Genomic DNA, 72,089 nt, shown 5'->3' with positions numbered 1-72,089 from the left:
CGCCTTAGAATTGTCTTCGGGCGTTTAGGCATACTGCATGGTAGGTTTTAAGAACGACAGCATACCAGGACGACAAATTATACATAGGCGCGCCGATATGACCATTAAGGCTTTAGAACTGCATTACGACACTTTTTTCTGCATCTAAGATCAAAGTTTAAGACACACTTCCCGAAAAATTAAGGATTCTTAGACATTCCGAATTGCCAACACTAAATCTGTTTTCCCTTTTGTTATTTATTTGCAAAATAAACTCACATGAACATAAATATTGATCTAGTAACTTATTTGGTATAAATATTTATACATAAATACATGATGTATGCATTTATGATACGTAATAATCTGTAACAAGTGGAATACAGAAAACGCAGGGAAAAAATCCAAAGTAAAAATGGCAGAGGGAAAAATACTAACTTGAAACATATACATTGTCTGTGATGTATCCTCGATTAACAAAAAATCACACGTATTTTTATGAATTTTAGCAAAAACATTCCGTACCACGGGATTGGATCAGAAACATAATTATTGTTGTTTTGACCGTAGATTTAATTGCCTCTACACAATGGTGGTATTTGATGCAAGTTTTCCCATTCTAACCGATATCTTGTTTTTATTGTCACTGAAATTTCTGGAAGTTTTCAAGTTTTACGCACATGCTCAGAAAACGTTCAGTGTGACGGTCTTTAAAAAAGTCGAAATAACACGAAGTTAAATATCGGGTAGTTACAGATCTATAACCTTAAGATATGGTTGGTCCTTTCCATGTGTTCTGTTGGCGTTCTGGCAGGGTTGAAGGGTTCCAAAACGACAGCTACCCAGAACGACAATTAAGCTTTAAGTCGTCAATTCTTGTTGGCGCGCGCGCATATTAGCAGAAGGCACCAACACGCCATAATGAAAAGAGGACATCAAGCTTATTTCTCTTATCTGCGCGCTTTTCGTCGTTCTGTTTTGTCGGAGCGATGACATTTTTACACCCATCAGGACAAGAAATCCAAGGTGTAAACTAGCCAAATATTGGGACCGGAAGATTTATGTGATTGTATTTCTGGTGGAACTTGACCATTCCAGACCGGTGAAACCAGAAGTAAATAATTAATCGTGGTTTTATTTTCAACGTGTGTCGTATATATTATTCTGTACTGTGTAGACTTTGCTTAAATGCTTAAAAAAGACCAGCGGAGGCTATACGACTTTCTCTAATGATAATGTCTCTTGAGTTTTATTTCCCCTTTTTTGTTTTGGCGCACCAGTATTAAATAATTTATCATGGATTTATGTTCAATGTATGTCGTATATATTGTCATGTATTGCATATGCTTTGGTTACCTGCTTATAAAATACCAGCGGAGTCTGTACGAATTTCTCCAAGTATAATGTCTCTTTAGTTTTATTTCCCATATATTTGTGTTTATTTAGTCGTTTTGGTTATTTGTTGCGTTTGAATGTGCCTATGTTCCAAATACCTTTACTTATCATATCGGCTCAGATATTTGTATATCCGACGCATCGTCACGTTGTCGCCCCGTAAACGCCGCCATACATTGAGCAAACATTGTTTTTGCATCGGATTGCTCACGTACCGGTAATCTTCTTGCAATAATGTAATCAGTTGTCAATTATTTGCCATGACTACGAACCTTCTTGTCACTTACAGCTATTTGTAACGATTCTTTCTCTTTATCTGAAAAAAAAAGAAATTAAAATTAAAAACTTGGCGACTTACTATAAAATGCCATAAGTCCAACATAATTTTACCCGCTTCATGCGAAAATGGGTCCTATGGAACATGTGCGCAGTATTTCAGGCGCTAAGCTGTCCGCTATAAAGCCACGCAAGGTTACGAGAGAGTAGCTCTTGGCCAGACTTCGCGATTGCGCATGCTGGTCTGAAGTTACGCTTGTAGCATATGGCATTAGAACCATTCTCGCATGACGCGGCCAGTTTTTAATCATGTTTTTATTTTTGTAATATAAGGCTGATAGGCTACATTTAATATGTATTGCTGTTTGCATATTAACCCAGGAAAAGGTCATTTTCTACTATTTTCCTATCCTCAACAAAGTGTCTTAATTTAAACGATAAAGCTTTGGTCGACAGAATAATCTGAAATAGTGCACATCATGGTGAACACGACGACCATGCCTAAACCAATCGAACATAAAATATAGGTGTATGTGTATAGCTATTTGTTTAAAATATATTAAGACATTTATTAAAATGATATTAAAGATGATCAACGGTTTAAATAGTTAGAGTAAAATAAACTTAAAAACAATTACCGGCAGCTTCTTGAGCGTAACAAGCGCTTGATAAATCTGTCAATTCCAGCTAATGGATATTTATTCAGGAAACGACGTATGTTCGTCATGTAATTTTACTGCTGGTTTTATTCTATAACAGAACACTGGAAAAGTTTCCGTTCGCCAAATTATGGAAAGGGCTTAACATTAATACTATTAAAAGTTGCGAAATATAAAGTTATACATTGCCAAAAAAATGTTTACAAATCTTGAAAACAAAACCTCAGAAATTTTTAGAACTCTGTGATAGCAAATGAAACACTATTGATGTTATTACGTTGTAACTACTAAGGATCTATAGTCAACCTCATAAACCTATTTGAAACTACATTATTAATAAAAGTACAAACTACAAAATCCAAATAGAACACATATTGATTGCGAGTATACTCCACGACGGGTAAACGGACTTAGAATCTCGAAAAAAAACTCATTTTCCATAAACGCTCAGGCGGACATTCCCTGCACAGGTGATCACTATCAAATATATATATAACATTTGATAGTGATTTTTTTTCCAGAAAAGTTAATTTTTCGTTATAATATGATTATTTATCATTCAAAATGATGTTTTCACTAATTAATATCATAGCCACACGCTAACCACCTGTGATTCCCTGTGGCTGAATTTTCAAAGGCGGTTGTGGTTTCGGATGCCAGTTTTTGTTTGTCGGCACATTTATAGGACTAGCATAGCAAACATTTTTCAAAAATTGTCATATACTCAAAAAAGAATGTATGCATCATATTAAAAAAGCAGTATTGACTACGATACATTATTAACAAATCTGTTCTTATATGGATACTCATCGATCTAATTCAGCAAAGAAAAGCAGTTGTTGCGCTTTTCATCGAGCACAAACGTATATTACAAATGTTGAGTGTTTACACTACCATCAGTTTTCGGAAACCAGCGTGGTTTAGTATATCGTTATAGCTTTTGCTTAAAGAGTTCGATCACCGGGAGGGTATTTTCTATTTTATCTATTTTACTTGTTGATAAAATTATTTAACGGTTTTTCAAATATTACGTTAATTTATTAACAGATTATGCGAGGACCAGTATATGGGTGGGTGCATTATAAGAGGGCATTTGTACGGTTTGGTATGTGTTTCCCTAACCTGCAAAAATCTCATGGGACTAAGTCCTTTGTGATATATATCTGTGACGAATATGTAAACCTACCGCATTCTTTGCATTGACGTGTTTCGTCACTGCCGTCGTAAAACCCCGTCGAGCCCCAAGGTGAGATTCTACCCGGGTTCATTGCCCACCTAGGCGACCCGGGTTGAAATCGGCATGAGTGCGGAGCGTTTCCAATTAATTTACCTTTATCACAAGACCCACTAAAGAGCCATTTCGGTCGTTTTTGCCATAAATATAATATTGTGTACCCACGCTAGAATTGCGAATGATCACGATAGGGATATTACCCCGGTACTGCTAACAAAGAAATTCATAACAAATATAACATGGCTAGCTCTAATGAATGCAAAGTTAAGTTTGAATTTGCCCGTTACTCTATGTTGCATTTTAATTTCTAAGCAATAAGAGAACCTAAAATCGCACGTGTTCTTCTTCCCCTCAAGACTATTTTTGTAAACAATGCTTCTATATTTATTTTGTGTTTAATTTAGTTCTAGAATATTATTTAAAAATATGTTTACACAATCGATACGCCCCTATAATCATAGAGGCTACACATCACTTATAATTTCTATGCGGTATAGTTGAAGTTGTGACGTAGTTTCCCCAGACTACGCGAGATTGGAGTGTTGTTAAAAAATGGCTTCGAGTTGCTGCGGGGTAAAGAAACAGAAATTGAACAATGCTATGCCCGCAGTTTCATGTAATGGAGGACCAAGTCACATGAATGGATTGAAAAATGGATATACAGTAGCTTCAATTACGATGTGTTTTTATTGTTTCGACGTTCTCCACAGTCATTTACACAACTACGAACCACCAAAACCACCGTCTTTCACTAACGAATATTTGTAAGTGGACTCGCCCGTTTTGTTTACAAACAAAGGATTTATGACCACATTTGGTTCTGTTCAATTGTATTGCGTTCTAAGATGGCATGATATTAATTTTTTTGAAGATCATTTGATGCAGATGTTGCAAACAATGGGAGATAAAGTAAATTTTATTATGACTGTTTTATGTTTTTATTAATATTTGATGTGGATGGGTCCATATTAATAGATAGGTGTGTCATATTGTATTGAACTCAACAAAAGACTGAGTCATATGCTTATGTTAATTTTAATTGCTATTCAAATCTTTTTTATTAAAAATCATTAGATAGTTGCGGTGATATTTTTTCCCGAATTTGTTTGATGTAACACAATTTTAAAACTGCACAAATGTTTCTTGCATGCAAAAAAACAACACAAAAAACTTTTTTGTTACCTCTTTACTTGGATTACAATAAAACCTGTCTACCATAGGCTACATATTAATTATTGTTTAGTGTTATTGTTTTTATTTGCCACAGAAAATTGACACATAACTATATTGATATTTACCAATACCACATTTGGAGTGCTGCTCATACAGCTTTGAGTACTTTTGTTATTATTATTAGGCACTACCAAACCAGTTGTTTTGATAATTTTATTCAAATATTTAGCTGAATATTTTAAATACTAGAGCCTTCCCTAGGATTGTTTTCAGACACCTTGACCCTGAGGGGTGGATCTTGCGATGGTTAACTCCTCCTCACTACATGTACCCTCCACACCCTCCTCCCAAATAAAAAAAGTCTGGTGCTTTTTGGCTCATTAAAAATACCTTTACTGACATATATTTGTCTTATAAATTGACATGTATCAGGGCTTTCTTTTGACCCGAGCTCCCGGGTTTTGATGCTTGAATGTAGGGAGGAATGTAGAATTGCGTCAAAGAGATCAAAAGGTGTTAAGAGTAATCGATAATTGGCTTGGGGCGGAGTATCTTTTGGTAGACGCTAACCGTTATCGCCCGTTTCTAATCTAATCATTGAATCACAAGTCCGCCCAGTAGGCGGAGTTTTGCCCATTGAGAAATCTAGTAATGACCAATTAAAACACTGCTGGTTCGATGACGCGTCTATCAACGTTCCATTATTTATCTGAGCGTTTGTTATCAGCTGTTTGCAGAAACAACATGTTTTTAACCCACTAAAACAGAATGGACCCGCGTCAGTTTTATAATAATATCCAATATAAAATTATAACATCCATATCCACAATATTTTGAGAAAATCGTCGTGTTTGTCGCACGGCTTCGGTAAAGATGGCACATGAAATAATTAAATCCTGATTTGAGCCGTCCAGGGTCGATTTTGAGATAAATGCAAAACCGATTAGTCAGTTTAAGGAGGTATTTTGATGGTACACGGCTGGCACAGACATGAGCAGTAAATGACGAAACATCTTTGCTACTTTCCGAAAACCGTACCATTCTACAAACGTTGCTTATGTCCGCCAACTATAAATTATCTATTAGCAAAGTAAAGCACTGCAATATCATACTTAAAACAATATATCAACCGAATTATATATTAATTGCGTATTTGCTAGGTTACTTATTACTGGCTTTCATTTTCTGCAGACTAACAATACACATATTTTATTTCATTCGCAAACGACGTCTACCTGTTTTCGGACAGTCGTTTTCGGATAAGGTATGGTTCGTCGATTTTAATTTATTCCCAACGGTCTTTATAACATTTTTTATAGAATGACGAATACACATGCGGAGTTACAGATGGTCTGATTGATAAAATTTTGCATTGTACTCACACGAAATTGCACATAGAAAGAAAATAAAGAATAACAATAAGCAAGGGCTCGAGGGGCTCTGCCCTCTATTCCCTTTATCCTACGGTCTCTGAATCTCTGCTTTATTTTCCGTATTTCGAATTTGGGACAATTGACACCCCTGATTTATATTATGTCACTACAAGTGCGAGTGTTTTTTTCGTATTGATTTCACTATGCTCACAATGTTGGTCACAATGTATGTTTGCATTATCTCTTTTATTGACTGGAATATAAGAAATAAATGTTTAGATATTTGTAAATTTGTTGCTTTTTATAAATTATATCTCAGTAATTTGCTTATAGTACAAAAGATCATTGACTCTCCTGCTTTATTATTATGACTCATACAAAATTGATTTTGACTCTTGAAAATTTGGTCCCAAGAGTCATTGACTCTTGAGATTTGAGGTCTAAGGAAAGCCCTGATGTATTTTCCCTTATAATTTCATTTTTTCTATAATTTCAATGGTCATTGTTCTCATTTCATAAATTTATTCTTATGTCATTTTTTTAGGCTAAAATACTGCATGTACTGGGTTACCACGTCTATATTTAGTAACAGCACATTGTCTGTTACAATTTCACGCCCTTATTAAAACACGGGTTTTAATTGGCGAACATGTAAACTAAATAGTGCAGGGTTCTCAATAAGAGCCGGACGACAGCCAAATCGACCGTTTGTAATCAGATTTTGGCAGGTTGAAAATCGCTCATATTCGGAAAATCAGCAATTGACTTATCAAAATTTGCGTGTCGTTTAATTTTGCTTTTTTTTTGCTATTAAACAAAGACATCGCTTGATTATCTCCCTTAACGCGCGTTTTTTTACTTGTTTGAATTTTCGAGACATAATAATGACCTTCGTATCATTAGACACGCGGTTCAGTCTTACATTGCATTCCCAGTAACTAAAATGTCATTAATCTTGTAAGCACTAAGAGTCGATAGCTACATTCGACAGCGTATTAGAATTACAACAACAATGAAAAAGCGCAAATTGGAATTGGTAAAAAAGCAGTCAAATATTTTGATGTTCTTTTCATCACATGGCGAGTTTTTGTTCCTGCTTGCTTGCATTTTTTGTGTAAATGCAAAGTTTTAGTTGTTGTGAAAGTTTGTTTTAACTCAGTTACATTTCAAACTACATGTAGAAGTGTCAAGCAAAATGTGCATGGTAGACAGATGATCAGGCCTTTTCCGCCCATTCCTGTAGGGCCGAATGTCGGCCCCATTCCCAATCCAAGAGCTTTTTTCATTTATCTTTTGTTAGTTAAAAAAGCTTAAATTCATAAAATGCACACAAAATTGATCAATATTAAGTGCCGGGTTGACCATTAAAATAGCCATAAAATGGCCCAAAATGCAGGAAATCAAGTGCTCAATTAAAAAATTTCAGGGGGAGCATGCCTCTGGACCCCCTAGAGGCACAATTTGAGTTTGAAGGTCAAAAATGGCCATAAATGAGCTTGTCTGGGCCAATTATACTATGTCATTCATTGTGACATTTCAAATCATTTGGCACATCTGTTCACCATTATTGGACGGTGTGTTGCGAGAAAGAATTACATCAATATCTCCAAGGTCAAGGTCGCCACAACTAAAAATATATTGATTTTGAAACAACTATGTAACTGTGAACAATCAGTAACAATGCACATTTTGATTTTGAGTTGTCTCTCTTTATCAGACTTTTTATGCTCCCGGTAGGGTGGCATATAGCAGTTGAACTGTCCGTCAGTATGTCATTATGCAAGTATGTCAGTCAGTCTGTCCGTACGAAAAAAACCTTTAACGTTGGCCATAACTTTTGCATTATTGAAGATAGAAACTTGATATTTGGCATGCATGTGTATCTCATGAAGCTGCACATTTTGAGTGGTGGAAGTTCAAGGTCAAGGTCATCCTTCAAGGTCAAAGGTAAAAAAAAAAAAATTTCAAAGCGGGGTTCTCATGAAGCTGCACATTTTGAGTGGTGGAAGTTCAAGGTCAAGGTCATCCTTCAAGTTCAAAGGTCAATTTTTTATATTTTTTTTTAATATTTCAAAGCAGCGCAATAGGGGGCATTGTGTTTCTGACGAACACATCTCTTGTATTTTTTTCTAATTGAAATCAAGGTCAATTTTACACAAGGGGGTTAACAATACACATTTTGAATTGTCTCCCTTTATCAGACTTTCTTCAACTGAAAACCTGGTTTTGTGACAATTTTGTCCCTTGTTGTCATTGTCCAAGCGTACAGACTTCAAAGCAGAAGTGTAGTCATCCGTATGTGAAGGGTGCAACAACTTGGTGTTTTTGCATCATTTTAGTTGAATCCTATTTATTTTTGCTTGATTGCATTGAAAGCCTTATGCTTGTTGAAACGCTATCGAGTCCGTTACCTGGGACTATGAACCAGTACTTGATGTCTTTGTTGGAGACTGAAAGAACGCTCCCACTGTGTGGATCGATCCCATGAAGGTTGCTAGGTGGACACCATAATATTCACTATGCCACAGCGATTTCTTTTCAATTACTTCCCATAAGACAGGGGATATTTGTTGGGTTTGGTGGAATATCGATTTTATTTCACAAGTGATCATATAAAATATTTTTTTATGATCACAAGTGAATTAAAATCGATTTTCCATCGAATCCAACAAATTTTCTTTTTCTTTTATGCTTTTTTAGCTCACCTGAGCAATCAATATGTATATAGTGAAAACATGTGAACACTCTAGAAGTCACATTTTTGGCCCAATTTTCATGAAATTTGGTCAGAACATTTGTTTCCTTGATATGAGAGTTGAGTTTGAAAATGGTTCCGGTCAGTTGAATAACATGGCTCCCAGGGGGGGGGGGGGGCAGTTTTCCTTATTTGGCTATAGAGAAACCTTGTAAACACTCTAGAAGTCACAATTTTTCCCCAATCATCATGAAAGTTGGTCAAAACATTGGTTTTATTGATATCTTGGACGAGTTCGAAAATGGTCCAGGTCGGTGAAAAAACATGGCCGCCAGTGGGCAGGACATTTTTCTCTATATGTTTATAGTGAAAACATGTGAACACTCTAGAAGTCACATTTTTGGCCCAATTTTCATGAAATTTGGTGAGACCATTTGTTTCCTTGATATAAGAGTTGAGTTTGAAAATGGTTCCGGTCAGTTGAAAAACATGGCTGCCGGGGGGGGGGCAGTTTTCCTTATTTGGCTATAGAGAAACCTTGTAAACACTCTAGAAGTCACAATTTTTGCCCAATCATCATGAAAGTTGGTCAAAACATTGGTTTTATTGATATCTCGGACGAGTTCGAAAATGGTCCAGATCGGTGAAAAAACATGGAAATCACATTTTTTGCCCAATCATCATGAAACTTGGTACAAAGATTGGTTTTATATATATATCACATAATTAATGCCATAATAATTGCCCTTAGATTGTCCAAATTTTCATTATATTATACAAAATCCTTGTAAACACTCTAGAGGTCACAATTTTGTTTCAGATTTTATGAATCTTGGTCATAATATTTATTTTTGTAAGCAAAGTTTGATGTTTGGTAAGGGGGGGGTCAACTAAAAATATAGGTCACCAGGTCAATTTTTACAAAAACAAAAACACTCCATATGCCAGAGTTTTGGTTCAATAATGATACAACTTGACCAGGCTGTTTGTCTGGGCAATATCTAGGCCAAGTTTGACGTTTGGTAAAGATTGAATGAACCGACTCCTCTCAGGTGAGCGAACTAGGGCCATCTTGGACCTCTTGTTCACCATTTATTTACATTGTAAAAGAGTTTAATTGGATATTTTCGTGGGATTTATGACGTCATTTCTTCGAAAAAAATGACGTCATTTCACATTAAAACAGTGAAAAATATCGATATTTTTCACTGTTTAAAACATTAACATATCAGTTTTAATTCACTGATATTCCTCTATAAACCATTGGAAAGCATAAAATAAACATACCTATTCATTGGCTGGTAAACAGGTGCTGTCCATTATTACTTTTGCAACTATATTTTATAAATAATCTGCAGCTCAGTTAACCAGATCTTTCCAGTTAACTTTCCAACTCAGAAGCCAAGTGAAATGGCTTTGGCATATAGCATAAAACCAGAACAGCCTGCGAGTAACTCTCAGTCTGTTCAGGTTTTATGCTGTTTGCTGCTGATCAGTATCTTAGAGTTGGAAATTAAGCCTTTAAAACTTGTATCTAGTAAAAAAGGTCTTTAATTAATATAACTTTCTAAGGGATTACAAATTAAATGCGTAAAGATATGTATTCAAGTGGCAGGGCTTTTTTTCTTCTTTGAGAAGCGCCGAATATCGGCCCTTTCCCCTAGACATATTTTGCCCCTCTTACAGAGATTTTCCACAAAACAATGATATCTAAATAAAATAATTTATTATTGTTTTTGGAGACTTTTAATTATCGAAGTTAACCTGATCCAGTGTAGAAAATAGAAATAGTTCATAAATAAATTGTCTGTTGCCTTGAATTTGTTTTAAAACAGTAATTTAAAAATATGTTAAATTGATTATTTAAGACTTTCCTTATTTTTCCCCAAAACCCGGCGTTTTGCGCGATGTTTTTCCCCTAAAAAAAGGCCAGGCCCTTTCCCCAAAATCAGATAAAAAGCCCTGAGTGGTAAAGGGTTTATGTGTTTCAGCCCATTGTTTGTCACATGGAAGCTAGGCAAAGACAAGAAATTGCGGGGATGCATAGGGACATTCTCCGCCACAAGCCTTCACAGCGGCCTCAGGGAATATGCTGTCACCAGGTATGACCGAGCCTGTTATCAAGGTTCCAGCTGTCAATCGCCATTGTCACCAATGGGAAAAGAACCACCAAAATTGTAGCAATGAAAAATGTTCATTAGACAATTTTACAGTGCCTAACGGTAATGTTCACTGAAAATTACAGAGTAGTCTCTATTGTGCATCAGCTTGATTGAAGTTGATTAGCTGGTTTATGAAAAAAGGTTATGTTTTAAGTGACACTTAAAATGTCACAGTTTATCATCTACTATTCTAAACAAATCTGAAGTTCCACCACCCCCTTAAGCACCTAAGCATGCTCAATTACATGTTTCCATTCATATCTCTTTCATGTGAGCTGTTTTATTGCTCACTTGCCAGGCATTTTTCTGGCGTATCTACGGAAACATTTAATGGAACCTTTTCCAAAGCCAAGTATTAAAAAATATCCCCATTTTGAAAAAAAAATCCAATTAGGGAAATTGTTTTTTATGCACCCCTTCGAAGAAGAGGGGGTATATTGTTTTGCACATGTCGGTCCGTATGTACGTCCGTCCGTATGTCCGTCCACCAGATGGTTTTCGGATGATAACTCAAGAAGGCTTAGGCCTAGGATCATGAAACTTCATAGGTAAATTGATCATGACTCTCAGATGACCCCTATTGATTTTGAGGTCACTAGGTCAAAGGTCAAGGTCACGGTGACCCAAAATAGTAAAATGGTTTCTGGATGATAACTCAAGAACACTTAAGCCTAGGATCATGAAACTTCATAGGGACATTGATCATGACTCGCAGATGACCCCTATTGATTTTCAGGTCACTAGGTCAAAGGTCAAGGTCACTGTGACTCAACTTAGAATGATGGTTTCCGTATGATAACTCAAGAACACTTACGCCTAGGATCATGAAACTTCATAGGTGCATTGATCATGACTCGCAGATGACCCCTATTGATTTTCAGGTCACTAGGCCAATGGTCAAGGTCCCAGTGCCAAAAAACGTATTCACACAATGGCTGCCACTACAATTGACAGCACATATGGGGGGCATTCATGTTTTACAAACAGCCCTTGTTTAAGATGTGTCTTATGATTATTATATGTAAATTGTATTTCAATTGCATCTTGTTTTTATAATTTGTTTACCGGTATTATAAAGAATAACCTAATTATTTTTCCCCAAATCAGTGGTCTTTTTAAGCGAAAACAATCCTATCCCAAAAGTACATTTTCCCAAAATAGCCGACCTGAACATAATACCTCATGGTAAGTTTTAGAGATATACAATTGGAGATATACAGCTCAGGGTGCAGTTGACAGATGCTAATCAACTTAAACCTTTGTGAATACTTTATAAGCCACATAAACTGCCCAATTATACTGAAATTTGTTTAGAAAATTTGCCCGATTACATCTCTAAAACTATTTGAGCCGCCTTGTGTAATACATCTGTAAGTCGGCTAAGTCCAAGTGCAAAAATGTCGCCTAAATAAGCTTGTTAGGTCCGTACAGGCTAATCAGGGATGACACTTTCCACTTGTGTAGCATTTTTTAATTACAGGCAGTCTCTTCTTAAGGAAAACCCAGTTTAGGCGGAGAGTGATGTCCCTGATAACAAACATAAAAGGTTTATCTCTGCTGACACTTTATGCACATACCCATTATAACCCATATTGTATTTTCAGTGCGCTGCGTGACAGCCGGTTCAGCCCAATCACGAAGGACGAGTTTCCTCGCCTGCATTGCTCAGTCTCCATTCTCACCCATTTTGAGGAGGCTCACGATTACTTGGACTGGGAGGTAACAATACCTTGACAGGGGCTTATAGATTGTGTTTTTATGCCCCCGGCTCGAATGATTGGGGTATATTGTTTTTGGCCTGTCTGTCTGTCTGTCATTGTATGTGTGTGTCTGTCTGTCCCAAAACTTTAACCTTGCTCATAAAATGACAACTCTTGGGTCTATGTTCTTTAAACTTCACATGTGCATGCATCTCATTGAGATCTACAATTAAACATGGTTTGAGGTCACTAGGTCAAAGGTCAAGGTCACTGTGACCTTAACATTCAAAATATAACCTTGTTTCTAAAATAGCTGCCATGCTGCTTAAAAGCTCAGTAGGGGGCATTGTGTTTCACAAACACAGCTGTTGTTAAAAAAATATTGACACGTTCCTTAAGCAATTTTTAAGTGCGGATAAAAGGCACTTTTCCAAATGGTGAAAAAAATACAAATTTGTTAATGGACGAAAAGTTCCCAAAAGAAACGAAAATTGCATCTATTGCAATCCGAAAGCGCATTATCTGCAACAAATAAAAAGAGCACTGAGATAGAACATTTAAGCACAATTAAGTCATCTTTTACTGTGGTCCCATCTGGGACCTAGGCCATCAACCAACTTCCTCCAGAGGTCTCGATTCTGGGCAAGTCTCTCCAGCTGCCCCTATTTTTTGCCCGTCTACTTCACATTTGCATCCAGGTTGCGGCGCAGGGTGTTTCTAAGCAACTGTCTCTTCCTTTTACCTTGGGGGTTCTGGGTGAGAGATTGCCTTGTTTGAGGGAGGCTTGTAAAGGGTGTGACCTACATGTATCCATTGCTGTTAAGGATGTATTCTTCAACCGGCTGCTGGTTCTTCTGCATACTACTTCATTGGAGATCTTGTATGGCCAGCAAATCTTGAGGATCTTCCTGAGGCAGGTGTTGATGAAGACCTGTATTTCCTTAATGGTGGTGACAGTGGTTCTCCAGGTCTCTGCTCCATAGAGGAGTATTGGCTTCACGATGGTATTGAAGAGCCTTATCTTGTTAGTGATGCCAATCACGCTGGATCCCGAGATGTTTTTCTGCTGATGGAAGGCTGCTCATGGTTTACAGATGCAGGTTCTGAGGTCTGCATCCTTTCCTCCATGATTGACCAGAATCCTGTAGTGATATGTGAAGCTGTCAACCTCCGTCTCAGACTGTGATGGTAGTGTCTTTGGAAGCGTTACTCTTGAACACTTTGCTCTTACCTCTGTTGATTGTGAGGCCCGGTCTAGCTGTGCTGTCTGCTACAAGATTGGTCTTTTCTGCATATGTTGATGGGTATGGGAGATGAAAGCCAGATCGTTGGCAAAGTGGAGGTGGTCCAACTATTCCCATAGTGTCAACTGGATTCGGTTCGGTTTCTCATCTGTTGAGGTTGTCGTGTACGAACAGGAAAGGTGAGAGTAATCATACTTGCCTCACTCTGGTTCTCACCTCGAAGTTGTCGGTGAGCTGTCTGCAGTGAAGGCCTTTTTATGATCGCACTGTCCGCCTGTCCGTCACACTTTGCGTTTAGGTTTTGAAAATGCTCATAATTTCTATGTTGCTTAAGATGTAACATTCATATTTGGTATGTATGTGTATATGGACAAGGCCTTTCCATACGCACACAAATTTTGACCCCCTTGACCTTGAACCTAGGGTCCGCGTTTAGGTTTCGAAAAATGCGTTTAGGTTTCGAAAAATGCTCATAACTTCTATCAAAGCGTTTATCGGGCGCTATGTCATCCTATGGAGACAGCTCTTGTTAATCATTGGAAAAAAGAGACAGTTTGGTGGTAAGTTGTACAAAAAAAATCAGTGAGGGTAAGCTTGCAACATCTACATATCATTAATATAACTCTACGTGTATTGATTTGAAATTGCACACATTTGTTTTTTGGTGATTGTGTGAGGTCACTGATCAAGTTCATATCTCTGATCTGCCATTTAGCAAAATTATTCCCCATTTGGTACTTTCAAATAAATCAAATTTATAAAAGTCCTTCCAATTACCGGTAACAATCTGATGAGAAAATTTCCTAGTATGGATTTTGAATTGTCTTATCAGGGCTCCTAATAGTCCTATATGAACCTCATTCTGAGAAAACTGGGCTGTATGCTGACCACACAGTCTAATCAGGGACAAAACTTTCTGCAGTTAGGGATTTTTTTATTGAACAGGGGTTTTCTTAATGAAAATCAAGTGTAGGTAAAAGTGTTGTCCCTGACGGCATGTGCTAATCTGGGACGACCCTTTACGCACTTGCATTAAGCGCAGTTTTCCCAGGGAGTGGCATATATTGTATATTTGCAGGTGGGCGTGAATGGTGTGCGCATCGAGTTCACCAATGAGAAAGGTCACAAGAAGACAGCTACCTATCTCCCAGAGGTGGCTGTTGAACAGGGTAAGCTAGGGTTAGACATGGAAGTAGTACTGCCTAAACTTATAGTATCAATCACTTGCAAGTGAATTCTTTTCAAACTTTCTCTTCAGTCCCTGATTCTAATCTAAAGGTTACATTAAGACAAGAATGTTTTTATGTTTATGTCTCCTGCATCTATAGATGTTGGAAGGAATAGTTATGTCTGCTTTTCTGTCTGTCCAACCCAAAAGGCATGTTTGGTCGTAAATAAAAAAAGTTACAAAGGTTTGATAATTGCATGGATGATGTCTGTGATCACTATCAAGACAACTTTATCACCTGACCTCATTTTGACATTGACCCTTTTAATGACTTAACCCATTTTGTCTAACATCAATAATGCTTCCTTCAAAGGCTTGATACTTGCATGAATGAAGTCTTTGAATACTGTCACCATAGTAACCAACATCACCTGACCTCATTTTGACCATGACCTACTTTTGGCCTTAGACTATTTCAGAAGGTCCCTGTGATAATTGTATGGATGTTATTTAATGAAGACTGTCAATACCTGATCTCATTTTTACCTTGATTGGGCCAATTTTTGGACTTAACTCATTCAAATAAAAATGGTGAACTTGATCAATATCATTTAATTTAAGACAGGCATTTCAGTTTGTGCAATTATTTTGTTTATTTTATAAACAATTTATTTATGTTCAGTCATTGAAATTGAGATTTAAATCTACAAGCAAGTCAGGCTAGAACTATGGGAATTTGAACAAGCCCGAGTCAGATTTAAGTGGCCCAAACATTTTTGTTAAAAATGCAGATAAACATAACATAAAACATCCAAAGAAGCATTCATTTATTCAATCTTTAGAATACAATACAAATCTCTTATTAATTTCATCCTCATCCAAGTTAGCTTCCTCGTCATCTGAGCCAGCCTCTTTCGGATCCTGAAATAAAAAGAAATTAATTTCACACACGGATTTCAATCAAATCACAATTATAAATATATACATAAAGTTAAGGTAAAAAATTAGCAGAAAGTTATCCCATATATCCATGTGAAAGAGAGAGCAAACCTGAACCACCCGTAAATATATAAGCAATTAAGTGCCAGATTATTGTACAAAAAGCCAGTTGACAAATGCGTCAATCACAGTTACCTCAGATTTGCATTCCTCAACGACGTACTTGAATGACAACTGTTCGGCCATTACTCTCTGTGTCCCGAACGCAACGCAAAACATTTATTTTACATTATAGTAATCCGGAAATCACAAAACCATGCGCTTTATGCGCAGTAATCCAATTATCGGCTGATTGCCCAGCACGTGTGCGCAGTGTGTTAAAACATTTGCGGCTGTTGATTTAAGCGGCTCAAAACTTTGTTTACAAATATTGAAAATGAAAGTGGAACTCGTTTTCTGTTTAATGAATTGTACAAGCACGTCGGGCTTGTAATATTGGATTTCCTACAAGCCCGAAAGAAAAAATACTAGTTTTTTGCTGTCGGACTAGTGTGAATTTCGACGACTGTATGTTGCATAGGGCAATTTTTTTAAATCATTATTATAAATTAGCATAGTCAGCTTTGAGTGATTAAACAAAACATTGAACAAAAATAATAACTATAATTAATCAGAAATGGGATGCATTAAAAATAAGCAAAGACCTGTTAACAAAGTATGTGCGAGTTACATTGTGCACAACTTCATGTGAGCACAACATTCTCATGGTGAGCTTTTGTGATTGGCTTTTGTCCTTGGACTGTTGTGCATTGTCAACATTCACCTTGTGAACACTCTGGAAGCCATATTTATTGCCCAATTTTCATGAAACATTTTGTGTCAGTCATATCTTGCTTGAGGTCAAAATAGGGTCACGTGGGGACAGAAACTACGTTTGCCAAATTAAACACAAATTGTGTGAATATGATAAGTCTATAAGTCACATTTATTGCCCAAACTTAATGAAACTTGCTAAGAACATTGATTCTAATGATGTCTTGGCTGAGTTCAAAAATGAAACTTGAAAGGTTTATGGCTCAGTTAAGTTAAAAAATGGTTAAGGGTCATTGAAAAACATGGCTGGCAGTAGGGATAGGGGCAGCTTTGCATGCTTGACTATGGTGAAACCTTATGAACATTGAATACTCAGAATAGTTAAAATCCTACTCCTAGGTCTGGTGTGAGCACCTTGTTTCTAAATGTTGTGTTGTCATTCAGTGACTAATTAAGAGAAAGCCATAATTAATGAGTAACATTCATAACTCGTTAAGATTGAAGTGCTATATTTTCTCATTTTTCCTTTTAGGTTGGGACCGAATTCAAACCATTGACTCTCTACTCAGGAAAGGTGGCTACAAGGGGCCACTGAACACGGACATTCGCCGCAGTATACGACTTACCCGATACCGTAGCGAAAAAATCACCTGCAGCTATAGCGACTATATAAGCTCTCGCACGAACGGCCATGCATGACAGTAGGCCGGTACAGTCCACCGACAAGACGACTTATCATCCACCATACGTCAGCAAAACTGTAATTGATTGTAAGGTTGAATGGTTTTGCTCGTTCAGTTTACATGTTCCAGAAATCTTTCACTGTTCATTAATGTTTGCTCTTTTTGTATGAATTAAGACTTTTTTTCTTTTTTTATTTGAATGAAAAGGACCCATTATTGATCAACCCATTTAAAGACTTTAGATTAATGGATAAAATTAATACTCAAAAGAAGTTCTTTATAGATTGCTTACAATCTGGCTGCTAAATATGCTATTGTTATTTCAAATTGAGATAATTGAAAAAAAAGAAATTCAATGTGATAAAATCCATGTTACTCTCAACATTAAACCCTTGACCACATAGATACATAGAATAACGCATTTGTAGTCCCTAAGAAAGGTAAATTTAATTTAAGAGCTTTCATACGAGATTCAAGTTTTAGAGGCTTCATTTCCTGCTTTTAGATACTGATAAGCAGCAAACAGCATAAAACCTGAACAAACTGTGAGTTACTCGCAGGCTGTTCTGGTTTTATGCTGTTTGCACATAGCAATTTTCACTTTGCTTCTGAGTAGGAAAGGGTTAAGCACTATAACATTTCTAGGTTGTATTCTTATCTTAGTCTAAACTATCAGGTGATTAATATGAAGCCAGTGTAAAAAATTTTTTTATACTGTTCCTGTATGTACCGTTCTGAACCGTTCTTGTTTTTACAAATGCATGTCTAACTTTTCCACTAAATGAAAATTACCAAATACACTTATACAAATATACTGCTTGGCTAGTTTAAGTGAATTATTGAAGTTGTAAGTGTATTATATTTGTTTGTTTTTTTATTTTTGAAATTGCAGATATTTTATCACTGCTGTTGTTTGTAAAGGCATATTCTTCAATTTTTTAGCAACACCATTTGTCAAAATGAATTTTGTTTGGAAAAAATACCTCTTTGTTACATTTTTGTTGGTTTGAGAAGTCTCTTCTACATGAAAGTCCAAGAGGAAACCAAAATTGTCCCTGGGCAAATATCTTGTATTTTCTGTTACATGTATTTAGAAATTATGTTCATAACACCAAACATGTATAGTATTCAAATACATTTTTTTGTTTTCATAAGAGTTTGTAAAGAAAAATTGCTTACCTATTTCAACTGTGTGTTAAGAATGAATTTTAAATTGTTGTTGTGATAATATTATATTGTGAATGTATTATCACCATATGACTCCATGTGACGTTTGCTTTTTGTATGTAGGTAATTTATAAACTTTATACAAGTAATTATGAAATGGAAGTGACATTTGCCGGTACAGAAAATCAAATACAGGTGTTTTTTAACTGCTTGGTGTCCAAACTTTAGGCTGATAGCTACAAAATCTTGATAAGGTAGTCCTTTTATTTATGTAAAGCGTTGCACCTTTAACAAAATATGGAAATATATGTCAGAACTGAAGGGATGAAATATAACTTAATATCAAATATGAATTTATGGATATTAGCATGTGTGACTGGGAATGTATTAAATTAACTGACTTGAATGAATTTGTCGTTTCATTTAAATAAACATTTTTGTGGAAATGTTTCAATAAACATTTTTGTGGAAATGTTTAAATAAACATTTTTTGTGGAAATGTTAAAAGCTTTTCAAGTTAAAAAACAACACAATTTTGTCAGCTAAAACTACAAAAAACACAAAAGAACTTTAAAAAAAGAAGTGAACTTAAACCATGTAATGATATGCTTTAACCCATTTATGCCTAGTGGACTCTCCCATCCTTCTAAATTGGATCAATTTATTTCCAAAATTAGGGATGCCTTGTATATTTATTTCTATATTTAGAATATTTCTTACAGAAATTCCTTTAAGCAAACAGCGCAGACCCTGATGAGAAAAGCTGCATCATGCAATGTCTCATCTGGGTCTACGCTGTTTGCCAAGGCCTTTTTTCTAGACGCTAGGCATAAATGGGTTAAAATATTATAATGGACAGGCTGCTTCCTTGTCCTTCTTTGTTAACAGATTAACAATTATACTGCAAAAGTAAAATATTAAAACATTTGTAAAGTCTTGGCTATTACAATATTATGTTGCTTTATAGGGTGATTTGTATCATTTATGCTTTCCTTTTTAGTTTTTATTTTATTTGTAATGCTGTGTATTTATATTTTCCTTTGGTATCACTTAACAGTTCCTCAAACTTATATTTTGATAAAATTATATAAAAGTAAATAAAAACTTGTTAAAAATTTATAAAATAAAAGAAAACTTCTTAAATGTATATATATAAAAGTAAATAAAAACTTTTCTAGTTGTAGTTATTTTTTTCAAACTCAGGCAAGATTGCTGGAAAAATAGTGTTTAAAAGTGATTGTGTTAACAAGTGTGAATGTTTTATTTTGTAAAATGTTGTTTTCATTCATTATTGTAATTGCATATTCATTCAAACTGCTGTAAAATGTTGCTTGTGTCATGTATAAATTATCACCCTACATAGGGGGTAATCACGTGAAAAACAGGATAGTGAAGTCCATGCCGAGACATATATTTTCAGCCGTTTTATACCCTTTATTACTTGTATTAATTGTTAAAATGCGGCTCACTTTCCAGCCATATCAGCAAGAAAGTGATTAGTATTTATATAGTAATAAAATTCAATCTATATGTCGACTTGCTGTGAAATTTGTTAGCGGATCACAAAATTACAGCTCGTAAGAAAATTTGCAGCGAGTAATGTCGAGATAAAGAACAAATATAAATTAAAGAACAAATATAAATACAAATTAAACGCTAATCACTTTTTTGCTAATATGGCTGGAAAGTGAGCGGCATTTTAAAAATAAATTATAGAAATAGAGGGTATAAAACGGTGACTAAAATACATGTCTCAGCATGTTTGTCGTCATCTTGTTTGTCATGTGATTTATCCCACTGCTTTAGGACTATCTAGCACCAACTAAGGGCACATGCGTTTATCAAACACAGATTCTTGTTATAAACAATTGATAAGTCCCTTTAAGACAATTTTGTGGCTTCTGGTTTTCACAGTGTTTATTGGTAATAAAAATATGTAAGATTATGAAAATTGATGTAATCTTTACAGTTTTTAATGAATTGTGTGAAATTGTTAGATAAACCTTTGAAGGTCTATTGAGTACATGTAACAGGTCAACTTTGATAATCATTAATTGACTGTACTTTGAATGTTATTTAAACTGGCTAATTATAAATGTGCATTATGCACGCATGCTTTGTTTACTGTAACATGATATAGGTCGGGTGTAGTGTGTGTAGAGCAAGAACAAATTAACTTGACACCATGCAGTTATAGGAAATGAATTATTTGTTTCTGGACATACTGCTATGAATATAAAGTTTAGAAGCTGACACTCATATGTTTATTAACCCTTTGCATGCTGGGAAATTTGTCATCTGCTAAAATGTCGTCTGCTGAATTTATAAAATTAGCATTTTCTTCGATTTATTTCAAAGAATACTTTCAGAATAGCAAACAGTTTGGATCTTGATGAGACGCCACGTTCTGTGGCGTCTCATCTGGATCCAAACTGTTTGCAAAGGCCTTAAAAATTCGGTTCCCGCATTTTAAGGGTTAAGTCTATAACAGGCTACCCTTATTTTTCATCAAGGGCAGATTAAACTCTTTGGAACATTGATATAGCAAATACATCACTTTCACCCTTGTAATAGGCAATCGATTGAAAAAAAACTAGTAGAGTTCACAAGTTTGGTCAGTTTGTTCTAGCTATGTACGTGTACGTACGCTACAAAAATTACCTTATGAATGATTGTTATGTTATTTTGTTGCATCTCTCATGTTTTATCTGTGCTTTGCACGGCCATTTTATCACAGTCTTTTCCCGTCTTGTCAGGGCTGTACGAACAATTTTAGGGAGTTTTTAATTAGTGTAATATTTCTATTTTGTAGTGTGGAATTGTAAATTCCATTGTCATAGTGTGTTACATTAATATGTACCCGACTAAGCAGATATGGTGATTATTTTAAAATACATAATTATTCTTATTTGCTGAATTTACAAGAAGTAGATTGCTTTGATTTTCAGCTTTAAGGAAAAAAGTGTGTGTTTTTTCAGGGTGAAAATAGTTTAAGCGTTTATAAAAGTAACAAGTTAATCTCAAAGATTGTTTTCTCATGTAAATTGCAGTAAACTACAATGCAGAATTAGCACTCTGACCATGGGGCCAAGTCCGGATATCTCATTGTCAGTTCAAAGCTATTTTTCCACTTTCATTAACTTTACTCAAGACTTGATGTTTAGCAGTTTTTTGCTCACCTGAGCACAACGTACTCATGGTGAGCTTTTGTGATCGCCTTTTGTCTGTCGTCCGTTGTCCGTCGTACGTTGTGCAACGTCAACATTTGCCTTGTTCACTCTCTAGAGGCCACATTTATTGTCCAATGGTCATGAAATTTGGTCAGAAGATTGGTTTCAATGATATCTTGGATGAGTTCGAAAATGGTTGCGTTTGCTTGAAAAACATGGCCTTTTTCCTTATACATTTATGGCTATATATGGCTATAGCAAAAATCTTGTTAACACTCTAGAGGCCACATTTATTGTCCGATCCTCATGAATATTTGTCAGAAGATTCATCCTAATGATATCTTGGACGAGTTTGAAAATGATGTCGGTTAGTTGAAAAAGATGGCTGTCAGTTTTCTAGTTTGCTAAATCTTCATGAAATTTGGTCAGAGCATTTGTTTCCTGTGTAGTAAAGTTTGGTTTTATTATGTCAATATAATGTGACATTAACTGTATTATGTAATTTTTCATAACACAGAATTTTCATAGTTAACATTACTGTTTTAGTTATTAACACTTATGATAAGCCTTTCAACTAAGAGATAACTGAAAGAAAGACAACATGTACATGATTTTGCAGTATTTATGCAGTCTTTATCTCCCTTGTTTAATCTGGTTCAGTAATCTATTTTTAGTTCTGCTCTGGAATTTGGGAAGATATTGATCATTGATAAATGCACTGTTCTGAGGGAAAATTGACTACTCTGCCATTGATCTCTTCTGAACTGTATAAAATAAGCTGTTTTGGCTGATTTAAACACCTCTTGATGCTTTCTTGAAAAGTTAACAGCTCTTGAAAAAGGTTGGAATTTTGAAATAATTAAACTCTAAATTATTTTTAACACCAGCATCAAGACATTTTGGCATTAGTTTCTGCATTATTCTTATTATTTAGATTATTTTTATTTGGCATTTTCTAAATTAGAAAGACTCTATTCTATTTCAATAACTTTAGTAAATTTTTCTTATTTTTACATTTGATTCACTGAAGTTTCCTTATCTCCATTAATATTGTTCTTTAGATTAAATTAGACCTATTTTGTAAACTATATTTTTGAAGCACTTTCTAGACTAACAGTAACTTATATCAGTTTTTTTTGACAGATTTTGAACTTCTTTTTACATTCATTAAGGTATTTGCTGTATGTTGTTCATTTTTGTAACGATGCTTAGATTCTTTAGAATTGGCTTGTACCTGTTCTTAATTTTCTGTCATTGTTCTTCATTTTCCGAGTTCTTGGAATAAGAATGAATTTTTTTTGTTAAAGCTGCCTTGGTTTTCACTTATAAATAAATTCTTTGAGTGTATTTAGGTATCCCTGGCTGAACGCCTTTAGTTAATTGAATTACAACCAGTCAGTATAGTCATCCTGACCGGAAATAAGTGTTCGTCAAATAAATATTTGCGCATTACATAAGTGCTCATAAAGTTACATAACTTGTAACCGTCCTGTTCATTTGCGTAAGCGAAGAAGGCCGCACTATCACACCTGCATAGGACAGTTGAGTTAGATAATGGTTTGGATAGGTAAAAAAACATGACCTCCGGGGGGGGGGGGGGGGGGGTCTTTTTCCTTATATTTATATAGTAAAAAAGCTTGTTAACACTCTAGAAGTCACATGGTTTGCTTAATCATCATGAAATTTTGTCAAAAAATTAGTTATGTGGATGTCTCCGACAGGTTTGAAAATGGTCATGATCAATGAAAAAACATGGCCGCCAGGGAGTGGGGGAGTTTTCTTTATATGTATATAGTGACAACATGTGAACGGTCTAGAAGACACATTTTTATCCCAATCTTCATGAAATTTGGACATATCTTGGAAGAGTTAAAAAATGGTTCAGATCTGTTAAAAAAACATGGCTGCCGAGGGGCCATTTGTTGTTCATTCTTCATGATACTTGGTTAGAACATTTGTTCCATTTATATCTTGGGCTGCAAAGAACAGGTCATTTCTTTTTATCTCAGGTGAGCGACTTTGGGCCTTTCAGGCCGTCTTGTTTATTTCAACTTCGCTCACAAAGAAGTTGTATTCAACTAATTTATGACGAACCTAGCATGAATTTATTCCAATATATCTGCTTAAGTAGGGGTAGGGTGTGTAAAATATGTTTGTGTGTGAAATTTAGTATTGTATGTTTGAACAATGTGATGATTAGCACAAAGAGTTCAGAGAATGGGCTTATTATACTCACATCAATTGATGTTAGTGGTTGTTTTTTTGTCACCCTTTACCAATCAGAAACGCACTTTGATGCATTTGAAGTCCTTTAGAAAATCAAATTAAATTAAGTCCTTTCTTAATATAGTTTAGTTTGAAAGGCTTCATTTCCAACCCTAAGATACTGATGAGCAGCAAACAGCAGAAAACCTGAATAGATTGCGAGTTACTCGCAGGCTGTTCTGGTTTTATGCTGTTTGTACATAGCCATTTTCTATTTGCCACTGAGTGGGAAAAGGTTAAGCAATAGTACTCTTTTAAGAAATTGCAGCATAACTTTAATTTGTTGTACCATGTTTAATAACAGGCATTTCAGATGTATAGTTGTATGAAAATGCAATGTGTGGAAATTTTTATGAACTTATATATGAATAATATCAATGTTGTCTGTACTGTATATAAGTGGAATTGAAGATATGCAAGTATTTGAATAAACAATTGCTAGCTTATGGTGAATAGGTAAATGGCTGAAAAATGTAATTATCCGAAACAGTGAAGTTTGGGTTGTCATGTTATTTCATTGCTGATGTACATGTTTACACGTAAACATATGGTCGCCATGGTGTACTGGATATGGTGTTTCCCTTGTGACCAGGAGATCACGTTCCTGTCACGGGTTCAATCCCCACTGTGGGAGCGTTCTTTAAATCTCAGCCAAAGACACCAAGTACTGTTTCTAGGCCCAGGAGCGTTTCAATAAGCCTGAGGCTTTCGATGCAATCAAGCTAAAATAAATAGGTTTAAACTAAACTAAGTAAATATATGCACCATGTATTTTGCATTTTGTGGTATCATAATCTCCTTGAGCTAGTGATTATGGTGGCAGCAGTGGCAGCATTGTGTTGAGCTCAATCCTTTCCACACAAACATTCATTCAGGCTAAATTCCATAATTAACCCATTTATGCCTAATGGACTCTCCCATCCTTCTAAATTGGATCACTTTATTTCCAAAAGTAGGGATGTCTAGTATATTTATTTCTATATTTAGAATATTTCTTACAGGAATTCCTTTAAGCAAACAGCGCAGACCCTGATGAGACTCCGCATCATGCAGCGTCTCATCTGGGTCTACAATGTTTGCCAAGACCTTTTTTCTAGACGCTAGGCATAAATGGGTTAAATGTCAATCAATCTCAAAAAGACAGTGCAGCATTTAAAAAAAATGTTAATATATGAAATACTTGTATTCCAATTTGTATGAATATGTATGTCTTTAATATTATAATGAATTTATTTTCTTGATAATTTTTATGTCAAATTGTATAATATTAAAATAAAGATATGATGAATAACTACTTAAATGTAAACCGGAAATAAGAGATGTTATTTTATCATTTACATTGTTTTAAGAATCTATTAATGTTTTTTTTAAATTCAACATGCATTTAAATTTGCTTCTCTGGAAATAACCATTTCATTTGTATACTTAATCGAATATTCATGTGTATGTTTGCTTTATGTATGACAGGGGACATAATTTTATATTGTAAACATGTTTTAAATATACTATATAATGTATAAATTACGTAAAGCAAAATTTCCCCGTGTTTCTGTTTGACATATGAGCCGGACTCTGAAAAAACGTGACTTAATGCATGTGCTTAACCCTTTGCATGCTGGGAAATTTGTTGTCTGCTAAAATGTCGTCTGCTGAATTTCTAAAATTAGCATTTTCTTCGATTTTTTTTTCAAAGAATACTATCAGAATAGCAAACAGTTTGGATCCAGATGAGATGCCACGTTCTGTGGCGTCTCATCTGGATCCAAACTGTTTGCAAAGGCCTTCAAAATTTGGTTCCCGCACTGAAAGAGTTAAAGTGTGTGTGTGTTTTTTAACCACATTTATATAGCGCCCTTTTCATACAGTATGTGCGTTCAGAGGCGCTTCACATTTTTCCCCTGATCACTGAGTCATAAGTCACGGAAGCCACGGAACATTGGCTTATTTCCCTCATAGGTACCCATTTATATACCTGGATGGAGATGATGTGGGATAAATTTCTTGCTCAGGAAAATTCCAGTGGTTAGGGCGGGATTCGAACAAGAGACCTTTTGATCTCTAAGCCAGCGTCCTACCATTAGACCACTGCTCCCATTAGTGTTTTGTCCCAGAGTAGCATGTGCAGTCCGCATAGGCTAATCAGGGACGACACTTAACGCTGTTATGGAATTTTTTGTTTAAAGGAAGTCCCTTCTAAAATATTCAGTCTAGGCAAAAACTTGTGTCCCTTATAAGCATGTAAGAACTACAAATGATTATCTGGTATGAAATTTTACACACATGCATTAAGCCCTGTTTTCCCAGAGTGGTGCCCATATGTTTCCACCCTGATAGTGTTGCTAATAGTATTAATAGTGTTACAACCATTGCAGGATCTGGTGTGAGAACAGAGCGCTGCACTAGTTTAGGTGACAATGAGATGGATGAAAGAAACTTAAAACATGCAAATTCGTTGAATTGTATCAATTTTCTAAAAAAAACTGCCCATTTCCTGCAGTTTCTCGACCAGTCCCGAAATATTGTCACCTGTTTTACTTCTCAAGTTAAAGTATTAATGCTAAAGTGGAAACTGGGGGTCAAAGGATATGCTTTTTTGTACGGATGCAATATTAAATGTTCCCACAAAATGGCACTGGAGCTAGTAATACACCTGTTTCAAATTGTGTTAATTCTTACTTTCTGTATAACAGTCTTGTTAACACTAACATATACATTTTATTAAAAAATCGAAAAAAAGCGCAACTCAACGAATTCGAACCTTGGTCATATGGGGTGGAATACGAAATAATAATAAAAAAGTTTGTTCACACTCTTGTGGGTACATTTATTGTCCAATCTTCATGAAACTTGATACAACATTTGTCCCAATCCCATTTCCAATAGTTATGCCCTTCGAAGAAGAGGGGGTATATTGTTTTGCTCATGTCGGTTTGTATGTCCATCCACCAGATGGTTTCTGGATGATAACTCAAAAACGCTTATGCCTAGGATCATGAAACTTGATAGGTAGATTGATCATGACTCGCAGATGACCCCTATTGATTTTGAGGTCACTAGGTCAAAGGTCAAGGTCACAGTGACCCGAAATAGTAAAATGGTTTCCGGATGATAACTCAAGAACGCTTATGCCTAGGATCATGAAACTTGATAGGTAGATTGATCATGACTCGCAGATGACCCCTATTGATTTTCAGGTCACTAGGTCAAGGTCATGACCCGAAATAGTAAAATGGTTTCCTGATGATAACTCAAGAACGCTTATGCCTAGGATCATGAAACTTCATAAGTAGATTAATAATGACTGGCAGATGACCCCTATTGATTTTCAGGTCACTAGGTCAAAGGTCACGGTGACCCGAAATAGTAAAATGGTTTCCAGATGATAACTCAAGAAAGCTTATGCCTAGGATCATGAAACTTCATAGGTACATTGATCATGACTCGCAGCTGACCCCTATTGATTTTCAGGTCACTATATTTTCAATTAGAGAAAAGGTTTGGGAATACTCTAGAGGCCACATGGCCTATAGGCCGATTTTTAATTGGATTTAAATATGGTCTTATGATAGGTTACTAGGTCAACAGAATCTTGTGAACACAAAGAGGCCACATTTTGCACACTCTTGAAATTTGAAATCATAATCCTTATAATATTTTGAAATACTCTGTTCATACTCTTTCGCCAACATATATTTACAAATTGTCACTCTTGAAGCCACATATATTACCCAATCGTCAGGACATTAGTTTCAATATTATTACGGCCACGTTTAAGACTGGTATCAAAAAGTCAAATTAAATAAAACAGATTATCAACACACTAGTAACAACATTTTGTTGTCCAATCTTCATGGTGATAAGATTTGTCACAATGATCTCTCGGATTAGTTCGAAACTGGGTCACGTGGTCTCAAACACTAGGTCATTAGGTGAAAGAAAAAAAGGTGGCGGAGACGAGAAGTCAAATTTATTTGCCTTCATGAAACTTGCTCTGTAAATTTGTTCTCACGATTTCTCCGTTGTCTGAGATATGGATCCTGTCCATTAACCCATGTATGCCTAGCGTCTAGAAAAAAGGCTGTGGAAAACAGCGTAGACACAGATAAGACGCCGCATGATTTGGCGTCTCATCAGGGTCTGCGCTGTTTGCTAAAAGGATTTTTCTATAAGAAATATTCTAAATATAGAAATACATATACTAGACATCCCTAATTTTAGAAATAAATTGATCCAATTTAGAAGGATGGGCGAGTCCACTAGGCATAAATGGGTTAAACAACGTGGTCGTCATTAACCATCCCTACGCTGTTTAATTAAAACCGTTGGAACACTATGATTCACATTTTGGACCCACTGATCGTGAAACTTGCTGAAAACATAAACATTTTAATAAATGAGCCGAGCTCAAAAACGTGATTTCTGTGTTAGCAATGTCCGTGATATGTTAAATTGTGAAAATTTGTGAACACCACTAAGTCTTGTTCAGAACAGTTAAGTTTTTAAGAGTTTCACATGAGCGCCTTAGGACGTTTGCTGTGTTGATTGCTGCTTTACTGGACATTTTTATTGATGTGATTTCTTATCTTATTTTGTTTCTTAATATAATAAACAAGCATTGTTCATATAACGTTTTCAACTAAGTTGAAAATCATGTTTGTTAGATTATAGTGTGGCGGACGGGCGATACGGCCCGCCGCGTTCGGCATCGCGTCCGTGGTCCAAGACAACGCACCCCATGGGTCCCGAGCGAGACAGCCCGGCGATCAGGCATCGCCTGCTCGGTAGCCCGACTAGGCCCGCGAAACCTAAGCGAGTCCCGAATACAGCCGCCGTTCACCCGCGCTTCGCGAGAATCAGCCCAGCGTTTACATTACATTATTATATTTACCTTTTCCAAATTGACTGACAATTATGTTTAATTATATTTCATTAGTAAAAGACTATTGTTTTCTCAAGGGATACAATAGTTTTAATATACACGAGTACACGAGTACTTGTAAATTTTAGGTTTCACCATATACCACTGATATTACACAAACATAACATGACAAATATGTGTTTACCCTGTATTTACAATTATACATCGCAATTATAGCCTGGTTAACATACTAGAGAACTCTGAAAATTACACGCGCTGGTATGTGGAAATTTGGGTTTGGCTACTTTATAAATATGAGGTCGATGTACACTGTATATCGGTGGATTACGTGAAATAGAATTATTTGGACTAGGGATGGGCCACACATACAACACATAAGATCTGTTATTTCCTGAATAAACTACACGCATATTTACTGGAGAACCAACTGCAACTTACCAATTTCAAAATCAGTTACGGCAGTCAATTTATTGTGTACCCAATAACCCTTCTGATCTTAATTACAAACATATACGTATTGAGTTTAGTGGGGATTATAAAACTAAGGGAACTATTTCAGTTTATTCATTGTAGTAGTCAAAATGGTTTGGATGCTTCTTTATTTTAAATTAATTAATTCAACGTACTGAAAATAAACGTGCGCAACCTGCAGTCATAATTTGGTAACTTGCATGCGGCTTACTTGCATTCTGCCTACTGCCTGTTGCTAACTGCCGTTGTTTCTGTCGCTTAGTGGCAAAAGCGATTATTACTGGTTTCAGATTATATTACGTTTTCTATAATTTAAAAGTACACATAAAGACAGTGAAATTATGTGGTATTTAATAATGAATCAGGAATAATAAATTAAACATACAAACATTGTATAGTCACCAAGTATGTATCAACAATGATCAAGCATAAACGACATGATAACACACTTTCCTATTGTTCCACAAATTTTGATGACCTTGTTAAAGTTCTACAAGAAGAACGATATGTCCTAATAGACTGGTTTACTTTTAATTGTATGCAAGCTAATCCAGACAAGTTTCAAGCTATAGCTATTGGAAAAAGAACCGCTTCCCAAAACCCCTCGTTCGATATAAGAAACACAAACATTAAATGTGACGATGTAGTCAAACTTCTTGGAGTAAATTTAGACTCAAACCTAAATTTTGATAACCACATATGTAGCATCTGTTGTAAGGCAGCACAACAGCTTAACATTTTGAAAAGAATAGGGAAAAACCTCTGTCGTCTCAGTAGATTGACCATTTTCCATTCATTTATCCTCACTAATTTTAGTTTCTGCCATTTAACTTGGCATTTCTGCTCTAAAAGCAACACAGACAAAATTGAAAAAATACAAGAGAGAGCTCTTCGCTTTGTATACGACAATTACAACAGTTCGAATGATCAATTGCTTACAAAAGCAAACTTGCCTAGTCTATATATTAGAAGAACCAGAGTTATGGCCCTTGAAACATTCAAAATTATAAATAGTATATCTCCACCTGTTCTAAATGACCTAGTTATCAAACGTGAATCTCGTTATCGTTTCACATATACCAATCTTTTTTAGATTCCCCAAGTCAAGACTACTAAGTATGGTATTAACAGTTTCCGGCATGCAGCTCCAGCTCTATGGAATGCCTTACCAGAAAGCTACAGAAAAGCAAGTAACTTTAATCAATTCAAAAGCTTTATGATGCACTTGAATGGCAAAGAATGTAAATGTTCTGCCTATAAAAATACATAGGAACAAATTTATTCTGGAGCTGCATGTCACACTGTGATCAATTGCTTTTCAGTTGCTTTTTCTGTCTTTGCTTTGATTATGTATTATGGCGTATTTATTTTGATTGCCTGTGCTTGCTTCTAGTTTGCTTTTAGTTTGCATCTAGTTGTTTCTTGCCCCTACTTTGTTGCTTGCTTATAGTTTGTTTCATGCTTTTATTCTGTTTTTGTTGTGAGAAAGCTGCTGATCAGTTCATCTCGAATCTGATTCGAGGTGATTTTCGTTTTTAGCACTTGTTTATCTGTCGCACTTTTGTGCTTCTTTTTGAATTCAGTTTCTTATGTGGCCGTCTTATTGCAGTTTTTAGACCTACTTGCAGGTCAAGATCAGCAGCTTCCTACACAGTTTTTAATTGCCTCCTATTTAATTTTTTTTTATTTATGCTTTGGTATGATTTTTGAAAAATTATTTTGTATTCTATTGAAATTATATTATGTCATACACTGACTCTGCTGCTGGTCCAGCTTTTTGTGCATTATTGTTTTGATAACACAGTAAGCCTCTATATGCATGCCACAGTCTTTCTCCGCCCCCACATGTGCAATACCAGCACCCCTAAACATTTGACACGACAACAATCGTATTGGAATTGTCCTGAAGCAATTTAGAATAATCATCAGTCATAATGGAAATATTCACAAAGAATGATTGATTTTTTTCTAAATGTCATTCCATGTATGGTCATAAATGTTGAAAATGTGCATATTAATGTTGTATTAAACATGCAGTTGTATTTAAAGGGACCTTCGCATGGGGTTGATATTTCCGAATAAGGTAGTTATGTGCATGCTCATACGTTAATAAGTCAAGCTATTATAACCATTTACAGCATACATCAATATTTTGGTTTTGCTGCCTGAATACGAAGGTCGGAAAGAGGTAAATAATTATGTTTTGCATTGTCGACATGAAGTTTATAATTACTGTAAGGATAGAAACAAAGATATATAATATGGCAATTACCTCCACTTTCTAACGGCTTCAAACAGTATTGTTCAAGATGATGTGTTATGTGTTATTGTGGATTTATGGTGTTCGAATCAGGAGGGCTTTTGCGAATACGTGTATGTTTTTAATATTATAGTGCCTCAGAAAGTTACAAGTGTGTTGTCTGGTTAACAATAAAAAACTGAATAATTAAATTAGTCTTGAATTTAACAATAAAAAACTGAATAATTAAATTTCTGATAATTAATAAAAATCATTTTTCAATTGGTGTTCAATTGTTTGTGTTATGTTTTTTAAGTTAATATTACTTTTTTTGTGATAACTTATTAGGTATGTGTGCGGTCGGCTAGCATATAAAACATTGACCTTTGCATGCCGATGTCCGAATATTAAAACTGTTTCAGTTTAGGGCTGTATTGTGATATTCTTTATTTTCATCGATTGTCACATAACAGTATAAAATAAGTAACGAATGTACCTCCAAAAATACGTTTGGATGAGTATGTTTACTTATAGTGAATATGCTTAATGCTTTAATGCGTAAGTTATGCGTAAGTTAACGAAACTGTTTTAACAAATACAACTTTTTTGCAATATTTCGGAGGCGCGAAATACACCTGCTTAATCTTATAAAAATTTAACGCTGTAAGCGAATATTAAATACAAATACAAATACAAATTTTATTTAAAGTCGGTTTGTACATAACGAAATAAATACCCTATGTGAGGTCAGACATGCCTTTAACATGGCATTGAAATAAAGTTTAACCTGTCAACAGCGGTATGCAGAGCCTATTATATTACATGTTCGTTACCCTTACGAAACCTTTAGATATATACCAACACTTAGGAAGTTAGGAAATGGCAGGTAAATATTATTGTTATTAAATTATCTGTTTATAATCTATTTATTACTTCGAGTAGTTTTTTCGCCAGTTATTTATATTACACACATGTAGGGGTATTGTTTTGTTTACGTTTATGTTGATGTCGAAGCACAATACTCCAAGTTCTGTCATTATTTATGTAACAATTTAAAGTGTAAACCCTATATTGCCTTATTTGCAATGTTAATAATAGTATTGATATTTATTGTTTTGAAAATATGGACAACGATCTTTGTTTTCGTCGTTGGTAAACGGTGATTGGTGTATTACAGAGTAGATATACTATATACACGGAAAAAACATTTAATCACCTTCGCCGGTGTTGTTCCTTACTGAACTATGAGGAATATCTACAATGGTGCATGGATCGATAAATCACAATTGATTTTGGTTTTGCTAACATAATATCTATGTGATTGCCGAAAGCTTGTATTCATTGATCAATTATAAAAACACATTAAAGCGCAATTCTTTTGCCTGTAGACATTTACAGAAAGTGCTTGAGTAAAGTTCTTTCAGAGGCTCAACTTCGAGACCTTGACTACGCCAGGCCGGACCCAGAACGAGGGTTGGGCAGAGTTTGTCTCTTTGGCGATCACCATGGTTTCAATCAAGGTGGTATTATTGTTCTCTACAACTTAACAAATATAATTACTGCTTTAATTAAGATTAAAGCACAAACAAGAACAGCAATTCTTTTGCCTGTAGACATTTACAGAAAGTGCTTGAGTAAAGTTCTTTCAGAGGCTCAGCTTCGAGACCTTGACTACGCCAGGCCGGACCCAGAACGAGGGTTGGGCAGAGTTTGTCTCTTTGGCGATCACCATGGTTTCAAGCAAGGTGGTATTATTGTTCTCTACAACTAAACAAATATAATTACTGCTTTAATTAAGATTAAAGCACAAACAAGAACAGCTGTTCTAAATGCAGCAGCGGATACACGTTGGATACATTTTAAAGCAGCATTGTGTAATGTTTGTCTTGCCTCGGATAGATTTTGTTGATTTCATGGTAAGATCGAAATATATTTCATGGCTTAAATGTGACCTCACATAATTACAAAATGACGTTTACTGACGTTGTTGGTAAATAGAACCTTAGTTCTGCATCGTTGTCAGTTACATTTGTAATTTGATTGACTTTTAATTTTGTATTGTAATAAATAAATGGTGAAAATTTCCAAAATTATATATGTAAGTTATAAATATTATTAAAAGAAATTAATTAACAATATTTATCATGTTGGTCATGCGCGAGTGAGATGATCAGGTTATTTTTTTAGAATTATCAACTCATTCACCGCATAGCATAAAAAACAAACATAAATCAAGACAGTATATTATATCAACTACATTTAAGGCTATCATGCGTCCGCTTCTAAAGGTATTATTTCAAATAATATTCGTGCATCTATTTCTACAATAAAATAACAAATTATACCTGATATACTTATTTATAGAGTTTAGAGTTAAGTTCAACATACACCAGGCTTTAAACCCTTAAGAACACACATATTACAACACAAATTATTCACAGATGTTCAATGGCGTACAGAATTTTTACAGAACTCAGATACACATCTTTATACAACGAATGTGTTTGCACTTCATGGTATTTTGCATTTTTATATTAAGTAAATAAATAAATTAAAGTAAATCCGGAGGAACTATTGATAATATAAATAAGCTCTCAATTTAAACGCTTTAAAAAAAAAATGGATAGAGTTCTTACACTTTTTTCATTTTCAGTCTTTAAGAGGTCAATAAACTTGATCATGTATGTGTTCTTCTGTTAGTACATTTGTATTTATTTATATACTGCTTACGTAAATAAATCAACATTTGGCATTCTAGTAAAAACCGAAATTCGTCCCAAAGAACGTACTAGTGTTTGCATTTTCTGTTTAAACGATATCTATAAAAAAGGATACTATTACCACACCTTCTGCGAAATATATCAACCAGACTTGCTTACCGACAGGTTATTGTAGAAATTGTGGTCGCCCATTTGATACCTCTTTTACCTCGCTCGCCGTGTGACTTCCATCTTGAGCGCTCAAGAAAAATGCGTAAGTTTTGAAATTAACGTGTGCACGAAAATCAAATGACCTTTTTCGAATAGTTGTTTACCACTGTCGTTTTTTCGTTAATGCAAGATGTGTATGCTAAAAGAGTAAACACAAGTCGAAATAATGAATTTTAATGATGTACATGGCGTACTAAGATATTCACATCATTTTCTTGGACGATATTTGTTTCGAGAATCCAAAAATATTTAAGTATGGTAATAAGGTAAATACAAAAGCAACAATTAATCGTGTGTCAATGCATTTAAGGTGGAGTTCAAATGCCTTACGGTTGCTGTGGCCGAGCTTTCGGGTCAAAAGGATGTCAGGCGGTTTCTGTAATATGCAATTTATCTCTAGCCTTATAGTTTAAACAATACTGATTTTCATTCGTTTCACATTTACATGTGTTTACATTCCATAAAACTCGTTATTCTTATACTTGCTATATCCCATCCAATGAAGCGTGTATGCCGCATAATGTATATGACTGATTTTGTTTTTGTAGACTCATGTGCATAAAGGAAATTTGTATTTTGGACACAGACGGGTTTAAAGTCACATCGCAACTAAAGACACCACATGACGGGAATTATGGTGTATTACTTGACACAGAGTCGGTGGGTAAAAAGAGACATTTTAATAAATATATGTTTAATTGATGCATGTTTGGATATAGAAGTAATGCTCGATAAATCCAATAATCCAAACATAAATATAAAAATCCAACACTTATGATATACATTTTAGTTTACGGAGGTTTTAGAAACATAGATGTGTTATTTGGCCATATGTTATGACGAATAAAATTGAGACGTGAATGTAACAATCATTCTTGTTGACATAAAGGAAGTTACCATGTACAGTATAATTATTTAATACGCATAATAAAACCTAGTGCCAGCAGTTTCATATATGTAAGCATTTGTTTAAATCTTACCTAAAAGTACACAATTCTTATGCAATGGTATTTTATGACTCGGTTGAAACTAAAAATTGATCTTCGTGTATTCGAATACATTTGTTGTGTACAACTTCACGCGTTTATTATTTTTATTTATAGGTCCACACTACGAAGGGAATTGAAGTGTGCAAAGTGACAGTTCTTGACGACAACTGTCGAGTGGTGTACGATCAATTTTGTTTGCCAACAAATGAAATTGTTGACTACAACACCATGTAAAATTTACAATACTTCTTGTTTTTTTATTTAAAAATTACTAAAGACTTCAAATGAAATGTTTTATGTATAATATTTGTTAATTGGTTAGGATTGTGTCGCATGTAATTTCATTTTATGTCGTTTAAGATTTAGTGGTATCAGAACTGAAGATTTAAATGTTGTAACCAAAACATTTGAAGACGTCCGTAATGATCTTCTAGAATTGTTCAACAGAGATACAATTTTAGTTGGACACAGTCTTTTTAACGACCTTAATTTGCTTAAGGTACGTATCATGGTGTTTCTTTAATATAATAGATCTAATGGCATAGGGTAATATTGACTGGAACAAATTGGTTGTAGATCTTAAAAAGGTCCCCCATGTAGCAATGTTTAACACTTTACATGGAACTTAACAGAAATGTAAAAAACAAGTGTTTTCCAATTACAAATGCCGAATATAACGTCATAAGTAATAACTGTGATCCTATTGCAAATCATAGATTGTGCACAGCAACGTGATCGACGCCGCAGTGTTATACCCCCACCCCGGAGGTCTATCTCTGAAACGGTCTCTCAAATACATTGCCTTGACCGAACTAACCACAAGCATTCAGAGCGGAGGTAGTAACTCTTATATTTTAACAATTTTAGTCAGTGATGATTTTAACAATTCTTATATGACATAAAACCCATACAAAAATGTCTAAAACGCATAATTATGATGACTGTTTTGTTACAAAACCAACTGATAATAAAGCAATTAAAGAATTACAAATGATACAAAGTATAAACAATATCAATGTATGCTTAGTTATGGTTTAGGAATATTTCGGTCGTGGTTCTGTTTAGTCGATAGTATTAACCTGTGAATATCCCACTTGTATTTATGGCAATAGTGAAAAAGATTTTCCGAATACAAAAACAAATACGAAATTGGCATACCTAAGAAAACCAAAACAATAACACAAAAACTGATTAGCTTCATGATAGGTAACCGAGCGTTAAAAATAAACGTAATAACAAGATAGTTGTTTCCCTTTAGTTACACTCTTATCATTACGAAATGGTTTTATCGTTTAAAAGGAATCTTTTCACCAATTTTGGCATGTATTTAAGTTTGTCATTAAATGCTTTATATTGAAATATGTAAACATTGGATCTAAAAAGCTCCAGTAAAACACACAAATTAAATTATAGAAAGAAAATAAGTAAAACTCAACTGGGTTCGAACCACTGATCCCTGGAGTAAAAGTCTAACGCTTAGACCACTCGGTCAACCCTGCTCGTACAATGAGTGATGTATTTTATACTCTTTCTAAGCAATCCTCGTATTGTCACAAAATATAACGACAACAACAGAACTTTCCAAATTCTTCTATTGTTTCGCGTTGCAACGCTTTATAATTATCAGGTTTTTTAATCGTCAAATTATGCATATTATGGATATTTTAGAGCATGATAAATGTTCAGTATTACTGTTTCCTTACAATTATCATTACGACAACGAACACTTGCGAATCTGAAACATGTATTAAGTCAATTTACCAAAACGTGAAAAGGCGCCTTTCAGTGTTTACATTTAACTTGTTTATATACACTCACTTATTATTAATTTGATTTACACGTTTTCTAGGAGGCCACGACAGCAAGGAGGATGCCGAGGTAACGATGAAGATGTTGCCAAGGAAACTGTAATCGACGATTTATGTATGTTGGTATGGTACGAAAAGCCCACATTTTGCTGATTTATGTTTACTTTGTCGAGTTTATTCTTTAATTTGTCCGCATGACTACTGATCTCTAATCAATAATGACGATTCAGGTTTTTTTTTCGCATGTGATAAGGAATAGTTTGTTATAGTAAATAGTTTACATGGCAAATAATTGCCATCTATTTGGTTGCAAAAGTTGTTATGTTTGGTCACAAATGAATGTGTTTGTATATGAACTGACCATTGTTATTTGTTTGCATCATAACAAATTTGTATCGACACACATTGTTTATGAAATATGTGCGACGAAGTTTTAGTGATTTTCAAATATATTAAAGGTGGTTTTTGATTCCGGTATATAATAAATTTAAATTCATAATGATTAAATACCTACTACTTGACGAGTCAACGGTCATTTTTAAATAGAGGCTTTCTTTGTATCGTATGCACACTTGTCAGTCTGTTACCCCTTGACAACAAGTATTATTGAAGGGAGTATGAAAGATTTCTATGTCAACAAGTAATTCTTGCAATCTTAAACCAACATATGAATATGGCCTAGGAATGCTAAATAACATAAATTAACAATCTGTATATGGTACTAGAAATCAAATATTGTTTACTTCAGTAAATTTCTTAACTGGCTGGTTAAAGCCAATGCCGACACTTTTACTCGTATTTTTTAGGAAACAAAATTGCGTCTTTGTGTCGTATGCATGAATCTGCACTAAAACTAAATTTAGATTCCCATCGTACATGCATTATATACATGCTAGCGAATTCGACTGTACAGACATTTTCGATTTTAGAATTAAATATCTGGCTTATTTGGCATTTTTCGATACATGTTCTTCTTAACTTTTATTTTAAATTATGCTAAATATATGTATAATAAGTTGTTTTTTTATACATATTTTATAGAAATTCATAATTTTTTGACAAAATCGTGCATACTCCCTTAAAGGGACTTGTTCACACTTTGATAAATTGACAAAATTGAAAAAAATTGTTTCGGATTTGCAAATTTTCATTGTGGTTATGATATTTGTATTTAAAAAAAAATACCAAATTGTTTCCATGCTCTAAAATCTCCATTAAATGCAACTTTTGACGATTTGAAAACCTGAAAATTATAAAGCGTCTCAGACGCGAAATGAGTTATTTTTAGTCAGAAATTATGAATGGGATCCCAACTAGTATACCAGAATGCAGCCTGCGCATGCGCGCTGCGCTTATCCGGTTTTGCTTTACAAACAATGCATCTCATTTCTGTGATCGAAAATATAAAAAAAGAGAAACAAAAGCTGGAGCCAGCGACATCGCTCGAATTTATTCAATATTGGCGACAAGACCAAGTGTTTGCAGAACTATAGAAGTATCGTTGGAAGAGACGAAGACAGGGTAATGGCTTAAACGAATTGTAAGTCATATTTAAGAAGCTACGTTTAGTTTTTGGCAAGTGTTGCCTGTTTACAAAGGACTTTTAGCAAAAGTTTGGTATTTAGTTTTATTGTATGGATATTTTACTCTGCAACGAAACCAGATACGCACTGATAACATAATTTGTTCATTGCACGTTTTAAAATAAGCCTTTATGCCCCTATGCCAAGATGTTCGTATCAATTTAATGAATTCGTTATAACTTATAAGGAACACTCCAACACGAGTCAAATGAAGCATCAAATTAATGATAAATGATGAATTATGAATGATTAATTTATTCGGTATATATTATATTATAAAATATACTGGTATGCAAATGTATATGTTATATTATGTAATAAATTATCATGATATGATAATATGATTATACAGTTTATTCCCTGATTTTAACATCAATTTTGTTGTTTCTTTAAATTGATATGTGAGCAATTTTATATTCTAAAACAAACCTTCTTTTTAAGGTATTTAGGATGACGTGCCGGCTAAACTATTGCAAGTTTGACTGTTCAGCATAATGTTAGAACAACAAACTCTTCACCTATGCACGGTCATCAGCCCCCGTCAGGTCCTGGCCTGTCATTTGTGTCACAAGGAAGTACCACACCTGGTCATGTGTCAGGAATTTGAGAGATAACATCTTACTTAGAGTATGCAAACAACCCTGTCTTAGCATATTTTAATTGATAAAATAATATATTTATATTCAATAAGATTCTATGTGCTTCCTAAAGTTCCTTGGTAATATAATTGCTTTATTATTTTTTTTACCAGAAACTTTGTATGTTATGAAAACCAGAGGATATCGGATAGCTGGTTTGTTTTCTGAACCGTTCAGATAACTTGCATGGTGATTGGTCATGAAATTATTTCAATGCCATTCTCCTCTGGCTCCAATCTCTAGTTGTACAGTAATGGTCAGTTAGTGACTCAAGTATGATAACTTCATCATATAATAAGCTCTTACTAGTGAATCAAGAAGCCAAGAAAAGTATTGGTAGGTTCATAAGTTTATACTGGTGAATCTAGTAGCCCAGAAAAGTATTGGTAGGTTCATAAGTTAATTCTGGTGAATCAAGTAGCCCAAAAAAGTATTGGAAGGTTCATAAGTTAATACTGGTGAATCAAGTAGCCCAGAAAAGTATTGGTAGGTTCATAAGTTAATACTGGTGAATCAAGTAGCCCAGAAAAGTATTGGTATGTTACCTGATTGGCATGATATGAATAAAATAATGTTTAAAATAGCAAACAAATTTCATACATAGTTTTTATGATAAGTTTTAGTGTACATTTCAAAATTACAAATATGCTTATATGTTATTTCAGAGTAAATTGAAGGCAGCCAACAATTGGACGGTGGTGCCAATCAATGAAAAGAAGGGATACACGTACATGCACTGAGTACACAGAGATCATCAAGGAAAAAACCCTTCGATCAAAGTTCCTTTTTGATTCAGCTTATCCAAAGCTGATTGCCTCTACAATTGCCCCTTATATATCCACCTGCAGCTAATGAGGAGCTGCAATATCCAATAGGTCAAGGAAAAGGTATTTGAAATGATGCTTGAATTTATTTGTGTAATATGAAGGCGTGGTCAAATGTGTGACATTATGGTCGACTGTCCTGTCATCATCATGGTGATAAAATGTGATTTTAATAAGTGAACTGCTTTTAAACATAGGGCAGAAATATCATTGATAAAATACTGATGAAAATAGAATACAAGTGCCCTGAAATGCCATGAGAATATGTATTTGAGTTTTAAGTGTGTAAGGTATTGTGAATTTTGTTAATTGTTTTGTTATAAAAATATAGGATCCAAAGTATTCAATCATAGATCACTCTGAAAAAGAAGAATAAGTAAAAACCTTGTCTGGCAAATAAGTACATCAACAATGAGCCAAGTTCCAGATTTTTTTGTCACAAGTCAAGACCGCTAACTGGAATTGTTGACTCTTATAGGTGTTATGTATCATGGTTTGTGTTAAGTTTTTTTATGGGATTCATGATCAAACATGGTGAATTAATTGTTTTGTTATTACAATAGTGGATCCAAAGTATTTGATCATAGGTCACTCACTATGAAACAGAAGAATTTGTGAAAACCTTGTCTGGCAAATAGCTAAATAAACACTGGGCTCAGCATTTTCCTGATTTTTTGTCACAAGTAAAGATTATGAAAAGGAATAATTGACTCTTTTAGGTATAAGCTACCATAGTCAATGTTGAGTGCCTGCTGCACACCACATTTGTTTATGTTCCATTAACAATGACATCAAAGCACAATGCTATATATAGATTATGTATTGTTTTCCATTGTTTATCAGTCTATAAACAACCATTTATTGTAATAGCCTTACATAAACTGTCATAAAGATGATAAAGTGCTGTTTATCCATAAATAAAAAAATGGTGGAGTTCAGAAATAATTTGATCTGTCAAATGTTAAAAGTTGGAAACATTTATTCAAAATGTTATCAATATAGTTTTGTTTCATGAATATAGAGTATTATGTTTTGTGTTCATTATGTTATGGATTTTGTTGTTTTGGTTTTAAATGTTTTAATAAATAACATGAAGAAATAAGAAGCTAGTTGTTCAATTTTGATTTATTATTACATGTATATTACACAGCAAAACATTACTGCAAGAATGTTAAGTGAACACCTTATTATAATACATGTTGAGTTCAACACTGAACAAAAGAATATGCATCAATTAAAAACGACTCATAATACATTATTATATGAAACTGCATCCTGATTCAAAAGTTAAAGAGCATATAGACAGCTAAAACCTTAATAGGTGACCCTTGCCCTGGGAAAATGGGGCTTAATGCATGTGCGTAAATTGTCATACGAGATTAACATGTGCTGATCATACCAATCAGGCAGACAATTGCTGCTTTATTTTTTATTTTTTGAAATGGAGTCTCTTAGAGAAAATTCAGATAAGACGGAAAGTGTTGCCCCTGATTAGCCTGTGCAGTCAACACAGCCTAATCTTGGACAACCTTATGTACATGCATTAAACCCCCTTTTCCCAGAGCGAGGCTCAAATATTTATTAAATGATTGATTAAGTCTTCCACATAACATCTTTTAAGAAACTTTCAGTAAAACATGTTTATTTGATGACAGGCACAGCAAAATCAGTAATAAATTCATAGTATTAATTTGTGTTACATTATAATACTTACATATTGTTGCTGGTTATAAATGTGGAAAAAGTTTGAATATGCATTGCTAAAAGACATGTTAATTTTCTAAGAACTGCCCCTTTTATTTAAGGAATACTGTATGTATGCCCCTGTAATATTTCTGACAAAAGAACAAGATAAATAAATAATGATTAATAGAACAGTAAACTTGGTTTTCATTTTGTATACAAAAGATAATTATGTTCTTATTATTTACACTATATTGAAAGAAATAAGATGACGTCATTTAATAAAGAATGCATTACTGAAGATTCAAATTTAAAACAACCGTTTATCCACTTAAATGTTGCAAGCATTCTTAAACAACAAGACTAAAAAAGCTGTGAACAATAATTTTATTAACTACTTCCTTAAAAAAAAAGGCAGGTACAGTTTTGTTGTTGTCCCGTTGAAGGTGTCCATGTATCCAAAGGATGTACTGTGATCAATCTGTGTCCTCCACATCTTCAGTGCCAACACGTTGTTCCGAAACGTTTCCTGGATAAGGAGGGTGAGAGGATCAGTCACCACTTAACCTTTTTTCTGAAAAATATGAACAGATAAAAAACTCAAAACCCCTTGCTAAATCTATCTACATGTATATATATATATTAGCTGTTATTGTCCAACTTTTAAGATGCAGGAACATAATAGCCACTGTTTCGACAGTAAATGAGTTAAATTTTCTACACTTTTGATTTTAAGCTGAGACAATTACATGAGTAGTTTTACGTGTTCTATATTCATATTACAAGCAAAAATATTTGATAAAGATAAAATGCATTACTAAATCCGTTAAACAGGTCCACAGACAAATAAAATATTTGATATAGATAAAATGCATTAATAATTCCGTTAAACAGTCCACAGAAAAATAACATATTTGAAATAGATAAAGTGCATTATTAATTCTGTTAAACAGGCCCACAGAAAAATAAACATGAAAAATGGGTCATATTCAACAACAGTAAACATACTGGTTTCTGGCTTGTACAGTATTGTCAGGCCATGCCACAACAAAGCTGGTCTTCATCATGGTCTACCAAATGGACAATTCTTGTAAACACACCATCATGGTTAGCTTGAGGATGGTCCAAGCTGGGCCAGGACAGTCTGTCAGTGATAACTGCTGACTGTCTGGCAGCAATTTCCTTCAACAGCTCCTATGCTTCCGTATAAGTAAGGTGGTCTATGAAATCCTTGAAAAGACATTTCTGCATTTAACAATAAATGTTTTGAACATAAAGCTAAGAATTTTGACACAAGATGTAGCTACATGTACATATAGAATTTTTTATTTTTCATGACACCATTTTTAAACATTCCTGTCAGTTTTTTTGTAAAATTTCAATATTCACCTAGTGTTGTGTAGGATCATTTTTTAAATTCTTTGCTCATGTAGCAACACAGTTTTACATACAAAGACTTTGTTTTATATATCAACAATTAGTGCGTTGAACTGTGTTTTTTTCTGTTTTCATTCAAGAATATTGTGAAATGACATAAAAAAAAATCAATGAAATCTCAACTAGCCTGAATATCTGAAAACATTATCTACAAATTATTTCAATATTCTCAAATGAAATCAACAGAAAAAAATGCAGCTAAATAAGTATACCTTTTCTGTTTCTTGTACCAAAGTGACAAAATCCAGTGATCCCTTCTTCATAAACTTCTTGGTTTAATTATGGTTGTATCCTATTGAAAAAGTAAATACACAATTTAAACCACTTTTTAAAACTATTTATGGTCTCTATTAAAAAAGTGAGTTGTAAATATGTGGTATTATTATCTAATAAGTTTTCTTCGACATTCAGGAAATCAAATCTTGAGGATATTCAAAACAATTGAAAAAAGAGGAATATCCAGAATATTCTTGGCTTTTACAAATATAATGATACATGCATTTCAGATGACCTGTATTTGATTTATTCAAAATACAATGTACTGTTGAAATAAACATTTATCAAAATATATACGTGCTTTGCTAAATTAACAAAGAATATAAAGATAAAATACTTTAAATAAAGAAACAATAAGATGCACGAAAATAAATTGGGGCGAGTTGTCTCTTGGTTGGAGCGAGTGACCATATGTTTGATGCAAGTTTGTTTTGGGGCAAGTTGGTATTGGGGCGAGTTGTCTGGCGCCAGCTACATGCATTTGATGCCATGAATTACTAAACTCTGTTACTATTTTCAAAAATATTTTGGTTATTCAGTTTATTAATAAAATAGCTGTGCAGAAGAAACTGATATAAATAAATTAACCCTTTGCATGCTGGGAAATTTGTCATCTGCTAAATGTCATCCGCTGAATTTCTAAAATTAGCCATTTCTTTGATATTTTTCAAAGAATACTATCAGAATAGCAAACAGTTTGGATCCTTATGAGACGCCACGTTCTGTGGCGTCTCATCTGGAACCAAACTGTTTGCAAAAGCCTTCAAAATTCGGTTCCAGCGCTTAAAGGGTTAACAATGAGTTTTGGGTTTAAATTAATTAACTACCAGTACCATTCAAATGCATTTTAGTTAATAATAAATGTCATTGTCATATAACACACAATTTTAATGAATATGTCAATAAATGCACAGCATCTTGAATTGCCTGCCAACAAATAATGTTGTCACTGTCAGTTATGAGGAAAGAAAAAGATAATGTAATGTTTAAATGATCTCAGTACTCCAAGGCTAATGATAAATTTAATTTATTTGCGCGAATACTAAAGTTAATTCTGTATTCTACTTGGCTTTTAATTTTAGTCTCTGTCTGTAACTTAAGTGTAAACGAGAGAATCAGTATTTACGCGTTCTGTGATGTATATGCATATACTTATGTAACGAAAACGAATCATTTGATCAGTTATACTATTTTAATCTACTTTTATAAAAAAAAAATCATACGCACTATTGAGTTTTACAATAAAAAACATATTTTACCTTCTTCTTCCGTGTTTGACAATACATTTTCCGCCATATTTGTTGTTGTTGTTGTTGTCACTATGCGTGTTTATATTTAAATTTATATTTAAAATCTATATTTAGTCGTGGAAAAAACCGATCCAAGGGTCAGTGGTTCGAGCCTTGGTGCGGCTTACTTTTTTCTTTCTTATTTTAACTTTATTTTTGTTTTATACTAGAGCACGTTATTTGCGATGTTTAAATTTATGAATTGAAAGCATTAAATGAAAAACTTCAAAAAATGCAATTTAAGTGTGAACAAGCCCCTTTAAATGCTGTCGAACGATTTTTTAAATTAAAAGCGCATTGGTGTTGAAAACAACGTGTACATTTATCGACGGAACACATTTAGACCTCGTTGGCATAACACAATGGCCTGTTCACAGTTCAGAAATTAAACATCTTCAGAAACTTTTCAAAGATTCAAAATATTTATTAATAAACGCATGACATTTAAAAAGCCTTTTTTTTACCAAGAATTTTTTTTTTAACAACTTATTTGATTGTTTATTTATCAATTAAAATCGTTAAAAAAACTTGTGCAATACTTTCATTGATCATTTAGAAAAAAGTGATAGCCTGTTAACTTTCGCTGTCAATTGTCTCGGGTTCAAACCCTAGAGAAAACAAACTTGTTCATGCTATTCTTTGTCGTAGTATTGTATTTTGTTGGAATAATTATATAATTACAGTTGTGTTTGCATATTTATTAATGGATTTTTTCCTGTGTTTTTTTGTTTGCAACTATTGTTGTTGCTGTTGTTGTCATATATCGTCCGTTGAGTAATATATATAATTCAACATGGCAAAGGTGTAATTGTATTCACAACGAAGAAAAGACTTCGTATTTATGGAATAATGATAGATTGTAAGGGGGAAACATTTCAAAATATTAAAATAAATTTCAGCGGGGTAAAGCTTGTTTGGTCTAGATTAAAAATGATTTGCAACGTATTTGCATAGAAGTAAATTAAGTTGTGTAACACAGTTGATTGGGAATATAATCATTTTTAAATATTGATGATACATTCCTAAATGACATGAATTCCTACTTGCAGACATAATTCAATTCAATCGAAACTTAAACGTTGGGTGTTTATAAAATGCATGCCTAAAGTCTATGCAATTTCATGCTCGCGGTTGATTTGGTCCGTGTTTAACACATTTTTATGCATCAGTCGAAATGTTCATGAACACACTGCTATCATTCCTTCAGGAAAAACATACAACACACATGTAAACTTAGAGGTAAATATAGTTTATTATTCCCAATACAATGTACATGTTATCACTGAATACATGTTAATCGTGAAAGTCTGGTTAGCTACTACTCAGAAGATGCAGATGCCTAAATTATTAAATTATGAAAAAGAACGAAACATAAGTTGTTTACTGACAAACGTAAACATACAAATACAATAATATAGTTCATATAGATTAAATAGTTCTGTTCTGTTCTGTACAATAATATATTTTTTTTTTCAAAAAAATATATGATTAGTTATATTTTTAATTGCTGGCATTAAACATGTTTGTATCTTACAAAACATCGTACACTAAAAAACTCAAGCGGATATTTATTGAAAAATTAATCAGATCACAATTCTTCAGATAAAACACTTGAATTATTGAGGACTATGACATTAACATTTTATTGCAGTAACAAATTAGTAATGTAAAAGAACAATTCAGCGAATTATGTAAAATTTAAGACCTCAGATATTTAAATAAACAAACCAGTGAACAAATTAATATAACATCCACATTATTTTGTTTGGCTATAAACAATCAAAAAATATATAAACAATAGGACATTGAACATTTATATAACGAATCATGTCGGTGAATGGAAAAAAAATAAAGGGAAAGGCATATACTTGATATCTAGTAATACGAACTACAAGGAAAAAATTCCGACGTCATCCAATTACAGCACGGATTTGCATGCAAACGACGTCAACCTCTGCGTTTTCGTCCAGATCTGCTCAAACACTTCTACTTCGCATTTCCATGTCTGTATTTTAAACAAATAAATATATACAGTGTATAAAAACACGATATAGACTTGTCTTTCTTCTGAACATGCGATAATATGAAAGAGCGGTCCATAATAACATTTGTATAAAATACGTTAACGAATAACAAATGTCGTGGAATATCGAGCGTGTATTTAAAGCTATTATGTTTTTTTTTCTGTTTTTTTTTCTGTTCAAATTGCCTGGTAACAATGCGCTAATGGACTATTTAAATATACAGTTACCTTGGAAACTAGGATATCCATGCGGTAGTTCGTACCAGCAACAACCTGTAATTCCATATGAGATTTATTAAACCCATGAATAGCATGAATAACAACCATTACATGCATTTTTGTACACTACACCGTGTTTAAATAAACGTGTTCACCAATCTTATTACGGCAATCGAAAGAAAAAGGAAGTGAAATTCATTTTTAAGTCGTTTCACAATAGCGTCTAAATTTATTATCATATTGCTCTAAATAAATATATGTATGTCCTTGGGCTTCAATAGCATGTATACACCAATCCGTTAACATTCTTAAAACATACTTGTGGATGAAAACTCACTTGTTCTTCAGCTTGTACTACAGCATCTACGACGTAACTGGAGCAAATCTGTCCAGCGGCGAATTTCGCTATGCGTAGAACGGTTTTATCATTATTGGGAACCGGGTACCAGGCACCGAGCTGACGTTGACGTGCTGCAAATGCAGCGCTGACAAGAACGACGAGCAAAAGGAGCGTCTTCTGTGAAGCCATTGTAAATTCCCGTTTCTTCACTGTCCTGTGATAAACAGAATCCACGTAAAATTCAAAACAAACAATATTCTTAAAGTTTGTAATTTAAACAGAATATCATTTAGTATGCATTTATTTAACGAAATAATTTCAATCTGTTAAAATCTTACCTCACCGATAGTATCCTGCTTACTTTTGATAACGTGTTTACCACTTGGGCGTTTATATAGCATCCCTTTCAAAGAGATGTGTGGGCTTAACCTACCTCTACCTGATTTTCATTTACAATTAATGATTCGTAAAGATATTAAAAGGCACTCGCGTAAATTGCATTCCCAACTGAATTATTTTAATTACTTGCTAATATAACAATCATCACACTCTCACGTGCATATAACGACGATAATATTTTGTAAAAACTGAATGGTTATATTTTTTCATTTAATCCAATAGATCGTAAAGCTGTACATACATTTGCTTTGATGTAAACAGTATGTGTTAGTGTCATAATTTCACGAAACAAATGATACTGCATCAATCAAGTTAAGTGTTATTCTTTTCATGTTAAATTGTCTAACCAGCAGTGCAGCACAACCACTTACGAGTAAGGTGTTCTGAAAGTTGCATCAAATATTTTAAAATATCTTAAATTATTAATAAGTAAACAAACATGTGGGTTTTTCAGAAAAACATTCATCAAAACACAAATGAATTGATAATTTTGCTTACATGTGTTACATTTAAACAACAATTTTTTGTGTTAAGTGTGCATACTCTTTAAATCTTTTAATTAATATGTGTTACAAACGTTTATCATCGTCATTGATTTGTCAAATACTCATCTATTTCTGAATAGCCCATGTATGTTTTTAATGCTTGCATAATGGTCATATTTTCTGCTACTTCTGTTACAAAAGTGTTTTAAACTTAAACTTATATTAAACGTTTTTTTTTTGTGTGTGGACAACTTAAACTTATATTAAACGTTTTTTTTTGTGTGTGGACATGTTCGTTTAAAATAATCCGATGCTCTTTACATGCCGCATTTGCGTTGTCGGCAAAGAGCGAGATCTCATTTAAGAGCTTTTCAAATGTGATTGCAACTTATTTTGCAAATTCGCATTTTTTGCATCAACGATCCGGGTGACAGCAAGGTAAATCCGTATTGCGCAAAAATGAAACATGAGAAAATCAAAACAGTTTTTCAAAAAATAAAACAGTTGCATTTCTCTTTTAAAGGACATTTGTATTTCATTCATACACTTAAATCAATTGGAAACTTTTTTTATTCACTTTATGCAAAAACAGTTTTGATTAGTGTTAGGACTTGGATTGTTAGTGCTAGTTGTGTCAGCATTATGGACGTTTCTTACTCCCAAGCGAAAATGTATTGATGGGTTGGGAAGTCAGTTACAACCTGAACTATTTTTACACACAGATTAAAGCCAATATGAGCACATAGAATACGGTTATGTTGTAACATACTTTGCACACGAAACTTGCAGTAATCGACTGTCTGCTTTGTATGCCACATACAATAATAATACAGTTTTATTAATTACTTAAACATTATCATCCTAACAAACAAAATAAAAAGAGTTCGTAACTATTTTCAGTTATTTAATATGAGTCGATGTAATGTATTTCACTTTTAAGTGTTGTTCTTAGTTGCTGTACGATTTAATTCCTTTTAACGGAAATATTTGCGCAAAGACGCTTTTAACATTCCCGACATCGAGTTTTTATCGGAGTAACCGCCCATAATAAAACGCCTTTAGACAAATTATAAAGTTAATTTGAAATAAAATATTGAATACAGAACACAATTTTGTTTATTTTTTTCGATTGACCTTTGACATTTTACAGTTAAGTAGTATTTTTATGTAAAGTGGGATATGTTTATGACTTTAATTTTATAATACAAAATATAGTTAATGATAAAAACACACTTAGTTTAGATACCGTTACTGTGATAGACCTAATACTTGTATTAATTAAAAGAAACATTTAATATAATATTTGTATGACTGTCCATGGAAACTGAACTTGACTTATTGGAGTTTACATAATTTATGAACAAAAGTTATTAGAAAAGATTGTGTGTTCCCATGGGCTTGGTAAGATTTGTCTATAAGCATAACCTTAACAACAAAGATGCCATTGTATTTTGAACTGTGTTTGCTTATACAAACATATTGAAGACGTGTTTTCTGAGAGATTCATATCGGTATATAATGAGTATCTTGCGTTAAAGATCAGCATGGTTTCTGCAATTAAATTAGAATAATTGGGTTCAGGTGAATTAAGGGCTTCCAAGCAATGGAATAAAGGGCTACCAAGCGGGGGAATTAAGGGATTCCAAGCAGAGAAATTAAGGGCTCCAAGCAGGAAAAACTAGGGTCTACAAGGCAGGGAAATTAATTGATTCCATCAGGGGAATTAAGGACTTCTAAGCAGGGCAATTAAGGGCTACCGATTAAGGAATTGACGGCTACCACACAGGGTCATAACGAGATTAGAAGCAGTGAAATTAGGGGCTACATACCAGAGAAATTAAGGGCTACCAAGAAGGGAAATAGGGCGTCCAAGCGGAAAAATTAAGCGCTTCCAAGCAGGGCAATAAAGAGCTACTTAGCAGGAGAATTTAAAGCTGCCAATCAGGGGAATTCAGGGCTACCAAGCAGGGGAATTAATAGCTACTAAGCAGGCGAATTAGGGGCTACAAAGCAGGAAAATTAATTGATTACATCAGGGAAATTAAGGGCTCCCAAGCAGGACAATTAATGGCTACCAATCAGGAGAAGTAAGGGCTACCACGCAGGGTAATTACGAACTTAGACGCAGCGCAATATGGGGCTACAAAGCTGGAGAATTAAGTGCTACAAACCAGGCGAATTAAGGTTTGCCAAGCAATGGAATTAAGGGCAACAAAGCAGGGAAATTCAGAGCTACCAAGCAATGAAATTAAGCGCTTCCAAGCAGGGGAATAAAGAGCTACCGAACAGGCGAATGCAGGGCTGGCAAGCAGGGAAATTAAGAGCTAACAAGCAGGAGAATTAAGAGCTAACACGCAGGAGAATTATGGGCTTTCAAGCATGCAAGTCAAGGGCTACCAATCAGGGAAATAACGGGCTACCAAGCAGGGCAATTAAGAGTAACCAAGCAGGGGTATTATAGGTTACCAATCAGGGAAATTAAGATTTCAAGCAAGAGAATTAAGAGCTACCAAGCAAGGGAATTAAGAGCTACCAAGCAGGGAAATTAAAGGCTACCAAGCAAGGGAACTAAGAGCTACTGAGCAAATGAATTAAGGGCTATAAAGCAGGGGAATAAAGGGCTTCCAAGCTGGGGAATTAAGAGCTACCAAGCAAGGGAATTAAGTGCAACTAAGCAAGGGAATTAAAGGCTACAAAACAGGGGAATTAAGGGCTTTCGGACAGGGGAATTAAGGGCTTTCAAGCAGGGGAATTACGAGCTACCAAGCAAGGGAACTAAGAGCTACCAAGCAAAGGGCTTCAAAGCAGGCGAATTAAGGGCTACCAAGCATTGAAATTAATGGTTACCAAGCAGTGAAATGAATGGCTACTAAGCAGAGGATTTAAGGGCTATCAAGCACGGGAAATAAGTGCTACCAAGCAGGGAAGTTAGGAGCTACCAAGCAGAGGAATTAAGGGCTATCATGCATGGGAATTAAGAATTAAGAGCCAACAAGCAAGGGAGTTCAGGGCTATCAAGCAGGAAAATAAGAGCTACCAAGCACGGGAATTCAGGGCTATCAAGCAGGCGAAATAAGGCCTACAAAGCAGATATTTAAGGGCTACAAAGCAGGGGACTTAAGAGATACTAAGTAAGGGATACAAGGACTACCAAACAGGTGAATTCCGGGCTACCAATCAGGGGAATTAAGAGCTACCAAACCGAGGAATTAAGGGCTACCAAGCAGGGGACTAAAGGGCTACCAAGCAGGGGAATAATGGGATACCAAACAGAATAATAAAGGGCTACCAAGCAGGGGAATTAAGGGCTACAAAGCAGGGGATTAAACTGCTTCCATGCGGGAAAAATTACGGCTACCAAGCAGGGGAATTAAGGGCTACAAAGCTGGGCAATATGTTGTTCAATTTTATTGTTAAAGTGAACAGATCTAAATGACAAACAGCCCAAATTAAGCCCCACATGTTCGAGGGTTTAATCGAGTTAAACACAGTTTTCGCGCACAAAACCGAGAGGGAAGATATCGAAGTTTTATAAGTGTCAACATTTTAAGAAAAACGAAATGGAGTCATGCCTACAAGAAATGTCTGAAGTCCTTGCAAGAACTTGCGCTGGCTATTTAAACACGTCGCAACTCATATGTTTTTAGTGCAAACTTCTGTTACAAACATATTGACTGCAAGTTCTTCATTTTTCACGATTCACATGATATTGCCTTTTCGGTTTTCCTTTCTCCTCAGGTCTGTCTATGACCTACTACCATCCCCAGCGAACTTGTGCCGATGGGGACTCACAGCTGAGCCAAAATGCAGCCTGTGTGACAGAGTAGGCACCCTAGAGCATGTTCTGTCATCTTGTAGTACAGCACTGACACAGGGAAGATATAGATGGAGGCACGACTTGGTCCTCAGAGAGTTGGCTGACTGGCTAGAGAAGGAAAGGAAGAAGGAACATGGTAATCACCCCCGCCATGGGCACATCGCTTTTGTCAAATCGGGTGAGACCGTGAAGACACAGAAACCGACAAAAGCATCAATTCTTGATGGCTCTAGAGACTGGAAGATGGAAGTTGACCTTGATAGAAGGCTTGTTTTCCCAAACGTGGTTCAGACGACCCTACGACCAGATATTGTACTGTGGTCAGAGACAGGAAAGAAGCTCGTCACCATAGAGCTGACAGTACCATGGGAGGCAAGATGTGAAGAGGCCTACGAGCGGAAGAAGGCCAAGTATACAGAACTGATGGATCTGTGCAAGCAACAAGGCTGGCGAACTTGGCTATTTCCCGTGGAAGTTGGCGTTAGAGGATTCTGTTCCCAGTCCGTGCACAGGCTGATGACAGCATTCGGAACAACTGTCAGGGAGAGACGAGTGGCTATCCAGAGACTGAGCCAAGCAGCCGAACGGGCATCAAGCTGGCTGTGGCTGAGGCGAGAGGAGAAGAGCTGGAGGCAATCAACCAACACACAGTGACTGATCACAACTGTGGGCCCACCGCTATCAGAATGTTCATGGAAGTAAAGGGCCGAAACATTCTAAGACGGCGGAATCCATGCTGATGATGTTGGTTGAGGAGCAGTCTTAAGACTGTATTTAAACTAATGTTCGTAGTAAAACAGCTCAAAGTAAGTTTCTAGCTATTATGTTTGTACGAATTTGAACTTTTTCGTAGGTAGACTGAAATCGGAAGTAACGACACAGAAAAGGAAACTTGGAAAAGTTCAAACGGTTAGTTTGCTCAGAATCGACTTACCTAGTGGCCAAGAGTCAGCGCATTTTGCTTGCATTTTGATTATTTTGATTATTTCAGAGTTCGGGGTTTGCATACCTTCAGATTATTCTATTTCCAAACTGTTATTCTAACAAGATAAAACATGCTTTTCCTTATTTTTTAACTAAGATTCTAATAACAAACATATCAATTACGTGTATCTTGCTTTATCAAATATAATATTTCATATAGGCAGTGTATTGTTATAATAATTTGCATTGTATCCAAGTTTGCTAAAATAAAGTGAATAATCAGTACCAAGTGCTATGCCTTAGTATATTCAATTATCAGATGCAGACGATGAACAGACCAATTTATATAAGGCAATTGTTGACTGTAGTTTCGATACCATTTTTAATGATGTGTAATTCTTTCATTTAATATCATACATTTGTTGTTTATTAATTTTGTTCCATATCCTGATATACTAACGAAAAAGCATTCTCTATAGTTTTTATTATTTACAATAAAACATTCTACATCAATGCGTTTTACATCTGCAAGCGTTCGGGCAGTGCAATTGTGCGTTTTGTTAAAATGAAATAATTCATTAATCGCAGGGTATCAATGTTATTGCGCGGTCAGACAGTCTAGAAATTGTCCTTGAAATCGCGTCTGTTTTAGCGAAATAAGAACTATCTTTAAAAAGTATTGACTCGTAACTCGGTGTATGCAATTATTGTCATTCACAGAATGCAAGTAAATTAGCTGTCTATTAAAATCAATATAATTTAATTTGAAAACATGTGCGCATAATTCTTTAAGTTCTAATTAAACGTTCATGCATCGGACAAACCATTACAATAGGATTTATTAAGTATTGACGGGGTTTTAATCATTTACATTCCAAATATTGTGTTCGCCTTAAACGCATGATGGTATACAACCCACGCGACATAACAACCCGTGCGCAAACGTAATCATTTGACAATCTTATTTAATTGTACGGTTTGGTGACATTTAATTAAATCGAAAAGTCTGATTCATTTTGCCAAAACCCACCACTTTAAAGGAAAGTAAAAAAATCAAATGAATTTCTCGGAGACACCTACACTGTTTTGTTTGAAAATGCATGTATCTATCTATCTATCTATCTATATATATGAATTGTTAAGCCCGTCAATTTCAAGAAAAGTAAAAAAATGCATTTCGTGGAGCCACCTACACATTTTCGTTTGAAAATACATATATCTATATAAAGCTATTTTTGTATAAGCGCGAATACGTTTACTCCGGCCCACACATCTGAGACAACCTGCTCATATAATTACGCCCCACGAACATAAACATTAAAGTAACATTAGCAATAACAAACCAAATCTTCGTTCGATACCTAAAATAGGTTTTTGGAGAAAAATAGGTTTTTGGAGAAAAAAAGAAACAGGATCTTCAATGTTACATATTTGAGATATTCTAAAACTAATTGGAGAAAATTGTTTATGACGCGCCATAAGTTATATTATTGGTAACCTCTTATCATTTAACACACACAATGCTGACGGTCCAAGCTGTGGTCGAATTCCAGAAGCACCTTAAGTTAAATTTTTTATATATCCTTAAATTGGGAAATTTTATTTAATTAAATAAAGATCTTAAGTGAAATATTTTTAAAAAAAGCACTGCTTCATTTTGTAAACTATGATGTTAAAGTAAGCTATAATGATTATTCAAATTTGTCAAAAAGCATAACATATTTGTTTTTAACCCTACTCGTCCAACGTATTGTTAAAGTAAAGATACTATAGAATTCTTCCATGATAAAACATTTCCTGATGTACAATTGACTTTTAAAATGAATAATTCAAATTTGAAATCCACGAAATTACGTGTCAACGAATTAGTTGTTTTTCATTAAACCACAAAATTTCATACCGACGAGTTTCTATACGTTTACAGTAATATGCCGTAAAATGAAGTGCTTTGCGCAATGTAAGTGTTTAAACCGGATATGATATATGATAATTATAGTTACGAAACGTTTGATTTTTTATCACCACTCATGTCACTCTAACCTGTCAACATTTTGCTTCTTTGTATGATAAATAACATGTTAAGAGTATGTGATTCATATTTACTCACCACTAAAAGCCGCCCTAAACATGATGAAGAAGTATTACACAACTGGAACATGTTCAAACTACCCGGTATAAATGTTACTATATTGATTAAAAATGTCCCGGGTAGTTTAACAGTACTTGTAACATGATGGGATATTTTAATAAGTGTTGTTCCATTATAAATTTTACCTGGGTATGATTACCGCGTAAAACTATAATAATGCATTTCTATGTATTACCATCATCAATATCAATATATCAAAACTAGGCTTCTTTTGTCGAAAGGACTACATGTATTAGCCCCCGCGGATCAGTAAATTTTTGCTGATAAAGAACTAGACTTTCAACGATTGCTGACTAGTATGTAACCTTAGCAATGAGTGTTTAAAGTGAGCTTTCATGGGAACCCTAGTTCCGGCTTCCGTCGCCCTGCGTCGTTTGTCAAAGGCCTTTAGCTCATTACAACTACAGAAGCCAGGTTGTTCGTCAAATCACTAAAATATTGATCTTGACAATATCTACATTAAGTTCGTATATCGGTCACGTGCGTCCAAAAGCTAGGTCACAATGTCAAATCTTAGAAACACAGTGTTACCCTTCTTTAAGACACATTTATTACTCGATCTCGATACAATGTTCTGAATGTTATCTTGACAAAATCTAAGTTTAAAACAGAGTTACCCGCGTCCAAACAATAGATCACTAGGTAAAATCTTAGAAACAAAAACACCTTTGAATCAGCATTTACGACTCAATCTCGATGAAACGTGGAAAGAGTATTTATATTTATAATATTTAGGCCGAATTCGAATCATCTTGATCATGCGTGTATACAAACTAGGTCACTAGCTCAGATCTTAGATTGAAAAACAAACTAGGGATGCAGCAGGTTAATCATTCAACCTACTGAACCGATCAGCAAACTTATTCAAGTAAAGCTAAATCTAAAACTGTTTTAATAATGCATTTTGCATGGACTACATCGTTCAAATATCACCTCTAGTGAGCTATAAACAGTCAAATAACGCTGTCGCCTACAAAAAACCACATGCCGCAACGATGACGCGAATTAATGAAGTGTCAATTAAGACAGCAATAAAGCAACGAACCAACACCTTTGTTGTTTAACAGTTGACTAAATAATTATATTGATTTATTGATTTTAAAATCTTCGGAATTGCATTTCGTAACAAAACACACAAAGGAAACTTCGCCTCACAAACAGAAACAGAGACGTGTGTGTCCTATAAAATGTGATTTGTCCACAATGACGAAACATCTTTACGTGTATATTGAAAAACCACGCGATGCCACAGGTTTGGCGGGTCCGAAATGGTCCACTAGGGTTTAGTTAATGCTTGCAATGTAGCATATATCGCTCTCGTTGAAATGGGTCGGTTGTGACAAACGGATATCACGTGTTCAAAACGTATTTCATAAAGGAAATCTTGGTATTGATTAAACTTACTTATATTTCATGGCTAGTACAAACCCAATTTTAAGATATCCTGCTCACATATTTACATTCCACGTACAGTGCAATTTACTTTATTCGACCCGAATGTATATTTAGAAATTAAATTTAAAGAAAAAGTGCTTCATAACCAAAACCGGTTTTTGTAGACTGAATATAAAGAAGTGAAACTCCAGCTGCTGGAGCAGTATTGCATTCGCATTATATACAAAAAGTTGGTCCTTTATTTAAGGCAAGTGACCAATTGCCAAAACAGTTCGAAATAGCACAATACAAAACAACATACATACATAGAAGAATAAAGCTGGGGTCACCGCCTTGGAACGGCCAATGCAAAGCATGGGGGTTTAAACTGGTTTAAGAGCGCTCAACCTCACACTTGGCCCGTCAATGTTAATGATGCATATAAGCGTAAATAAAATTTAACCTCATGGCATTGCAACTCAAATTAAACAGTAATAAAAGAGAATTCAAAAGCATTCAATTAAATTAACATTCAATTACTCAATGGTAGGATTAATAGGTGTAAAAGATCCATATAACAAAGCTTGGTTGTTTATGTGACTGCTAAAAAAAATCAAACAAGAAACGCCCATTAGAGAGAAAATATTAATAAAGTTTAACGATATAAACCCGATGACCTATGCATGTAGCCCAAAAGAGTGAAAGTGGATCGGATTACGTAATTTAGAAGCGATGACAATATGACGTAAAACAATCCAATATAATTAAAGGGGCAGTACTGTAAAATAAAAAAAATATGAAAGGGGCAGTACTATACAATCGAAATACCAAAAAAACCGGTACCTAATTTTTATTCGGGGTTGCATCCACATGACAATGTGGGCTCAAACTAAATATCGACGTTCAAACCTAATGGTATGAATGCGAATTCTTATTTGGAGTAGGTATCACGTACTTTACGTCGAAAGGAAATAAAAACCTAAACCGTCAGACAGTGTTCTCGTTACATTTTGTGTCGGATATTGTCATGAATATTTTAGTTGTATAATTTATTGCGGGAATGTCGAATAACATGTATATATCTTACTTTAGGTTAACCGCCTATAAAGACGTTCATATAGAGAAACAACTATACAACGTATAATACACAAAATTTAAAAGATGTATCGGTGTATAATAAATCATTGTTGTACATGTTCATTCCCTAAAATAAAACGTTTTTTATACAATCGCTAGAACACAAGCGGTGTCAGTTTAATATAGTCTGCATCGCATCATTTCGTTCAAATGTTGAGGCACGGGCGAAGGCGAAGAACGATGCAAGATAGACCCACAGTTTGATGGTACACCGAGCTCAGGATAGCTGAACATTTAGACGAAATTATGTTTTATAACATTTAATTAAATGACTTTTAAGATCTATTTTCAGCTTATACATGTTTTTGACGGCGACAGAAAATACAAAGTTCGGGATTTTTTATATTTTTTTTTTAAATTCCCTGCGTCATATTTATCACCATGGTAAATTTAATTTAAAACGCAACTTGTAAAGATGTTATCAAAACTTAAATGATGTGCAAAGCGCTACCCGGCTTCTGCACACTAAACTACTGAACTGAAACCACTCGTGAAATGACACTTTTACCGTTTTTCCTTGTAATTCAGTGTCTTTCTAAAGCAGCTGATGAGGTAACAACCACCGTCATTAAGTCTTTGTACGTTGTTCTCGTACACGAGAAGTAAAAATGTATTGCCTAGCTAAAGTATTTACATCAATTACATTCAAAAACAGGTATAAAAGCAAACATATGAACATTGTAATACAAGGTTTAATGTTATTTTGTCTTGTAGTAATATAGGTAAAAACATCTAATGGTACTTGTTCAAATATATGCAATTAAAAAAGAAATACAGACAAATCCACTGATAAACATAAACGGACAAATTATTAAAATATGTGGAATAACCTGAAAGTATTATAATGGAACGACGAATATCAAGAAAACAAGTTATACATGTTTTACCTTTATCGGGATTCGAATCCAGGATCTTTAGAAGCGAGATCTAACGTACTAAAGTTGGGTGATTCAGGCGTTTTCATTTATCACCAAATCTTAAACACTATGCTATTAATGCACGCATTTTTCAAATTTTCGTTAAAAAGCGTTGCTCACGTAATTACATGGTTAAGTTTTCTCTTGGTACGGAAGGTTACTACGGTTGTTTGAATGAAATGGATACATTCTGTTTAGAAAACGTGTTATTTTACCAATCCGTGAACAAGTCTCTTTAATTTAAACAAACATGGCATATAACCTGTGGAGCATTCAGATGAATATGCAATAATTGGTATTGCATGGTTGTTTTCAGTTTATCATGTATTTAGATGAACATTGAGATTGCATTAAGACGATTTGATTTATTGCATTAAATTATTTGAATATGATTTTGAAAGCATGACTGTACACAGAATGAAATAAAGTTATGAGAACGTAATGAAAATTGAATTCTCACAGTATCATTGTTTGTGGTTATTGAATCAGCGCTGCAAACAGACCCCTTTGGAAATAAATAATATCAACATAGTTTAACGTCCAATTTTAATATGTCTTGCTATTTATTAAAATACTTATTTGTGCAATGTGTGACTCAATAACTGACAACGCCAGTTCCGTTATTGCGTTGATACTGCAATAGCCTATGCACGATCTAAGCTAACATTCATAGAAAATAATGAAAGTAAAATAAAGCAAACAAAACGCGGATGTACTCCTAGAATAACAGCCAAGAATAACAACGACATTTTTAGCATAAAAATGAGTTTTACAACTTGTAAAACTTTAAAACACATTTCGTCAAAAGCTCAGTCATTAAATGGATACCTAGAATGACAATCAAGAATAACTAATGCCAGTAAAGCCTAGAAAAGAGTTGCACATCTTGTATAACTTAAAAAGAACTTCGTTGAAACTCAGTCAATGAATGGATACCTAGAATAACAGATAAGAATAACTTATACCAGGACAGCCTATGTACGATGTCATTAAAGTTTCATAGAAAATAATAAAAGTAAAATAGATCCGTTTACACGTGGATGGATACATAGAATAACAACTAAGAATAATTTATACCAGGAAAATCTAAAAAAGTGTTTTACACCTTTTAAAATCTTAAAAACACATTCCGTCGAAAACTCAATCATGCACGTACATTATACATGTACAGAACACTAATGGGGATCCTCATTATTATTTTGTTGAGTGTTTTGTAGATGACTCATGGACACAATTTATGTTTGTCCGACAACTACCATAAAGTATTTTAGTTTTCAATGTTTTTTTTTTAAAAAAAACTTGGTGACATAAAACCCGTTTTTATCATACCACCGCATTGATATCTGCCTGATATAACGCTGCCTGATATATTTTTTTATATCATGGTCAACAGGAAGTTCTTGTATCAGTCAATGTTTGGAGTTACGTGGGATTTTCAATAAAGTCAACAATTTCTATCAACATGAATCAGGTTCAACAAAACAAACAATTTGATACCAAGAACGTACATATTTTATTATAGTTAAAAGTCATAAATCACAAAAACGTTTATTTAAAAAAAATCACAACAGTCCACACTGCATAAGTTAAATGACGTCATCAATGGGGCAATAAATCTTAAATATCGATATAGTCTTTGCACTCGCAAATTTTGCACAGAAAGTCAAGACAAATGATAACTGTATGCTTATCTTCAACTATTTAAACAAACGATTTAGCACGCTTATGTCATTATTGACACCATCATCAAAATGTCAATTTCAATACACATCTCCAAAATGGCGTCTCCAAACTATTCGATGAAGTGTGTTCTTAGATTTAATTTGTCACTGCAGTCCATTCCTGATCTCCAATTCAAGACGTTTATAATTAAAGCGGTTGTACTCTTCCCATTCTTAGTGCAAACAACTTTTTTTCTCTACACGATGTTTAAAATAAGCGATTTTTCGTGTTGTCTTTTCGAACGCCGTTTCTACATGTATGTAAACGTGTAAAAGCCGGATCAGCAAAATCAGCGGGGATCCGTACATATTAAATATAAAGAAATGGATTGTTTCGCAGATTTTTGGGAAAATGTGGTATGATAAACAGAAAAACAGGTTACTGTCCCATCGTTGTGTAATATATCAGGCTCGGCACGAATAAAATAACGGCTCGGCAAGCCTCGCCGTTATATTATTCTAAGCCTCGCCTGATATATTACAAAACGATGGGACAGTCACCTGTTATTCTCTATGTCTCAATTTGAAGTCTCGATTAATTATCCTTAATTTAATTATATAATCTTTATTTTGTACTATATTAAAATATAACTTAGACATTTGTACGTAGCCGTGTGATTCACAAATACTTCCAGACAGTCTTATTAGTGCCTGGTCGAAACCTAGTGACTTCCAAAAATAAAAGACAGAGAGTCCGTCCCTGGTTGTAGACTAATGACTCCATGACTATATGGCTAGTACCAGGCTGCAGAAATGTGACTCATAAAGACTTTCACACCGTCACACGGGTGCCTAGTCGTAGCCAGACAGTCTGCGTGTTTTGGACTTAGCCTATATTTTACTAAAGACTCGAATACAGTCCTGTTACTTCTTGGAATTAGCGTAGATATTAATCAAGACTCACATACAGTCTCGCTAGTTCTTGGACTTAGCCTAGTGATTAATAAATACTTGCTGACAGTTTTGCTAGTTCTTTTACTTCGCTAAGTGATTTCTAAAGATTAACTTAAAGTCTTGCATGTTATTGGACTACGCCTAGTAATTACTAGCCAGTCTGCAAGTCTTTGTAGTATTTTGTTTTCCACCGACTCACATACAGCATTGATCCTGAGCGAAGTTTCGAGATTCCTTCAGCTTGTTTACAGTCTAGCTAGTTCCTGGACTTATCATATTAACACAAAAACTCTCAGACAGTCCGGATTTTATCTGTTCGTAACCTAGTTCCTCAAACAGACTACAAAAAAGTCTCCCATCCATCATTTTACGGAGATGTTTTGAAGCGTGTCCGCAAATTAAAATATGTTAAACCAAATGTTCATATTAAACATTTCAATTTAATTAACTTGTTTTTATCAAAAGGATACGATACTTATGTACTTAAAAACACGTGTTTGATGGTTTTCGATTCACTATATCTTTCTTCCCTGAAAATTTGGAATCATTAGTTATATTATAGGCATTTTTCACTGTTGAATAAAATTGTGTCATTGTGTCGTATGAACAAATCTGCATGAATACTACATTATAGGCATTTTTCATTGTTGAATAAAATTGTGTCATTGTGTCGTATGAACAAATCTGCATGTAAACTACATTTGGACTCAAATCGTACATCAAATCATTTCTGTCTTCAGTTGTCAAAACACCTATATACTGTTTGATTCCAATAATGTCGCTTTAATGGAATTACCATTTTTATTCATTTGCTTCTTAATATTAAATCACCTAAACTTGTTTTATTAGTAGCACAGCCCCATTAATATTTTTATTTAGTACTGCCCTTGGAATTTGTTCACGTCATTATGTCATTATGGATTTTTGTGACGTCATACGACCGACTTTCCCAGTTGTAATCTACATGCATAGGTCATTGGGTTTATAACGTTCCATTTTATTTATATTTTCTCTCTGATAAGCGTTTCTTGTTTGATTTAATTATTATTTTTTTTAGCAGTCACATAAACAACCAAGCTATGTAATATGGAATTTTTACACCCATTATTGCTGCTTCTTCCTGTATTTGCGCGATGATTATCTGAGATATTAACTCTATGATTCTATATTCTCAAATCTTTTCTATAAAGAAGGAATGTAGTTGACAATTGTTAATAGTTTTATTTGATCGTTCGTCAAAAAGTTGTAATTCTGTTACTCTTGTATCTTCAATGCAATTGAGTAATTAAATAGTAATTAAATTGAATGCGTTTTAATTCCCTTTTGTTATTGTTTAATTTGAGTTACAATGCTATGACGTTAAATTTTATTTACACTTAAATGTATTATGAATATTGCTGGGCCAAGTGTGAGGTTGAGCGCTCTATAACCAGGTTTAACCTCCAATGCTTTGCATTGACCGTTCCAAGGCGGTGACCCCAGCTTTATTCATATTTTGTGTTTATGTTGGTTTGTATTGTGCTGTATTGTGCTGGTTTGTACTGTTTGGGCAATCGGTCACTTGCCTTAAATAAAGGACCAACTAATTGTTTTTAATGAAAATTCAATACTGCTCCAGCAGCTGGAGTTTCACTTCTTTATATTGTAAGTGACCGATCGTAACTGTATTACTCTCAAAGACTTCCAGACAGTCATGCTTGTCTCTAGTCGTAGCATAATATTTCTCAGAGAGGGTTCATATCCGGATCGAATGCTTATTAATCGCAGACAATCCGGCAAGTTATTGGACTTATCCTAGTGCTTTACAAAGATTCAAACACAGCCTTGATTGTTCCTGGGCGTCTTGCTAGTCCCGTGACGAAGCCTATGGAAAGCCAAAGACTTCAAAACAGTCTGGATAGATAGTAATAGCATGTCTACTCCAAAAAAATGCCAGACTGTTAACTAGTTGTATTTTGTTACTCCAAAAATAGTCCCAGGATATCTGGCTATATCCTTTGTGTAGTTTTGGGACTCTCAAAAACTATCTGGTTTAATAACTCCCAAATACTTCAAGACAGTGTGGGAAGTTTACCAGTATGGGAAAACTACCAATTAGTCTGACCAGTTCCTTGGCGAAGCCTTGGAAATCCCAAACACTTCCAGACTGTCTGGATAATGCGTAGCTAGCCTTGTGACTCCCTACGTCTCCCACACAGTCTGGATAGTTCCTGGACGTAGCAAATTGACCAACAACACTGTTCAAGAGAGTATGGATTATATATTTTTATAATATAATTTATTCTAGATACTCCCAGACATTCTTGTTAGTGTCTGATCGCAGCCTAGTAAAAACTCCCACACATCTTGGCTAGTGTTCCGTAGCAGCCCAGTGACTCTCAAAGTCCATCAGACAGTCTGGCTAGTGTTTCGTAGCTGCCAAGTGACCTCCAAAAGACCATCAGATAGTCTCTCTCTCTCTCTCTCTCTCCTCTCTTCTCTCTCGCTAGCTGCTATATATCTATCTATATCTATATAGCATATATATAGACTATCTAATCTCTCTACTCTGTCTATATCTCTCTCTGCGTCTGTCTTTGTACTCTCTGTCTTCGTCTCTCTGTCTCTATTCTCTCTATCTCGCTCCTCTCTCTCGTAGCTCTCTCTCTCTTCTCTTGCTCGTACTCCTACTTCTTCTATCTCTTCTCTCTCTCTCTCTCTCTCTCTCTCTCTCCCTCTCTCTCTCTCTCTCTCTCTCTCTCTATATATATATATATATATATATATATCTATATATATATGTATATATATATATATATATATATGGCTTCAAGACATTCCTTATACCTACAGTCCAGGGAAGTTGACTTTCAACTGAAATGGGTAACTTTCAAAACCAAAATAAGCAAATCTGTGCTAACTATTCTACGAAAAAAAATCTAATTTCTATCCCGTTTAAAGAATCTTTTCGTTTCTGTTCGACCCCAGCCATCCGCAGTATTACCTGCATGCATGCAGTAGCTCGTTATGCATTTTACTTAATATACTTTCTAATGATAGTCTGTAGAGCGTATCGACTGAATGCTTTCCATATGATCGTTAATGTGTAAAGGAAAATCTATTTTCACTGTTCTTTTTTCTTGAATCTTTGTTAATTCATAAATGAATGCAATTAATAGTTAATCTATTCTTTAAAAAACTATGCAATTGTTGTCATTTTTAAACCATATACGTTCACGGTCGTTAATCACGCCACCTCTTTTTTGCGATGCATTAATAAATGAGCCAATGCAACTTCCTAAGTGGCGCTCAGGCACGGATGTTTTGAAGTTTCATGGACAATCTTACAAGGTGATTAGGTTTTATATGTTTTGTCAACATAATTCGCATTATTTTTAAAATCGGACAATGTAGTGCGATTCAGAGAAGATTGATTCGTCCAAAAAAGTACAGACACGTACATTCTCAACCCATTTAAAAACGTGAGAAACTTTATAAGTTGTGGCATGTTGGAGTTTTAAAAAGAATTTCGATGAGTCGAAAAAATGTCCACCCAATTAAATCGCTAACGGCATCAAACGAATGCGTACAACATACATAAGATGCTGCATGATCAACATATTGGCTTCTTGCTGACGTAGAAGATAATTTTGCATTTTTTCCAAATTAGATGGAGCCAATGCTTAGGAGGTGGCGCTATTGATAGGAGGTGGCGCCAATGCAGGATGTATCAATTATCAGTCGTATCGCAATGGCAATATCACATGACATAGATTTGACAGATAGTGTTATTTGTTATATTATATTTAATATTCTAAAATAAATTAGATGTAGTTTTTGTTTAATATATAAGTGATCAACTCAATTAAAAAGTCACCAACATGAATAAAACATAGTGTACGATGTATACTTAAAATTTGTAGTACTAAATCAAAACAATAACTTAATGTTCAACATTATCAAAATAATTCATCGACATAAATATTTGTATACTGTATGATAATTAGCGAAATAAGTATAAGATAACACTTCTTCTTGAAACTATGATTTGTGGCCGTTTATCCAAATGCTTAATTTACTACAAGGCAAAGGTCAACGAATCTTAATTAGGTTCATTTATGTAGCTTTTCCCACTATCAACTCCACAAAATAAAGATAGCTCGGTCTTTTTCCGTTAACATTTTTGTATAATACATGTTTAATGATGTTATCATACAAAGACGAACGTTTAAATCCATCAATATATTATTAGAAAACTACTTTTTTTCTAATTAAAAACGCACGCGACTCAAATGTGCTGTCCTGCCGAGTCCTGTAAACATAAAAGAAACCATAACATAAAATAGTTCACTTTAAAATAGCTATAAATATGCATTTACGCCACCTCCTAATCTGAGCGCCATCTTCCTTGGCATTGGCTCCATCTCTTTTTGAAAAATGCTAATTTATCTATTAGATCGTCTAGAAGCCGATGTTTTAGTGCACGCATTAACTTGTACAGGTTCACAGCAGTCGTTTAATGTAATGAGCGATTTTATTGGCAGGTAATTTGCTCGTCACACAGGCAAAAGACATCGATTTGATTGTACAAGTTCTTTCATGCCAAAACTTATGAAGGTCCTCACGTTTCCAAATGGGTTGTGATTGTATGTTTATGTACAGTTTAAGATGAATTTGTAATTGCTGAATCGCACTACATTGGCCGATTTTTAAAAAAATATTGCGAAATGTGTTGAAAAACATATTAATCCTAATCACTCTATTAAATTATCCGTTAAATTTTAAAACATTCGGGCCTGGGCGCCACCTCGGAAGTTGCATGGGCTCATTTATCAATGCATCTCAAAAAAGAGGTGGCGCGCGTGATTAACGGCCGTGACGGTGTGTGTGTATGTTTACAGGTGCTGTAGCGACCTCTCTTAAGTTATTGGTATATCAAGTATATAGGTTCGATGACTCTTAACCAAAGTGAACAAACGATTTCAATGTATTGTAGTATAACTATAAAGAAAGAGACGCAATATGTCTACCTCGGGAAAACTTCCGTTAAATTCAAAACCGAGTTGCTGACTTCATGATTGCTTAGCACCAACGAAAACAAATGAGAGCTGGAATGCGATGATTACAGATTCTTTTAGTCTGACATGATTCATTCAGTGCAAGTCCATACTCTTACACATTTATCTTTCTCGAGGGACAAATTAACCATTGTTTTTATTTAAGTGTGCTTCAAAATATTGAAATAAGAAGCTTCATGAAAGGGAACTGATTTTTTTATTTTGAGTTTACGGCCTACAGACCGTTAACTGTTCACTTAAACTTTATACCTAGCAAGGGCAGCAATGGCAATCGATTGGCAATTAATTAGACATGATTGCTTTTGTGAACAAAGTTTCTCTTCAGGCCTCAATAGATTTATAAATATTGAATATTACAATACCATCTGAACGGACGGGTATTGAAATGTTGTAACGAAACGATTATTGGAGCATTGCTGTCTTTTTCAACAGGACGTACAAACGGTAATATTTGAATTTTAAATATGACTACAATATTTTCGATGACCAGGTTAAGAATATATCTAATGATACATAATCACATTTACTGTTTAAGTTGATCATTTACATGTTTAATATGTATTATAAAATGTTTTTAAGATGTACTTCATTATATATTTGTTGAAATTAGCTTTATGATATTCAATGTATCGCGCATTCAACGGGGCCATACATGTTTTGCTTAAATCATTACTATTTTGGATTTATTCAGTTCGTCTTTTACAGTTTTCAATATTATTTTGAAATTCAATTGGCGTAATGTTCCTTTCGGGTCGACGGTCTGTGCAATAGGTTTTATACATGTTAAGTTAATTAATGGAAAAAAAGAGTACATTGTACGCTTAGTGTGTTATTTTTTTATGCAAGTTTATCACCGTTTTTATTTTGTTAAGTGACTTATATATCGGTAAATAAGAATAAAACAACAATAACAATTAAAGGTTTAAGCTCGCGACTTATAAATACTTTGATATATTTATAGCTATTTCTAATAACCACTCTTGTACAAACATGTGTAATACACGATTTAATATGACCAGAACATAAGATAAATATTATACATTACAGATGTTATTTACACTACTACTTAAGTCTGTCGGCGCGTCTTTGTTCTGTTGTTGGTCAGTGATTAAATCTGTATCAACATCATATATTCGTTTTGCAAAACAGGCATGCTTTGATATAAATTTCATTTTTATTTACTTTTGACTTTTTGTATCGAGTCTGCGCTACATTTTTTTTTCTTTTTTTATGATCAACCATTTTTTATGTGTGCCCGCGCAGATTGCTATGATAACAAATGTGGATATTTTGTGCCCCCGGAATGTTAACGGTTATCATTTTTAAAAACGCCATATGAAGCGTTTCCGAGGTTGTGTAACAAATGAGTTCATACCTATTTGCATACATATATGTATACAATAGTGCGAATCAAAGCCCTCATTTTTTTCAAATTGTTTCATTATTAATCATGTAAAAGGGATAACTATCCTCATCCCTTTGGCAATCCGTATGCATCAATTTACGGCTATTTGTATTAGTAAGTTTTAAAAATGTATTCTAAGTCACTTATTCGCGAAAAAGAGTGTACAAATATTAAAAACCAACAACAACATACATACGTTTCTTTTTTAAAACAAATATGTATAGAGCAAGGACATGCGCTTAGTAGAGAATATTAGAAACAATTCAGAAAATATTGAACAAGAGGGGGTAACACGTCGTAGTCAAGACAGCGACGTCCATGCCGAGAAATGTAGTTTTCGCCGTTTTATACCCTTTAATATTACTTTTATTCTTTTTTAAAATGTCGCTCACTTTTCAGCATATAAGCAAGAAAGGGATGAGAGTATATTTCGTACTAATAATTGCTCTATATCTCGCTACGAAATTATAAGCGGGATCACAAAATAACAGCTCTCGCTATGAAAATTCGTTGCGAGTAAAGGCCAGACATAAAATTAATACTAATTCGAAACAACGCTAATCACTTTCTAACTGACATGCCTAGAAGATGACCGGCATTTAAAATAAAAAAAAAAGTAGTAACGGGTATAAAACGGCGACAGATACCTTTTTCGACACGGACGTCGCCATCTTGACTTTCTTTTGCTCGTCACGCGATAACCCCCTCAGGCATCGATGAGAATCATTTTATGTGATACGTATTACTACGGGGAGCTGAAACTAGCCGGTATTTTGCCAGAATATTGCCGATTTAAATGGCTTTCGTTGAATAAACATGTTACTATAGATTTAAATATCAAGCATGTGTGTTTGATTTATATTTTACTTAAAAAATCTTAGGTGTGTTCATTAAGAGGGCCTGCTTGTCGGATACACATGCTTAGTCCGCAACTATCCGTTATCAGCCACCAACTTCATATTAGTTTTTTTTCAATGATCCTCATTTTTTTATGTCTTGATCAATAAAGAAGAGTTAATTTACAACGCGGATACTAGTTTTGTATTGATCAGGCAATTATTTGAATATTCAATCACTGTTGTGTAGGTGACCCGCTTTATGTGATTTGATGACCCTGGGGTAATCTATGTATCATAATGCGCTTGCTCAATGTTGAGGCCCCGAATTATTTACATTATAAAATCGAGTCATCGTGTTATGTGTATACTTTGTCAATGTTATGAAACAATTTTAATGTTTTAATTATTATAAGGAAAACTGCAAATTAAATAAGTAAGTGCGCGTTGAATGTTTAAACTCAATATCTTGTAATTCAACAAGCTCTTCGTGCCTCGATACATGACAACAGTTTCTAAGATCGTCAAGGGAATACTGAGAAATATTAAAAGATATTGCGGCACCATATTAACAACAAACAAATGCCTATTATCGAGAAAGACTATTAACAATAGTCAACATTAAGTACAGCATAACAAAATAAACCATTTCACAACCGTGCTTCTTACATTAAAATTGAACACGAACTCCTCATGGAAAAATTTGTTTGCTTTTGATTTGAACTGAATGAGAGTTACTTTGGAAAAGAGATTCCATGTAAAATTTAAACTCCAATCACTTTGAACTTTTTTAATTGAGGGGACGGATTAAGGCATTCTAACCTTTTTGCTTCACAATTTAGGCCTAGAATATTCCTTAAATAATTTTCCAATAACAACAGTTCCCAATGAATCCCACAATGCAAACATTTGCAAAATGAACCTCAGATGATTTATGACAATTTGTGAGCCGACGATCGAATACTGCTTTTTCAAAAATCGTTCAAATATCCAGATGTGGCAGAAATGTGCAGTGCATTAGAATTCGTGCTTACCAAGTCTTTCCCTTGACTCGACTCTCATGTTGACCCATCCATTCTTGGAATTTTCGATAATAAATTTTGACTATTCAGATAACCAACTTAATATTCAAAGTTATAATAGGTAAAGAAGCTGAAGCAAAACTAATTCTCACCGACTCCAAGAGTATACAAGACTGTGTGTTTGAAAGTTTAAATAATAAACCGACATGCTTTAATATTAGTACTGTTCAAAAGAAAGGTATTTACTTATAACAGTTTACAAATGATTATTTATTAATAGCAAGCAATTAATATAAAGATGCCGTTTGATAGGTAAGATCATTATTGGCCGATGCAGTGTTGCCTGCTTATAAGGTTCACACTGTGTTTCACATCTTGATTCAGGTTAAACCCAGTTATTTTAACTCGATTGCATCGAAAGCCTCAGGCTTATGGAAATGCTATCGAGTTCGTTTCCTGGGCTATAACCAGTACTTTGTGTCTTTGTCTTTGTATCACTCGCTCCCCGAGTGATGATCGAACCCGTGACCTCCCGATCGCTAGGTGGACACATTATCCATTACGCCACGGCGAACATCTTGATTCAGATCCGTATGGCAAAAGATTTAAAAAAAAAGAAATTAGACTAAATGAAGGTTATAGTGTACTTTTATTTTACACGGTACATTCCATTTCAGACGTTGTTCATAATGGTCGTTTTATTATAACTACCTTTAAAATACACTCTCTGTTTGAGATACTTGTTATTGTTGGAATATAGTTACATGGTTAAAATTCACTTCATGAAGCTCCATTTTCCTCCAACGTTTTGATAAATCATAAATGTAAAGACGCATGACTTTTTGTAGTAAACGTATCAACTTTGTTTGATTGTTTGGTATTAACAACAATAAATTGAATGCAACACAAATATCATTTGTGGCATGGAACGTAAAATTGAGCCTTTCGACCCAAATGCCCATTTTCAGTTCTTTCATATCATTATACAAAGATTTGGCTTATGTGTTTTGCAGCTATTAAACTAACTAAGAAGTTGCTGTCATTTGTTTACATATTATTTTGATATTGACATTAAGTGAATATTATACATTCTGTTTATGGACATGCTTTTGGTTTTTATTTTCATTTTCAAATAGTTCCATAATTGCAAAAAGAAAAAATCTTAGCGTTATTATATTAAGTAAAATCTAACTATACCAAAACTGCAGATTTGAAAATAAACTATTTTTACTCATAAATCCTATAAAGCAAGAATATATGTCGTGAATTGTATACTTCTCACTTCAATGCCCGAAGAACTCCCCACCCGCCACTTTTGAAGTGGGATTTGCTTATTTTGTATTAAGTTATTGGTTTTATTAATTAGATGTTGATGGGAAAAGGTGTGGAGCATATCTTTTTATGGGTCAAAATTAGTCCGACTAAACAAGTTAAAGAATACAATCATTACATGGCGATGACCATGTATTTATAAAGCAAAGTTACGGTTAATGCGCACAACATCAACGATGTTTCATGCTGGTACCTCTTTTTATTTTCAAGGTATACAACCGAAACAATTGTATCATGAAAATCAACATTCAATTCAATTATGAAGGCTTTAGTTAGTGATTTTTGTGTGAGCTGCACATCCCTTCAATCAGATATATATTTTTATAAACTTTGAAGATCACATTTCTCATAGTTTCATAGGCTAAGATTGTTGAGGAAATACCCCAAGTCATTAAAGCTTAAAAAAGCAGAACTAACAAACTAAATACTCTTTCCTTCACTTGTCATCCATGAGCGACAGTAAAAACTACACATTGGCAAAACTCATGGTTAGTTTTAACACTCTCTAGCAAAATTCAAAGACAAACAATAGGTCAAATTAAGATTCTTTTAAGATGATATTATTGGCAATATATAAAGCTTTGAATTTAATCGGCAAACATTTTGAATTAATTTGTACATGCAAATTTTTGTTATTCTGCGCTTTCCGATCACCTGTGATTATATCGAAAGCATTTTTATTTTGCTCGCACGCTAAATTAATTCCGTCGTCCAACTGATAATTTTGTTCTCGTGTTATCGATGTTCCGAGACAGGTCTAGAGATCTGTTTACAAAATATTCATAAATCAATTTTGAAATGCATTAAGTTCACATCCAGAATTTTAATTATCAGGGGAATATTTTTAAAACAGTCATATTTGATAATTTTAAAACAGCATCTACATATTCAATTTTA

The 72,089-nt window shown here is 34.4% G+C and overlaps 3 protein-coding genes and 2 long non-coding RNA genes across 7 annotated transcripts; 3 read left to right on the top strand and 2 right to left on the bottom strand.

The window, feature by feature from the left end:
- Positions 1-4,048: 4,048 nt before the first annotated feature.
- Positions 4,049-23,426, top strand: LOC127850543 (nuclear protein AMMECR1-like). The gene is made up of 5 exons (XM_052383667.1): positions 4,049-4,307; positions 10,776-10,886; positions 12,551-12,665; positions 14,969-15,059; positions 17,343-23,426. Exons 1-5 carry the CDS (start codon positions 4,096-4,098, stop codon positions 17,507-17,509), a joined length of 696 nt encoding a protein of 231 aa, XP_052239627.1. The 5' UTR covers positions 4,049-4,095; the 3' UTR covers positions 17,510-23,426.
- Positions 23,427-35,887: 12,461 nt separating this feature from the next.
- LOC127851168 (uncharacterized) lies at positions 35,888-37,599 on the top strand. The gene is made up of 4 exons (XM_052384789.1): positions 35,888-35,901; positions 35,964-36,102; positions 36,320-36,440; positions 37,453-37,599. Exons 1-4 carry the CDS (start codon positions 35,888-35,890, stop codon positions 37,512-37,514), a joined length of 336 nt encoding a protein of 111 aa, XP_052240749.1. The 3' UTR covers positions 37,515-37,599.
- A 1,092-nt stretch (positions 37,600-38,691) lies between these two features.
- On the top strand, positions 38,692-41,473 carry LOC127850550 (uncharacterized). Of its 3 annotated transcripts, none has more exons than XR_008035345.1 (3): positions 38,692-38,951; positions 39,436-39,621; positions 40,298-41,473. It is a non-coding gene; the product is annotated as an uncharacterized LOC127850550 (long non-coding RNA). The 3 variants fall into 3 exon arrangements; XR_008035347.1 differs by lacking the exon at positions 38,692-38,951 and adding an exon at positions 39,238-39,255; XR_008035346.1 differs by lacking the exon at positions 38,692-38,951 and adding an exon at positions 39,238-39,282.
- A 166-nt stretch (positions 41,474-41,639) lies between these two features.
- Positions 41,640-45,153, bottom strand: LOC127850551 (uncharacterized). Its single transcript, XR_008035348.1, has 4 exons — positions 45,112-45,153; positions 43,789-43,868; positions 43,148-43,369; positions 41,640-42,713 (listed from the first exon to the last, which is right to left on the bottom strand). It is a non-coding gene; the product is annotated as an uncharacterized LOC127850551 (long non-coding RNA).
- A 1,216-nt stretch (positions 45,154-46,369) lies between these two features.
- On the bottom strand, positions 46,370-48,274 carry LOC127850546 (uncharacterized). Its single transcript, XM_052383670.1, has 4 exons — positions 48,062-48,274; positions 47,721-47,937; positions 47,393-47,437; positions 46,370-47,146 (listed from the first exon to the last, which is right to left on the bottom strand). Exons 2-4 carry the CDS (start codon positions 47,910-47,912, stop codon positions 47,060-47,062), a joined length of 324 nt encoding a protein of 107 aa, XP_052239630.1. The 5' UTR covers positions 47,913-47,937; positions 48,062-48,274; the 3' UTR covers positions 46,370-47,059.
- Between the last annotated feature and the right edge of the window lie 23,815 nt (positions 48,275-72,089).

This window comes from Dreissena polymorpha, chromosome 11 (genome assembly GCF_020536995.1).
Source record: "Dreissena polymorpha isolate Duluth1 chromosome 11, UMN_Dpol_1.0, whole genome shotgun sequence".
In the NCBI taxonomy this organism is placed as follows: domain Eukaryota; kingdom Metazoa; phylum Mollusca; class Bivalvia; order Myida; family Dreissenidae; genus Dreissena; species Dreissena polymorpha.
Note: the sequence above shows the minus strand (reverse complement) of the source record. Positions and strands in the feature narration are given on the sequence as shown.

Excerpts from the sequence above, each read along its gene's own strand:
- LOC127850543 (XM_052383667.1), top strand. The coding sequence starts at position 4,096 with ATGGCTTCGAGTTGCTGCGGGGTAAAGAAACAGAAATTGAACAATGCT. Across the intron at positions 10,887-12,550 it reads AGGGAATATGCTGTCACCAG|TGCGCTGCGTGACAGCCGGT; the intron begins GTATGACCGAGC and ends TTGTATTTTCAG. Across the intron at positions 12,666-14,968 it reads ACGATTACTTGGACTGGGAG|GTGGGCGTGAATGGTGTGCG; the intron begins GTAACAATACCT and ends GTATATTTGCAG.
- LOC127850546 (XM_052383670.1), bottom strand. The coding sequence starts at position 47,912 with ATGGCTTCACAGAAGACGCTCCTTTTGCTCGTCGTTCTTGTCAGCGCT. Across the intron at positions 47,438-47,720 it reads TAGTACAAGCTGAAGAACAA|GTTGTTGCTGGTACGAACTA; the intron begins GTGAGTTTTCAT and ends ATGGAATTACAG. Across the intron at positions 47,147-47,392 it reads TGGATATCCTAGTTTCCAAG|ACATGGAAATGCGAAGTAGA; the intron begins GTAACTGTATAT and ends TTTAAAATACAG.
- LOC127851168 (XM_052384789.1), top strand. Across the intron at positions 36,103-36,319 it reads ACGACCTTAATTTGCTTAAG|ATTGTGCACAGCAACGTGAT; the intron begins GTACGTATCATG and ends TGCAAATCATAG. Across the intron at positions 36,441-37,452 it reads CACAAGCATTCAGAGCGGAG|GAGGCCACGACAGCAAGGAG; the intron begins GTAGTAACTCTT and ends CACGTTTTCTAG.